Raw genomic sequence first — 72,089 nt, 5'->3', positions numbered from 1 at the left:
TGTTGAGAGCAAATAAATATACTGAAGAAGTTTTACATATAAAGTTCATGTCCCTGTTGGTCAATTTGTGAATGATGGCCAGTATAAATCTTTTGTTTTGAAATCTGATGTGGGCTACCCTTATGTTTAACTTTACATCAGAGATTTTATCCCTAAGCTTTCATGATGCATGGGAGGCTTGTGGGGCCATATAAGTGGAAACATCTTGATTTCACAGTGCTGAAAACATTTTACTGTTGTACAATAGCTTTGGTCAAGTAAAAACAAAACAAATCTCCAAATGGATAAACTGTAGGGCCTTAAGTTCATATGAAGGCTTAAGAAATAATGCCTTGATTTTGCACTTTCTTGCATTTTCATACCCGTGGCATTCATTTAAATACATTCTTTTTCCCATTCAAGGTGATACAAAGCCCACTATCACCCCTGCCAGACCCCACGTCGTCATCCAGCTCAACGAACCCTTCAAACTACGTTGCCAGGGTGAAAACAGGATACAGTGGAAGCGGGAGAGGTCAAAGCTGCTGGCAGCAAACAACATCGATGGGATGTTGACATATTCAATTGAGAAGGCTCTGCCTACTCACATGGGTCGCTATATCTGCCAGGAGGAGGGTTCCAAGGAACATGCCTCCATCTACGTCTATGTGAAAGGTACCTAAATGTTTCTTGGTGATTAAACCCTTTCGAGACTGTGTGGTAATTTTGTGAGAGAGAAAGAGAAAGGAGCATGTACGCAGGCTGCAGGGAAAAGTAGACAAAATCTATGTGTGTGGGTGTATTAGCAGAAGAAGGTGTTTGTGACTTTGCCCTGGACAGGTACAGTAGCTACCAGAGCTATTTATTGAGTGTATGACTGAGTTTTACTGTAGTTCTTCTTCTACATGACCCAATATCCCCTTGGCCCAAAGCCATCACTGCTGGCTTCTATCATGTGCTGATCATTCACTCCACAATCCGTTCATCTACCTTTGAGGCAACAAGCAGGAACTGCTTAGCAGATGATATTTAGAAATATTGAGAAGTAATTTGTTTGGTAATCATTTAAATCGTGTTGGAAGATAATCCTGTTTTCTCGTTAAGGAACTTATTCAAAAGGAATATCTACAGATTGATAATCTTTCACATGTTAGTCCTGGTTGTTGGTTGTTTTGGCAACAATTATGGTTCCCATGGTAATAGCAGTGTGACTTAAGACTACAGATCCCAGATTTCACAGGGCACAAACAGCACAAAGTTAAGTCTGAGTTAAGTAGCAACAGTTTCTAGTTTATATTATCAATTACCTCAAACATCTGAGATGAGCCTTCCCCAGCAAGACAATTAACTGCAGAAATTAGTTGGAGATGCAAAGCCATCGACCCAGCCTAGAAAGTCCTCAGTCCCAGTCTGATAAAGCATCTGCAGAATCTATCAGAGCAAACCAATCTATCGAGTCAGCATCTCACAGTACTCAGGGGGTCCACTGAGATCAAAAGAGGACTTATTTTATTTGTATCAGAGCTGTTTCATGGTTGAATTTGGAGATTATTAGCAACATAGCTTTAATAATAATGTGAAACAGAAAAGACTGTCACAGCAAAGTACATTGTTCCTCGTATATAAAGGAATTGGATATCCAGCATTACATCCCCATTATTATAATAAAAAGTTCAAATACCCATATACTGTTACCCTGCTTTCATGCTACCTTTGCAATTTCTTTTATTTATTTATTTTTTGCCAGATCCTGGAAATCCCTTCAGAAAACTAAAGGTGTCTAGATATGTTACTCGTGAGGGAGAAAATGCTTCCTTCCCTTGCCTGGCAACTGATCCAGATCTGGAGAATATGCACCTGGAAACATGCTCCAGTAAAACTCTGCCCCCTGGTCTCCAGTTCTCCGCCAGCCTGGAGCATGGCATTTACATGCACAACACACAAAAGGCCTACGAAGGTTGCTATGTGTGTGCAGGAAGACTCCATGGAAAGGACGTCAGATCAGGCCAATTCTTCCTGAGTGTTGTACCAGGTAAACTAGTGTGGGTGTGCAGCATATGTACATTTTTCGATTTGGCTAAAATCAACCAAAGGAATGACATCACATGAGGTTTGTTTTATTGCAGTACCCACTGCGCCTCCTGTAGTTGAGCTCCAACCATCCACAAGAGTGATTCTGACCCGAGGTGAGAGATTCTCCCTCACCTGCAACACCAGTAATGCCAATAGAGAAATCAACATCACGTGGGTCACCCCACCTGGCTCGGTGAGAACCTTCTGCCTTTGTCTTTGCTGTGTGCTTTGCCGTCAGTGAAAGATTTAACTGCTTCCCTTTTTGAGTTGCCTTAAAATTCTGCATTTGTTGCCATTCCAAATGAGCTGCTACAATTTGGTGCTCCAAAATGAAAATAATTCAAAGGAAATTAATTCAAGTCCCTTATAATATTGGCGAATCTTTCACTGGTAGCACAGCCTCGTCCTTGCGTCTTCCTGTTGCCTGTCTTTAAAAAGTCCACAATGTCTAAGCTTCAGGTATGCCTTGCAGTGTACCTTGTGAGCTACCGTAGGTGTGTGTGCTTGCATGCAGGTGGTTGTGTGCATGTGGTAGTTTGTGCTTGGTGAGCATAGACATGCAGACAGGGTTAATCTCTAGAGATCTCTGGGCGTTGACAGGGTGCCGTCTGGTATCCACAGCAACCAGCAAAGGTTGGCAGTTCTTCAGAATCCCTGATGGAAAAATTTGCCAATAGCCACAGAACGACACTGCAAATCGATGCAGTACGGCCACAGGATGCTGGGAGTTACATATGTGAAGTTAGGAATGGAAAAGGGGTCAGCAGCAAGTCGGTGTGGCTCGATGTATATGGTGAGTAAGTGATGTAATTTTGTTTTTTGCATTTAAAGCTGGACATGAACTTAAGAGTTTTTGTGAATTATTCTCCTCAAAAATTTTCTGCATCATTAAGTTTTCAGTGTTTTAAATGAGTTAAAGGGAACCCAATACACTGATTTCCAATGGTATCAGTATTTTTTGATTCCACTAATGAAGCTTTGTATGATTCATGCTTTTAAAAAATCGTTTTCTTCTGATTGCCTCTCACAAACAAAATATGTGAACATCAGGTAGGTGTTTCTACACTCACATCCAAAGCTGAACACCTTATATGACCATATTAAGCATGTTCTCTCTCATTAATGTCATGGGGCGATCGTGGCTCAAGAGTTGGCAGTTTGTCTTGTCATTGGAAGGTTGCTGGTTCGAGCCCCGGCTCCGACAGTCTCTGTCGTTGTGTCCTTGGGCAAGACACTTCACCCGTTGCCTACTGGTGGTGGTCAGAGGGCCCGGTGGCGCCAGTGTCTGGCAGCTTTGCCTCTGTCACTGCGCTCCAGGGCAGCAAAAACAAATACAGGCCATTTACCATATAGAGTCAAGAATAAGAACAAAACTGACTAATGTTGAGCTTTTTGCTCATTGGTAATACTTAAACATACCTTGCTTGAAACTTTACCAGTGTTTTATATAAGCATCCACCATTGCAGCAGTACAGATATGACTAAAACAAAAAGGAAGAGCATAACAGTTAAATGAGAAGATATATTTCACTGTGATTATTAGACATTAATTAGGCTGAACTACATGTAACCCACTGTACAAGAAGTTAAGGGAACAAAATAGCATTGATTCTGTACTATCACTTCCACTTTCTTTAACAATACAACATAAAACACAGTTCTTTTGTTTGGTTGGCTAAGCATTGTTTCAATTTAACTTTACTGCATGTGCCAGTGATAACAATGGTTTCATTTTGTTTTTCATGAAATAATGTAATAAAGACCAAAGGCTGCTTCCTATTTGATTATCGCACATTAAAACATGTTTAAAATGCAAATGCAGACAGTATAACACTGTGAATCACATTTCCCTTTATTTCTTTGCCTTATTTTAATTAAGACATTTTAATGCTTCAATAATTCTCAACAAGTACTTTATGTACAAGCATTTTACATGCTGATCCTCTTACCTGTGGTTGACCACCTCCACATTTCCATACTGTTCAATCCACAGCTGACCAACAATGATATTGTGAACACAACATGTGGGATTTGTCCATGTGTAGGCTTCATTGTGCCTGGAGGGAAAAAAACCAAAACAGTTTGGCACAATGTGCACTTTCAAAATGGTAATAGAAAAGGCGATAGGCGAATTGGTAAAAGGATAAATATTGATACAGGTAATATTTCCTTTTTAAAAACAGCTAGCAGCTCTTACTTGGGCAGCTCCAGTGTGATTGTGCCTTTCGGCTCAGCTTCCACACTCTTGCCCCAGAACTTGAGTTTGGGATAAATAGAGCCATGAAAAACAAAGTCCTGCTTCAAGCCCTCAGCATGGAAGGCGCTGACCGGAGGGTGATGGCTCACCTGCTCTGAGATGAGCCTGAAGCCCAGATCCTCCCTGAAATAACCAGGGACACAGCTATGATGAATGGAGGCATTTGAAGACAGCTGTGTATGTTTGGTAAGCTGCACAGCAGAATTTAAGAACTTGTTGCTAGATAAAATACACTCAGTGGCCACTTTATTAGGCACACCTGCTCAACCACTTGTTAGCACAAATATGTAATCAGTCAATCACACTGAAGCAACTGTGTGCATTTAGGCGCACGTGACCTGCTGAACTTCAACATGGCATGATCGTGGGTGCCAGATGGGACTGTCTGACTGTGTCGCAGAAACTGCTCATCTACTGGGATTTTTTTGGCCCAAAACAGAGAAAACATCCAGTTAGCGTTAGCTCTCTGAATGCACAACATGTCGAACATTGAAGCAAATGGGTTACAACAGCAAAAGACCACACCAGGTACCACTCCTGCCAACTAAGTTTAAAATTCCCACAGCCAAAATTGGACAATACATGAATGGAAAAATATTGTTTGGTCTGATGAGTTTCCATCTCTGCTGTGACATTTGGATAGTAGGGTCAGAATTTCGTGTAAACAACACAAAAGAATGGATTCATCCTGCATTGTATCAACAATTCAGGCTGCTAGTGCTGGTGTAATGGTGTGGCAGATATTTTTTTGGCACACTTTGAACAATGTTTAAACTCCACAGTAGGGCTGGGCGATATGACCCAAAATTCATATCTCGATATTTTTTACCTAGATGGCGATATAAGATATATATCTCGATTTTTTTTTTTTTAAAGCCATAAAGTAAGAACAAAAAGAGAGTTCTTAGTCAAAGCTGTGTCCCAGATGTCACACAGGCACTTTTATTAACATAGAGCATAGATGTACATAAAATTTACTCAAAAATAAATTATGAGCATTTATTAAATAATAATGCTCCATAAATAAAAGAAAACAATGTTGTTTTTGTGCATAACAAAAAGCTCACAATTGTGCAGTCAAAATGTAAACTAAAAGACGCTGAGCACAATAACAAAGACAGATTTCACAGCTGCTCTGTTCCCAACTTCTACTCTGTGACTGACAGCATTGAGTTTGAAATCCTCTTCGTAACCACGTCTCTTAACAGGTGCCATTTATGGTCCTTATACACAGTAGGGTAATATTACGTTGAAGCACAGTACGTATCACTCCGCGAGGCTCCTCGGTAGCCGTAATGCTCTGACAGTCCATCAAGCGGTGCAGCTCCGTAGCTTACCAAAGTCGTACTAAAACATTTTTTGACAGATTGCTGAGCGCTGTGTACCACATAAAATCGGTTCGCAGCCATCAAGCACAACCAGAATTCATACATAAGGCGCGCTGTCAACTTTTGAGAAAATGAAAGGATTTTAGGCTGTGCAGCGCCTCTGGGCTGCATGGCGTTAGCGTGGTTAGCTCGTTAGCGTGGTTAGCTAGCTAACACGTTGACGGCGTCCAGCCCCACGCACGGGTCGATGCGCAGTAACTCATTAAAGACGTTAATGCATCTGGCACTAGTATTGTGTATATCATGAACTCTCATGGACCATCACCACTTAGAGTCACATTTTATGGTGACAACAAAATAAGTTAATATTCCTGAAACAGTCACTGATTATCTGGCATGTGATAATAATAAAATACATAAGTAACATCATGCCCCAAATAACAGACCAAATCAATCAGAGCATACAGTGGTACATTTTCTCCCAACCCCTGATGAGATCTATTTTCTAGGGGTGCAACGATACACAAAATTCACGGTTCGGTTCGGTTCGATACTTTGGTGTCACGGTTCGATATTTTTTCGATACAAAAAAAATGTTCATGCCTTTTTAATTTGTCATTTATTAAAATTATAAATATATATTTTAACTCAAAAGTACAGTTTTTAAATTTAACCCTAACCCTTGTGCGCGTTTTTTATTTTGACAGCGAATGCGCACCTGCGGACCACTTATGTGCAGCCCTGGTTATTTAGCTCGTCATATTGCAGCCACAGAAATTCTTTTGTCCATGAAACCATGAAGCTGCACTTTCTTTTTGCCTTATAGTCTGATTTGTCATAACTTCTCCGTTTTGTGGTAAGCTTTTCTTTGGCTGTCACTTCTTCACCCTGACCTGTCTTATTTGGCTCAGAAGAAATGAAATATATATCCTCCTGCTTTTACACACGCACTCACATAAGCTCAGCGATTCTCTGCGCGATCAACCTCTCACATGTTTAAGCTTGCTGCGGGAGATTTCACTTGTCATGTTTGCATAGTAAGCTAACGATTAATAAGACGATGTCAGAGGAATTGGTGCACAAATTTTCATCACTCACAGATCAGTGCTGTCGCTCTCTATACACAGTTCGCGCGATTGCAAAGTGAAAGCAAAAAAACAAGCGCAAATTCAAACGCGATTTCAATATGTCACATATTGACAGTGGCTCACCGATGCCAATGACATAATTACCCAGCTACATTTCTGAAAGAATGCAAAAGCATTGACATATATTTTTCTTCCTACAATAGCCCGACGGGCAGGGAAGAGATAGATTTTGGTAGCCCGACTGAAAAAAATCGCTAGCCCCAGGACGTCGGGCTAGCGATATTGCAAGCCCTGTATCTGATTGAGGAATCACTCATCTTTGGAAAAGAGAGTTTATTACAGAGAAATGTCTCTTTCCAAAATAAAAGCTATACTATCCGCTTCTTCTGGGCTATATTCTCAGCAGCATAAGGAGAATCATGTGCTAACAGCTGTCTAAATGACTCGGCTAAAGTTAGTAGCATGCTTGTTGTTTTTGTCTTTGCACTAGGATGATGTCGGCGTAAATGTGCAGTCATATTCGTTGTGTTCCCACTAGTGCTTTCAGGTTAATCTCGTTGAAATGACCTTAACGCCACAACACGGCAAATCTCCGTTAACGAGCTACCGCCGATCGCCCCGTGCATGGGGCTAGACGGCCAACACGTTAACGAGCTAACTGCGCTAACACACTAGCTCCCACCCATGTAATTGAGCATTGCACGGCACATCCAACATACTGTTTTACTTTAGTCCATGACTCGCTTACCTTCAGGGTCATACGTCACATGAAAACCAAAATAATTCCAAACGCCAGATCTGGAGAGCTTAACTTCTGTCTTGCTAGCTTGCCCTGCGCTCTTCCTTCTGACTATGCTGTCTGTGTTGAGCACTCAGTGGATCTGCGCTCGACAGTGCAGCCTAGGCGGAGTAGTCGAACGCAGATTCACTGAGCGCTCAACACAGACAGCATCGTCAGAAGGAAAGTTGATAAAATAAATTACAAATGTTGTATTGTTCGATACATATGCGTACCGAACCGAAAGCACTGTATCGAACGGTTCAATATCGATACGAATATCGTTGCACCCCTACTATTTTCAGTATTTAAATTTATCCTAACCCTTTGGAGTGCATGTGTTGGATGAGAACAGCACTAGTTAGATAATTCAGACTTCGGTGCATTAATCTACAAATTTGACAACAATTTAATTTTCTTATTTTTCAGAAAGAGGATTCATCGACTTAATGCCCACAAACAGCAGCATCTTTCACGTCCGCTCCGGCGAGAGTTTGTCCCTGAAAGTTCGAATAGTGGCTTATCCAAAGCCACACATCTCCTGGAGCTTTAAAGGCCACGAGCTGAGAAACACAACTGACCATGTGATCACCACACACAGTGATGAATACAGGTGTGACAGCACACAAGCACACACTTGCTTTGTTTTATTTAATTGTTGGAAAGATGGAAACATCATATTCAGCCAGGTTTATTTTAGGTGAATCTCTGGTTTAGCTGCAGGTCATAGTCCCTTTAAATATACAGTTGAAACAGTGCCCTGGGGTTTATTGTGAAACAGGAGCTGTCAGACTGTGAATGACTGTCTTGAGAAATAAAACCATGATATATCTGGAGTGTAACCTACATGCTGCAGATAGAAATGTGTATTCTGATGTAATCCTGCGTGCCTCCCACCCTCAATATTACTGTCAGGAGATATGGCATTGTGAAATATGTTGAAAAATTCTGCAACAGAAAAAAAGATAATAAGAGTATATCCTGTTGGGTGAACAGCTTTTAAAATACTTATTTTTGGCAAAGAAGATATGTGTTTATTGCTACACTTTTTTATGTCTCAATGATCATTAGAATTGAACTTCATTTGAGTAATGCTTCATTACAACAGGAAGAAGACACCCAGACTAGTTTCAAGATGTTTGCTGAGACTTGTTCCTAATAAAACCCTGATGCAACCTTTAAGCCTGACTTTAATAAATATAACTCGTAAATATCCATTGATACAATTGATACCGATAACTAGAAAAAACTTCACCAGATGAACAGAATCAACTTTTGGGGGTTTATTACTACAGTGGCCACAACAGTGAATAGATGCAAATAAAGACTGAAAAGATTTAATACTTGTCTAATAATATTTTTAATATGCATACTGCAGATGCACATGAAAGAGCAGAAAACAAAGAAAAGATGGTTACAATATAAAATGCAAATATCTGAACATTTTATGTTCTTTCTCACAGGGTGGCTAAATGAGAATCAGCTCTTTCCTGTTTTGGCACAATTAGAGCTTGAATGAAATACTGTGATATTTGAATCTTAAAAATCAACAAATGCACTAATAAAATAATTATTTTATGCTTAGTTACATCAGTGAGCTGAGGCTAGTGCGGCTGAAAATGTTAGAGGGTGGAGTTTACACCTTTCAAGCCTCCAATGGTGATGCTTCAGCAAATCAGACATTCACCGTCTTTGTGATCAGTAAGTTGTTTTCACATTTTTTTTGAAAGGTTTCATATTCCCTTAAGCCATGGGATGAATTTCATGACCCACCCATAGTGTATTTTACACTTACTTTGTGTGGAATGAAGTCCAGCTCTCCACCCTCACCACACCTTGCAAATATACCTTGCTAATGCTTAAACCAATATTTTTCCTCTGGTTCATTGTCACATACCTAACACATTGTGACATTAACTTGTGTTTATCAGGTAAACCAGAAATTGTATCGATTGACAGCCCAGTGAATGGACAGGTGCGCTGTGTGGCTGAGGGTTTCCCTGCTCCCCAGATCACCTGGTACTACTGTGAGCATCCATATGGCAGGTGAGATTTTTAAAGCTTCTAAAATCCTTTCTATTTACTGACTACTACTTACTGTTACCAACATGTCAAAATATTTTTTTAAAGGGTTGTGACTTCTCATAAGATGTTTCTGTTTGTCTTGCTTTTCTCAATGTTTTTGTGGACGGGGCTGCATCTTGAAATGTCATGTCATACATTCCTGCACCACGTTTAGCAATGACAGCTGCTGGGGCACTGCCAAACATATCTGACCAAACAATGGCCTTCAAAGCCCCTGATTAAGTGTTGAGCAACTTTTTTTCCCAAAAATAATATAGCTAGAGAGTTTCAGTTATTATGCTGACTGGTGTGATTTCGTAAGGCTTTAAACATTTCAGTTTGCAAAAATGAAAAAATGGATGTGGTCCCTCAAGGGAAACTACACATTTTCATTGTGATAAAAACAAAATATTTGCTCAATTTGTAACACAGCTGAAAGTAAAATAATAATTAGCAGAGGCAGAGTGCAATGGTATGTGCTGCACTTTAGAACCCCAGCCTAAAGTAATTATACTGGTTGGAAACTCATATTAGCCAGATCGGTCATCTGTCTCATAAACTGACTAAACAAAGGAAAACCTGCCAAACCAAAATCAATAGCAGCTCTGTAATTTGTAGCCAACAAACAAAATTCTCTAATGTTATCCAATTATTAGATTTATGTCTGCAAAAAAAAGTCTCATGGCTTTAGCAAGGCAATGAGGCATGCATGCATCTGTGAATTTAACAAAATACTTTCCAGAAAATCTTTCTAAATACAACATTTTCATTTTGCATTTCGGAGAATTCTTCTTGGTTTACTGCGTATTTTAGCACTGTGTTTGCACACAACACTAACCATTTATTTATTTGGAGTTTTATCTCCATATTCAACCTTTAACATGGCTGAAATGAAGTGCATGTCAAGGGTCCTAAAGGTCACACTAAAGACACATTGGAAAGAGTCAGGAATAAGATAAGATAAGATAAGATAACCTTTATTAGTCCCACACGTGGGAAATTTGTTTTGTCACAGCAGGAAGTGGACAGTGCAAAAGTTATGACGCAAAAATTAGAATACAATAAGAATAAATACAGTACACAGCTGTACAGAATAGAATAAAATAATATACTATATACAGTAGAATAAAATAGAATAAAAATATACAATAAGATAAAAATAGAATACGAATGCTATATACAACTGAGTAAAAATACAACGATGCCAGAAAAGATTATTGCACTTAGTGTTATTGCACATGTGTGGATGTGTGTGTTTGTTCAGTTAAAGTCTTTATTATGGAGTCTGACAGCAGTGGGGAGGAAAGACCTGCGAAATCTCTCCGTCCCACACCGTGGGTGCCGCAGTCTCCCACTGAAGGAGCTGCTCAGTGCTGTCACAGTCTGCTGCATGGGGTGGGAGACGTTGTCCAACAGGGATGACAGCTTAGCCGCCATTCTCCTGTCACTCACCACCTCCACTGGGTCCAGAGGGCATCCTAGAACAGAGCTGGCCCTTCGGATCACCCTGTTCAGTCTCTTCCTGTCCCCAGCAGAGATGCTGCCGCCCCAGCAGACCACACCATAAAAGATAGCAGAAGCCACCACAGAGTCATAGAAGGTCTTCAGGAGTGGGCCCTCCACCCCAAACGACCTGAGTCTCCGCAGCAGGTACAGCCTGCTCTGCCCTTTCCTGTAGAGGGCGTCTGAGTTATGAGTCCAGTCCAGTCTGTTGTTCAGATGAACACCAAGGTACCTGTAGCTGTCCACAGCCTCAATGTCCATACCCTGGATGTTCAGTGGTTGCAGTGGAGAATGCTTGTGCCTGCGGAAGTCTACCACCAGCTCCTTGGTTTTACTGGCGTTGATCTGGAGGTAGTTCAGCTGGCACCAGTCCACAAAGTCTTGAGTCAGTCCTCTGTACTCCTTGTCGTCCCCATCAGTGATGAGGCCGACTATTGCAGAGTCATCAGAGAACTTCTGCAGGAAGCACTGGGTGGAATTGTGGGAGAAGTCTGCAGTGTAGATGGTGAAGAGGAACGGAGCCAGAACCGTTCCCTGTGGGGCCCCCGTACTGCAGACGACCCTGTCCGACACACAGCCCTGAGTCCTCACATACTGTGGTCGGTCGGTGAGGTAGTCCAGGATCCAGGTAGTGAGGTGATGGTCCACTCCAGAGTTCTCCAGCTTGTCCTTCAGAACCGAGGGAAGAATAGTGTTGAAGGCACTGGAGAAATCAAAGAACATGATTCTCACAGTGCTTCCAGCGGTCTCCAGGTGAGCGAGGGAACGATGTAGGAGGTGAATGACGGCATCATCCGCGCCAATGCCAGGCTGGTAGGCAAACTGAAGTGGGTCCAGTGATGAGCTTGTTAGGCGCCGAAGCTGAGCCAGGACCAACCGCTCCAGGGTCTTCATCAGGTGGGATGTCAGAGCCACCGGCCTGTAGCTGTTGAGGTCCTTGGGGCGTGAAGTCTTTGGCACTGGTACAACACAGGAGGTTTTCCAGAGCTGTGGGACTCTTCCCAACCTCAGGCTCAGGTTGAAGAGGTGCTCCATCACCCCACACAGTTGGTCCGCGCAGGACCTGACGACCCTCGAGCTGATGCCATCTGGGCCCGCTGCCTTCTTGCCATTAATCCTCCTCAGTTCCCTCCTAACCTGGGTGGTTGAGAGAGACAGGCTGGAGCCTTGTGTTGAGTGTGTATTGGATGCTGTTGTTGGGGGTGGGGGGGAGTGAGCAGGGTGAATAGAGGAGGTGTGAAGTGTCTGAGGTGTCAGAGGTGGAACAGCAGCAGTGGGGGTGGGTGAGTCTGCAGCCGATGTTGTAGACTGTCTCATGGTTGAATCAAATCTGTTGAAGAAATGATTCAGTTCATTTGCCCACCTCACATCCCTCCCAGGCAGAGAGTTCTGCTGTTTGTGGCCTGAGATGGTTCTGAGGCCTCTCCAGACTTCACCAACGTTGTTTTGCTGAAGCTGGTTCTCCATCTTCTGCCTGTAGCTGTCCTTCCCATTCCTTATCAGTCCCCTCAACTCTCTCTGCACCCTTTTCAACTCCTCTTTGTCTTTGGAATGATGATGATGGTGGAATGTGAGATTGAGGGATTTGACTGGGCTGACCTGTGATTGGTTGACTGTGATAAGATGACCCTCCCATGTGACAGGGGATTGAGAAGTATTGATTTGTGATTGGTTGGTGCTACAAGTGAACAGGGTTCATCTTGTGTCAAACATAAAGTGTGCTGAAGGAGGAGCCCTGGGTTGCTGTAGCAATACCAATCCAAAGCAGCTGGGTCAATGAATCACTGCTGATAATCCAAACTTTAGCCAGTCATTTTTAAAAAAAAAATTGTAGTCAAATCCACTTAACGCTCACTACATGCACAATCATTAAAGGCATGTAAGGCATGTATATCCAAGTAGAAAGTAACCTGATCTAAGTCAGCCTATCACCAGAGAGCACTTAAATAACTGCTACTCTTATTAGTACAGTACCGTCAAAGGTTAATTACAAATATTTCATCTTTGGTTCATGAGCACAAAAAGACATCACAAAAGGTGAAACTAACAGCTGCTGTTGTACTAAAATAGAAGTGCATGCTTCTGTGGTTCTGCATATTGTAAAGTTAGGTTATTTGAAAGGGTTTTATAGCCTCAGGAAAGTAATCTTTCAGAGACATACAGAAGAGATTCCAGACAACAGACAACCGTTTTGAAATCTAGATGATCCCATCAACTCTTTTGTCAACAGTATATAATCTTCTGCCTTCAGGTGCTCCCAGCAGGTAAATTCCACCCAGGAGGAGCTCAATGTCATCACCATCACACTGTTCAGTCCCATGTTTGGGAAGACAGAGGTGGAGAGTCGGGTGAACATCAGCAGAGCACGGTTCAATACTCTGGAATGTGTGGCTACAGTGGAGGGAGAGCAAGCCTACATACTTTACTCTATTAGTGGTGAGTTGAATTCACGGATATACATCCAGTCATACATAAGCAGCACAGGTAGTCTAAATAGGGGTTGTGGAATTAAAGGAGGCGTTGACGTCTGTCAGTTCACATGTTTTGCTGCTGAAGTGATGCAATCCTCTCCATGCTTTCTTTGTAATATTATAGGACAACAACAGAGGACATAGGTGTAAGAATTTATTTACTTTTTGGAACACAAAAAAATTACTGATCTGGCAAACTCTGTCTGTGACTCCATGCACTAAGTTATCTAAGCAGGTCTTCCCCTCAGTGAACGCCACTGAGGGGAAGGATAATTCCTCAGCAAAATATTTACTGAAAACATGACTTTGGCAGGGATTAACCCATAAATGAAGTCCTACTACTAGATGTTGTTCGTCTATGATCTGTTAGGTAAACCTTGGTGAAGAGATACCACCGACATGATTGGCTCAGATAGCATTTGGTGAGTCCATTGTTTACTTCATGACCCCAAAACCACTTTTTTGTAACGGCCTCCCCATCTGCTCTGCAGTGTCCTCAAAGTAGTCTGAGTCTGAGCTGAGTTGTCCCCAAATGAGCCTGGAGGACTGGGTTTATGCAAGACACAGGGGCTAACTGTGGCTCCAGCGGGTATGTGGGCGAGCATTATGAGGAAGACGAGTGTTTGTGGCCAGACAGGACAGGCCTTTGGGAGTGTGTGCCCAGGATTTTTCTGCTTTACAGAGTAACAGCGGACCAGACGGAGGCGCTGAGACTGTGGAGCACAGTAGGAGTCCTGGCAATGCCGGGCATTGTGGGGCTGTGGGAGGCTCGGAGGTGTCAGTGAGCTGCAGCAGAGAACACGCAGAGCTTTAGAAACCACTGACAGGTTTACAGGGGATTAGTTCCTGCAGACTCTGCATTCTCAGATTTGAAGTGGAGAGAAAGCTTCTTATCGCTAAAGAGCTTATTACACCCCACTGTACAGAGGAGCAAAACAATAAGGCATCACAATGAGCCAGACACAAAGGAACAGAACACTGATTACTTCTAATTATTCCCAGCACAGCTGTATAAAATAAGGACAACATTGTGGCTTAAAAAAAAAACAAACTAAAAACAAGGGGAATTTCAGCAACTAGCAAAACAAAGTGCATAATTTTTTAAACAAAGAATAAAAGCACAGAACTCCACAGTATGTATACTTGTATAATTGGATTAGTTTGTGGTTATTTGATCAAAGTGGGCTTCACTGTGACTTAGACTTCTCTGTCTTACCTTATTGCCTCCGTGTCAATGTCGTTTAGAATGTAAACATGACAAACCTTGAAAAGATTCCCCGATTGGCTCTATCAAACATTACTGTTTCTGTCTCTCTGCAGAGAAAAGAGTTCCACATGACCTGTTCACCCCTCTGCTAATTGGCTCCATTTCAGCAGCAGGCATCCTCTGCCTCATCCTTATCATGCTGTTCTACAAGTACATGCAGGTAAGAAAGCACTGTACTTTTCCTGCATGCCCCACCCTCTTTGATTACATTTATAAACAAGTGAATAGAAAGACCAGAGAGATGCCACGTGTAATTAATGCATGAATTGTCTTTTGATATCTCCGTGTCTTATTGTTCACACTAGAAACCCAAATATCAGATTCAGTGGAAAGTTATCGGAAACGACTATGTGGACATTGACCCCACCCAGCTACCGTACGATGACCAGTGGGAGTTTCCGCGAAACAACTTGCGCTTTGGTGAGCATCCGGAACCTATTCACCAAAATCTGTACTGTGTTCCGTATCTAGGCTCCCGTAATTACATTAATCCATAATTTCTGACACACTGCAGCCCTAAAATTTATGTTCTGGGTGCCATGTCTTAGGTGTAAGTAGGGAGCAGGATGATATGAAGATAAATGGGGGCTTGTATCTGTAATAAAGCCTAACAGTCCAGTGGGTATGACATCATCGTTGCCACCCTCAGGCTAGTTCCCATTGATTGACAGCCACTCTGGTTTCTGTGTATGGACACAGCATTAGGGGCTTAGCCATGTCTGTGGTCTTTATTTACTAACCAGTTCCACAGTTCATTAATGATGAAACCCCACTCCCTCACTGCAAACACAATATTGTTGACATATTCTGGGTGTTTTCAACAAACCTTAAACAGGATCCTGTATGTCCTGGTGCCTACGTACACAGCCTGGGGGTTAAAACTGCTGCTGTCCTAGGAACACTACCATGGAACTTGTTTGTTGGAGAAAAAACAGGATGGGGATTAACAGTTTTGTTTCTGTCTCCATTTTTTAGGGAAGACTCTGGGATCTGGTGCATTTGGAAAAGTGGTGGAAGCCACTGCATATGGACTCTCCAAAGCAGATTCAGTCATGACTGTGGCTGTGAAAATGCTCAAATGTAAGTGCTGTCAACACACATGCAAATGAAGTGGGATAAGCACTGTGTAGCTGTTTTGACTATGTGAGAAATGTGCACAGTAGCTTCACGCTGTCCAGAAATTCTAATGAAAACATAATTTGCCTGCAGATGCCTGTAAACAGAGTCATTACGTGGATATTTTTTGGTGGTTTGCACGCTATGCTATATAGCTATATTAAAACATTTCAACAGAGCTCTTTTATTTCATTTAGCTCTCAACAATTATGTATTTTAAGCTAGCAAATACCAGATCACGATACGCAAGCACTGCTTAACATGAGTTTGGCTACAGTGTACCCTTAATATTTCAGTGAATAATGAGTGCATTGCATATTTTTCTTTCCACAGCTAGCGCTCATGCCACAGAGAAAGAAGCACTAATGTCAGAGCTGAAAGTCCTCAGTTACTTGGGAAACCACATTAATATTGTCAACCTGCTGGGAGCCTGCACAGTTGGAGGTGAGGCAACCATTTTCGCTTGCGTTATTGTTTATGACTGGAATAAAGTTGTAAACTTCATAAATTGCTGCAACTTTTGAGGAGATTTATTTTCACTGTACTGCAGGTCCTACCCTGGTGATCACAGAGTACTGCTGTTTCGGAGATCTGCTCAACTTTCTACGCAGAAAGAGAGACTTGTGCATCTGCTTTAAGCTTGAGGACGATTACTACAACCGCAACGTCATGCAGCAGAGAGTCACAGATGGGTCAGGTTCTTTTTTATCTTTAAAAAGTGATTTATTGTCCTGTGGAAAAGACAGAACTAGTATTTACTATCCAGAACGTGCGTAGGAGGAAGTTATTTGGACAGCAGCATGCTTATGTGTGGCTGTATTCAGCTGAGACCAGACTGCTCCTTTCCTCTTCACAGTGACAGCTTGAACAGCTACATGACCATGAAGCCTTCTGTTGCTGGCAACGCACCGGTCAGCTCATCCTCTGAGAAGAGAAACTCGCTACGCAAAGGCAAGCCGGCCAGCCATTCATCAAATTTCTCCTATCTTTATTAGCACGCCAAGGTGGTTACATCATCACATTGGAAAAATCATCTTCATTTTGTTTGTCTTCTCAGGTGGTCCTTACGTTGAAGCAGACACGGAGAATGAGATGTTTGCTGATGACGGTTTGTCTCTGGACACCGAAGATCTCCTCAGTTTCTCATACCAAGTTGCCAAAGGCATGGAGTTCTTAGCCTCGAAAAATGTGAGCATCCACTTGAATGTCATTTTTTAATGGCAGTCCATATAAAGCAGCAAAATACATATGTTCTGATTTTTTCACTCACAGTGAAAAAATTTGGTGTCCTTCCAGAACATTCTAGGGAGGTTTTTACTCTTAAATTTCTGTACACCTTTAACATTATCATTACCACCCCACATTCTGTCCTTTTGAGCTAATGCTATAGGGTTATATTGCTTGCATAAGATCAGTATTTCTTGTCCATTTTCCTCATAACTGTGCTGCAGGTTTTGATGTCCAGTCATGACAATATTAGGCTGGACACAAACGGCAGTCCACATTTGTTTCACTATTTATTTTCTACCATATATAAAATGCATTTTCTTTACATGGACTACCAAATTAGATTTGTGGATAAAACTCTGATGCCTGATAATCTGACCTTTTTAACGCAGCACATGGATCATGTTTCCACAGCTAGTAAACAGATCCAAAATGGATGTTGAAGCAAGCTGCTGAAAAATTCATTGGTTGTGGAGGCAATGATACTGAGGCCAGTGTTCTCATGTATCAGTGTCAGTGGTTGTATGTTACAGACCCAAGTGTGGAAGCTCAGTAGCAAAGAGCATTCAAAAAAAGCACCTCATTCATGACTATGTGATTAACTGTTAATGTATGTAACATGTATCATGTATCACTGGATTGTATAAGTAATGATGCATTTGTTTTTCAGTGTATTCACAGAGACCTGGCTGCCAGAAATATCCTACTGACTGAAGGAAGAGTGGCCAAAATCTGTGATTTTGGCCTTGCCCGAGACATCACCACAGATTCTAATTATGTCGTCAAAGGCAATGTAAGTCTGCACTAGCTGCAGGACACACAGGGATATAATATTAGAGGCGTGATACATCTTTAGTATCACTAGTTTGGAGTAGGATAAGACTGTTTGATAGGTTTGGAGGTCATCCGCTTAATTCATCACCATTCAGACCTACTATAAAAATGAATTCCTTCCTTATGACCTATTCTAGTTCACTAGAAAGTGAGATTTAGTTTAAATGATGCTTCATTTGAATTCACTAGCAAAACTTTCACGTGCTAGAAAATAACTAGCAGGAAAGTCTAAATTTAAGATTTCACCAGAATCAAAATCATCAACAGTGTCACAAGGAAAGATTTGGACTTTATAAGTGATTATTTGAACAAGATTTTTGTTTGTTTGTTGATTTTAGCTTTCTTGCTAGTATGAACTCTACTCTTGTAATGGATTCGCAGGAACATGGTACAGACAAATCCGGAAAACTGGAAGCTTTTGTTTGTGTAGTTCTCAAATTGTAAATCCAGGGGTTCATTTGCCTTGCCACACTTCCTGATATGTAAATTCAGGAGTTATCTAACGTACCTGTCTATAAGACGAGCTTTTGTGAACACAGTAGCTTACGTGTATTTTTCCCAAACCAGTGTAGGTACCTGATCTTATCTGTCTATGGAGAACCTGTACTGTATTTAATTTACATTTTATAGAAGAATCTCTTTGTGATAAAGTTTTCTTTTAGCATATTACATTTTTTCCTTGTTTCAACAGTGGCCTCAGTTGTTCTGTATCCCTCAGGTGCTAGACAGCTGCAAACACAGTACTTTATTAAAAAGAAAAAAACTTTAACACTTACATCTCTTATGCAAGTAGTCTTATTTCTGACTGACCTCTATCCCAAATTTATTTCTCTATGCATGACAGCCAATAAACTGATTGTCAAATTTGTGAGGTATGAGCCTCACAAATTTGTGCCGAGCTCTGCGTGTTCTTTGGGACCCCAGGCAAATACCTTCTGCATACTTTGTCAAGGCTATTCATTTATCAACCCTCTGTTGCACATTTTCTGTCCCCAGCCACATAAAAAAAAACATTTCCAGGAAAAGGTTTCATGTCACATTGTAATTTATTGCAAGTTGCCATATACTCACTTTACCTTTCAGGCTCGTCTGCCAGTGAAATGGATGTCTCCAGAAAGTATCTTTGAGTGTGTTTACACATTCGAGAGTGACGTGTGGTCATATGGCATCTTGCTTTGGGAAATCTTCTCACTGGGTATGTCTCTCCATCCACTTTATGTGTGTTTGTCTGGCTATCTGTGTGTTTTCACAAGTGTGTAATGTAACTAAATATCTTGGCTGAACATAGGAAACAGTCCGTACCCTGGTATGCAGGTGGACGCCAAGTTCTACAAACTAATAAAAGAAGGATACAGAATGGATGCCCCAGAGTTTGCGCCCAGTGAAATGTGAGTTTTTGTTGAATTGAAATGTGGATCATCAAAAGGAGAGATTTAGTGAGACAGATGGAGGTGGACTAGGACTAGGAAAGAGTGTAATGAGCAGGATATCAATAGCAGCTTTCTTTCTTCCTGTTGTGCTTGGCTTTTCACAAGAAAAACTAAAAATGAGGATGTGTTAAAACTTTCAGATGGAAGTGAGAACAGAAAACAATATACACAAAAGAAACAGGATATAATAATTGTATGTTTGATTACTGCTGTGCAGGTATGAGATTATGAGGTGCTGCTGGGATGCTGACCCCTTCAACAGACCCCCGTTCAGGAAGGTCGTGGAAACGATTGAACAGCAGCTGTCAGATGCCACTAAGCGTGTAGGTTTCAACATTTGAGTGTTGTTTTCTTTTATTATCCAAGGCAACATTCCTGGAAAATAATGTACCCAGAATACCTCACAGACCGTGAGTTTAGCTTAGATAGACTTTTGTTCCAGTTGGTAGGGTTTATTAAAGGACAGGAAATTATTGTTAGACAAGCCTAGAAATAACAAGATATCATTTCATTTTTGGAATCATATTAAATATAATAAAAGCAGTGATTCATACCGTATTATCTTTTGTGTGACAGGACCACTTTAGCCAAAATAGGATTGTTATTACATTTGAAAATAATTTCTATTTGGGAGTATGGCTTAATTTTGGATGGACCCAGGCCTTGCACATGTATACATGTGGAGCTTAATGTCTAAGAGAGAGTAACAGCACAAGCAGCAATCACTGACAAAAAACATGAGACCGAGCAAGTTAGAAATGGTAAATGGCCTGTATTTGTATAGCGCTTTACACTACATTCAGTCATCCACCCATTCACACACTGGTGATGGCAAGCTACATTGTAGCCACAGCTGCCCTGGGGCGAGGCTGCCGGACACTGGCGCCACCGGGCTCTCTGATCACCACCAGTAGGCAAACATTGGGTTAGTATCTTGCCCAAGATATTTGGGAGGGCCTGGGATCAAACCACTGACTTTCTGGTTAGTGGCTGACCTGCTCTGCCACCTGAGCTACAGCAATCCTAGAAATAGCAAGAATGCTTGAAAAGGACACGATATGTTAGAGATGTGTTGTGAAGTCTCCTGCAGAGGCATTATATGATGAGTAATTCTGCATCCCATATGAAAATTGTCAAGATAACAGAGCTGTAGAATTTTATTACAATGCTGTTGATGGTTGTTTAGGCTCTGCCTAAAACCTGGTTTTGATCTTGAGAAAAAAAAAGAAAAATAAGAAAGAATGAATAGGAAAACAACACAGCTAAAAGACAGAGTAATTGTGTAGATGAGACAACACTGATCACTGATATGTTTAAAGTTAAACACGCCAGTAACAGTATCAACCGTCACAGATTTTTGTTTCGCTCTTTCATCTTATCTTTAGATTTATCTGAACTTCAGCTCCATGCTTCCTATGATGCCTAGAGCAAGGGAGGAGCAGAGTTCTCAGAGCCCAGCGTCTCACCATCTCAACTCAGCCGGCAGTAACAACACTCCAACTCAGCCCTTACTAGTCCAACACGAGGTCTTCCTGGAGGGAACAATCCTCTCAGCCGAGTGGGTGTGAGAACCCACCCGACCTGTCTGGCTGCCTCATAAAGTGCCTGTAATGATCCGCCACAAAACACCCAACCACTACACCTGCTCCTCAACCTGGTACCAGCAGCATTTTTTTGTCCTGTGTTGCAGAAGGAAGGCATTTATCTTTGCCACTGTTGTTGACGACTACGGGGAGAACAGTTGGACTAATGCTCCCCTGCTTCCAGGAAGGAACTGTTAAGGCACCAGGGAGAATTGAGGGACATCAAGCGTTACTCTAAAACTGTCATTATGTAAAACCATATTACACTGTAATCAGTTTTGTTTTGTTTTTCCAGTTAATTTTTTCCTTACACATTTCATACAGGTTGTTTTGGTGTTTTTATTTTTTTACCTCTTTTTGTTTCTTGCGTTTTTTCCGGGGCGTGGGGGGAGTGTCTCTTTTCTCTCTCCGATATATATATATATATATATATATAGTAGTGCTGTCAGCATTAATCTTGCATTAACGACATAACCCGCATTAACGTGGCAAATCTCCGTTAGCGAGTTAGCGTGGGGCTGCGCAGCATCAATGCTTTAGCGCAGTTAGCTCGTTAGCGTGGTTTGCTTGTTAACGCGTTAGTGCTGTCCAGACCCACGCATGGGCCGATCTGCGCTAACTCGCTAACGGAGATTTAATTAATGCAGTTATGCCGTTAATGTCATTTTAACGAGATTAACACTGACAGCACTAAGATATACATATATATATACTTTTTGCATTTATGTGTTCTGTTATTGTTTGTTGTTTCCTTTCATGAAAATGTATGTAGCATTTTTATTTTTACTGTGGTTTGCTGTTGCAGTTGTTGGAGGAAAAAGCACTCAAGGCACTTGAACTTCACATCATTCCACATACTAACTAATGCAGCTTTTACTTTTTTTTGATATCCTGTTCTGTTATCATCAGTATTATACCCATCTGTTTAGATCTATTTTACATGAAGGAGCTACTTTTCAGGGGCCAATTGAAAATGAGATGATAAGATTCTGGTGTATAAGCTATTAGACAGCATGTTATGCCATGCTTAGAGTCCGTAAGTGCTTCATGTTAGTTAGAACGTATTTCTGCTTTTTTGTATGCTGGAGGTCATTTCCTAGACACTAAACACCTGTCTTTGCTGAACCATATTACCACATTACCATGACTTGGGGTGGCACTTATTCTTTACACACAGTTGTCTTCAGAGAGATGGTACGCTAGCTTTTCATTTATTCGACTTTTAACTGCTTAACTGTATATAGGTATAGGTAATAATGCTTTACGATGAGATGTTAGATCATTCTTTACAACAGAGACGATTCCTGAAGCCTTTAAGTCTTCATTTTAGTTTTCTTAGACAAGCAGGTCGTTTTTGACAGATGCATTGCTGGAGTTCTCCTGTTAAGGGTGTAAATAGCTGTTAAGGTTGATATAGTTCCTCTCCTGCCACATCCAGTGTATGATATTTGTTTACAAGCATGAGACAGGTACTGCCATTTCTGCGCTGTGTTTTCTCTGTATTTCACCTTCTATCCCTTCACAAAGGACAAGGAAACAGAAAGGCAGTTGTTTTCACCCCATGCTAACGCTGTACTTCTGTATTGCAGTACAGTGGTTAAAGTCATATGAAATGCCATTAAGTGGACTGCAGTATTCCCTGAGGTGACAAGCAAGAGGAAAACACAGGGTCTTCCAGGCTCTAACTTCAGATATTGACACTGGGTACAGAATTCAGCGTGTCGGTCATCTCATTGTTCTCCGGCCAGTAGCTGGTTTCCCAGCAGTACCTCTCTTCTTTGTATCCAGCTGTTTCCTCCACCAGAAGCGGGACTTTCAGCACCTCTCAGCCAGTAGTCTGTATCAGTCCAGACCTTTATGAAACCCCCTCTTCCTTGTGGTGGATGTTATGAGGAGCACCCAGAAAGTGTCCTGTTTGAGTGTATGAACATGTGTGCTTTGTTCTATGCTTGTGTGTGTGTATGTGTGTTTGTGTGTGTGTGCGTGCATGTGTGTGTGTGTCTGCATGTGTCTGTATGATTACTGTCAAGAGGTGCCACTACTAAAGAGTCATCAAGTCATTTAGGCTTCAAAAACCCCACAGTCTTACTGCTCTGTCTTTTTGTAAATATAAATGTGCATATATTTTAAAGTAACATTGCTTTTGAAGATGTTTATCTTATTGAGGATATGGTACAGAATTTTATTATGGTGTGTTTTATGTGCGCACAAACTTCCTACTGTAGATTCAACTTGAGAAATTGCTTTTGTCTGTGTTGCCACTGCAACTTTTCACTCTGGCTAATTTTAGCTAATTCATTATCTCAGCCAGTTTTGCCAGTTCACTTGGTAACTGCCAAAGCTGAACTGCTCCTTATGGTCATGTGTGATCATCACAAAGTCAATACAATTCTACAACCAGGAAGAAGATGTCTCAGAATAATAGAGAGATCAGTTGTAACTGCATTTCCCTCCTCTCATTTAAGAGCTTTTGGTTGCATTTTGCTGAATATTTATTAAAAGCTTTAGAGTTATTCTGTAAATTTGATGTGTTGTTATTACACGTGTCAGTGTAAATAAAATTTGTGTATATTGAATTCCCAATCAAACCTTTTGGTCCTTATTTTACATCTTTGCTCCCACAATTCAACTTACTGTATAGCTCTGGCAATTTTAACTCTCTTTATACTAAGTCATTAGAATAAAGAGAACACATGATGGCTTAGTATAAAGGAAATCCTTAGGTTTCTAGGCTGAGGAACACATGTCCTTATATGTTTCTCTGCCACCTGGATGGGGATGAATCTTCACTGCAGGTTTTTGCCCTCAGGCCGCTGTCACAAGTGATTTTGATAAGCTCTACATTACCAGAAAATTGAGGTTAACTGGATCTCAGTTTTGCCAAATAAAGTTACAGATGATACACTATCTGATATTTTTTTGCCATTCTTCCTGCTGTATTTTAAATCCTTTGGCTTGAACCCAGAAAAGGACATCTGTTCATGAGAGGAAAGCCACGAGGAGGACAGCAGCACTTGAAGCAGCCCCTCAGAAAGACCCGGTGCAGAAAGTTGCGGGGGCAGAGTCCATTGTTTCAGGATCTAGCTGATAAGAGACTGCCAGGAAATCCCATCATTGAGGCAAAGATGTTTGTTAGTCAGACTTTAGGAAGTTTTAGAAAGAAAGGTTAAGATGAATCTGTAATTAGGACACTGGTAGAAATATAGATCTTTAGCAGATTTCCCACAGCATAAAACAAGACATTTTAAATTCACACATATAACTAATCCCACAGTACATTTATCTTACCCTCAGGATTGGCTAGTGTTTTGCATTTTAATGGAAACAACAGTCACAAAACTGGTTTTCTCTTTGCATAACTTATGCAAGTGTATAGATATACTGACTTCTAGGCTTACGCATTTCTTCTAGGATTAACAGGTTTGCACTCTTTTGAAAACTATTACTACGACAGCAAAAACGTTTGCCAAAGCATATCACACCATTATTAATCAGAATCAGAATCAATCAGAATCGGAATACTTTAATAATCCCTTACAATGACATTGAATGCAGCTTTTCTTCCTAAACAAAAATCAGTATCAAAAAATGTTCTAATAATCCTCTGTTTTGCTCAGACAAAACTGACACAAATGATATGTTTCATCATAAAGTAGAAAGAAATAGAAATAAAAACATCAAAGCATGTCTTTGTAACCCATGTGTTGTGTGCAAAAACGTCCCTGTCAATATTTTGTGTCTGCAATTGCTCAACGCATTGCGGTTCCTTGCTGTGGCTGTAAATTTGATAAGCATGTCACTTTCCTTTGGACGCTGTTCATGGTAAATCTGGCGGTTTAATACGAAAACCTCCGGTGTGTTTCTAAGCTCATGGTAAGAAGGAAACAGAAAAACTAGTGGATTGTGGCCATTACAAAGACTTTTCTCAGGAGATAAACAATGATAACAGTCTGTTCTTTTTCAGATTTCCAGAAAGTAAAATATTGTTGCAATACCCGGCAACACAATTGCCTCCAGTATCTGTGAAGTTGACTAATCATAATTGTATTTCCAGAAAGAAACATTCAGCAATATCCCTCCAGGGCCTCTATTAAATGACCTCCTTGACCACAGTGTCTTTACTCAGCATCATGTGATGCTTCATGCATTACCATGTGATGCGCGAGCTCTGTCTTTCTCCAGCGAGCGAATATGTAACAGAGATAACATCGAGTCTTTACTCAGAAAAAAAAAGGGTTGTCTTGATGTACACCAAAACACATTCCCATACCCACAAGACCCCCATGACTTGAGTCAGGAGCTTACTACTTCATTAGTAATAACATGACAAGAAGGTCTTTCTCAGAAAAAGATACCTCTCAAACTAAATTGCACAAATTGAATAACACTAGAAGCCTCCAAATTGTTTTTATTGCACATATTTAGCAGTTAACGGATGTGTCGGGTTGAAAATGGAAAGGAGCGTAGCATATGGGTAATTTTTTGGGTCACCACCACTTCCCATATTTGCTCAAGCTGCTCAGGAAACATGCACCCCTCTGTGCACCCTGTCAGGGCTGAAGAGGGGTGCTCCTGTGGCCTGCCTGCCAGAAGCTCTGAGATACACAGACCGCAGAGGGAGTGGGCAGATTTGGGTGGGTGAGGAGGAGCGTGTGTATTGCATGTGTGTGTGGGTGTGTGGGTATGGTAAAAAAAATTTTTATCTAAGGTACACTGCACTTCCTCTTGTGTTAAGAGTGAACCTTCTGTTCCTATAACTGTGTATCAGTTCATTAACAGGCAACTCTCAGGCAGAAGGGCTCAGGGCCCCAGCAGATGGCTTCCATCACTCTGTTGTAAATACAAAAACAGTGAGCAAACTTCAAGGCCGACTTTGTTTAAGTTGCAGTATTTTATAGAGTTTTTCTTATAACAGATATACAATTACTTAATTAAATTGATTCAGTGTGTAAACATGAGGAGATCTATTCTACCTTATAAAGTCAGAAGACCTAACTAATGAACATGTTATGCTTTATTTGCTTAATTCTTCCAAAAAATACACTTTGTGGTTTTATAGGAGATTTAATGCCACACTGTTGTCTTCCCGGGGCCATGATGTGATGGTCATGGTAGATCTTGTTTACTATATACGAGAGCATATCTTTCTACTTAATTACAAAAGGAAATACTTGCTTTTTCTTTGTGTCATTCAATCAAAGTATAGTTTTCACTTATATAACCTGACAAACCTCACAAAATTTCACATCCTGCTTTGGATCCTACCATTGGATTTCATAAGAGATTTATGACACTAATTTATGACACGATGGGATGTGCTTTTAACAGAACCACAAACATAAATCACTACTGCAGAAAAAAACTAAAACCTGTTCACATTGCTTGGTTTAAACAGGACTGAAGCTGTACTTATATTCAGTGTTTCTACAAATTAAAAGCATATGTCAGTAGATTACCATGCTCACAGAGGTTAAATCCTGATATCTAGCAGGCATACAGTAAAGTAAGTTCACGAATTTGGTGGATGGTAACTTCAGATTTTAACCTTTGAGCCAATTTTTTTACATCATGTCATTGTTTATTTAGCACAAAGAAAATCAAACTGCAGAAAGTCCGTGGAAAACTTAGATTGTTTTCTTTTCTTCATGAATGCTGGTCTCAACTGTCTAAAGGCCATTGTTCTGTACGTCTCGCAGTTTGTTTAGATGCAGTTTAGCATTTACGAGAAGAGAACCCTGCCAAGCAAGCCATACTTGTTCAGTCTTTTTTTAGTTGACATTTAACATGCTCACTGAGGCCTGTACAGTCTGGCATGTAGCACTGGGATTGTTGTTGTTTCTTTGAACTTGGGCTGAATTTGCTGAGGACATCCACTCTTAGAAGGATTGGCAGCAGTTTTGAATGTTCCCCACTTAATAATCTTTCTCCCTGCAGAATAATGGACTTCAAATTGTTGAGAAATGGCCTTATAACCTTCCTCAGATTAATGGGTATCTTTCCTCTGTGGCATTTTGTTAAAGCACACCTGCATGTTCCAGATCAGTCAAAACTTCTGCTTTTATGGAGGTGCTCACACCTTGCTCATGATAACCAAATGCAACTGATTAACTTCTGTACCTTTTTATTTCCTATGGAAGCACCAAGAGTGTACCTAGTTTTTCATAAAGTACTTCTGCATTTTGGCTTAATATTTGTGGAATAAACAATGATACAGTGTAATATGTCATGTGTTGTAGTCCATCTGAGGTTGTTTTCACCTCATTTTCAGAATATTTTAATTATTTTGTCCTGATATGTTAAAAATTAGAATTTAATGAGGCTGCTTTTTATTTTTTTTTTTTTTTTATTTATTTTTTTTTTTCTCTTAAATGACATCAGAAACAGCAGTATGCGACATTACGTGATGGCAGAGCTTCAGTTCATCCTTTGTCATTTTTTTTTTTTTTTTTTTTTTTTTTTTTTTTTTTTTAATAAATAGGACAGGGGGAATGAATGAGAGAGAGAGGGGGAGAGAAAGAAAGAAAACCCAAGGGGAGAAGAGACGGTGAGAAGGGGGGGGAAGAGAGAAAAAAAAAAAAAAAAAAAAAAACTCCTGGGTCACCTGTATGGAGAAAAAACAAACAAACAAACAAACAAACAGAGGAGACAGCAAACAACAAAGAGCAACATAATAATAGAGAAAACAAAGCACCATCACAATAAACTAGCTAGTCATAGATATCAGTATTTACTAAGTAATAAACGATATTGTGCAGCATGCAAGATAGACAGCGCACAGTGTGCTTTGAGGCAGCAGCCAAGAAAGCTTTAGTCCGCGTCTGTGAATACCCATGTGTGCATACCTGTGTGGATCAGCATGCTTGCATTCCAAAGGTTTCTCCATGTAATGATCTGCTAGGGAGTGTGGGGGGGCCACAGCCCCGTCCTCCAGGGTGTGAAGCGGGTATGGAGGAGATCAAAACTCCAGACATCCAGAGGCCCCCAGAACACAAGAGACCATGGAAGACCAACAGAGGGGCAGCCGCGCCACTGTTCCAGTAAGAGCTGAGGAGAGTCCCAGATGAGGGCTCACTCAGCAGCCGCGGAGCAGAAGCCAGGGGGGGTTGCAGTGACGCGCCCGTGAGCTCCGCCGGCCCCCAGCTGCGCCTGAGTGACCGAGCCCTAGGCCGAGAGGCCGGGGGGACCCCACCTCCAAAGGGGCCCGAGCGAGCCCCAGGCCCCAGGCCCCGACAAGCGGCCGCCAAGGAGTGAGCCGGTGTGTACCCGGACGCCCACCCCCAGACACAAAGAACCACCAACACACCGACACCTGAGGGAGTCCGCCACCGGCAGGGGAAGTGGTGGTGGGTGGAGATAGGCCTCCAAACCTTGGAGGGCCTGAGGTGTCCCCAGAGAGGTGGCGTCTGATACCCAACCTGACATATAGACACAGACATACAGGCACACACAGACACAAACATCCATTCCCACCCTCATGCTCTCATATGCACTCACTCCACACTCAACCAACGTGGAGACAGACATAAAGAGACGCTGTACACACAATCACACTCCCCAAGCGTACTCTACAAACCGGGTCTAGGTACCCTTGCCCCTGGAGGGGGGAATTGCACCCAGACCCAGGTGGTGTTACCCTTTTCCCTGCGGTGGGGAGAGGCAGACCACCCCGACTCCGCAGCAGCAGGGAGGCCCCACACCCCAGACCGCAGTCGGACGGCCAACTCCTCCTACTAGCCCTCCCGCTCCAGCAGGCCGCAGAGAATGGGGGTGGGAGAAGACTCCAAACCTCCCTCCACCCGCTCATTGTAGTGTTGATGCATATGTGTTCTAAGGTGCAATTAAAACCCAGGAGGGCATGGAGCTACCTGCCAAGGAGCAGCAGGTAAGCGCATAGTCCCTCCTGCTAACCCTCAATGACTAAGTGTATTTAAAATTGAGAGGTGGGCAACGACGTCAGGGGTGAGGTATACACCCTGATGGTGATTTGGACTCCGTGATTGTGCCCACCCCCAAGATCCTATATGTATGTGTAATGAGAGTGTGAATAATGTGAATGTCTAAGTTGTGGGATAAAATTGGGGCAGAGGCAGCCAGAAGGGGACAGGGGGGGGGGTAGCCTCCTCTGCACCCTGGTGACATACCCCCACTCCAAGGCCCTGCATGTGTGGGTGGTTGTGGAGGAGCGGGAAGAGGGAGGCAGCTGGAGATGGGGAGGGAAGGAAGGGAGGGGCAGGTAACCCCTCCCTGGGGCCAGCTCCCCCGCTGACCCCAATTTGCTGAGGACATCCACTCTTAGAAGGATTGGCAGCAGTTTTGAATGTTCCCCACTTAATAATCTTTCTCCCTGCAGAATAATGGACTTCAAATTGTTGAGAAATGGCCTTATAACCTTCCTCAGATTAATGGGTATCTTTCCTCTGTGGCATTTTGTTAAAGCACACCTGCATGTTCCAGATCAGTCAAAACTTCTGCTTTTATGGAGGTGCTCACACCTTGCTCATGATAACCAAATGCAACTGATTAACTTCTGTACCTTTTTATTTCCTATGGAAGCACCAAGAGTGTACCTAGTTTTTCATAAAGTACTTCTGCATTTTGGCTTAATATTTGTGGAATAAACAATGATACAGTGTAATATGTCATGTGTTGTAGTCCATCTGAGGTTGTTTTCACCTCATTTTCAGAATATTTTAATTATTTTGTCCTGATATGTTAAAAATTAGAATTTAATGAGGCTGCTTTTTAAATGACAATGTATTAAAAATTTGTAAAGGCTTACATATTAAAAATAACCACATAGTGGTTGTAGCTCTTCACTTCCAGCTAAACCTTTACACTGTTCTGGACTACACATACCATGGAAACCACAAAGCAATTCACAAGAATCTAAATCTGAACATAACATAAGTTGACAACAATACTATATAAAGGATTTGAACATTAACAGGACCATGAATCTTTACAATTACCATTGCAGAAGAATGCACAGCTATACTCTTCAGTATGGGGGCAGATAGTACAACTCAGTAACTCAACATAAGTACTTCAATTCAATTTTCACTCCAATTTTATTTACATATATATCATCTCAAAGTGCTTTATATTTCAAAGACCCTACAATACTTGAAGCACAATCTATATATTTAAAAATGTAATAGAAATTAAGTTAGAGTCAAAAAAGCAATTAACTACGGACATTATATTGCAGTATGCAGTGCACCTGAGTGGAAACATTTGTATTTGTCATGGGTTTTTTCTTTTTGTTTGTTTGTTTGGTTTTTTTTGTTCAGGTCCTCCTTTTACTTCTGTTTACTTATAAAAGGCTAAAATTAATCCAAAAAGCAAACTGGAAATTTATAATCAGCATTATAAAGAGGGGTAGTTGAAAAACTCTCCTGCATTGTGTTTATCTTTCTCAAAGGTCAAGTGAGAGAAGTCAACATCCTTGTGCAGTTCAGGTATTCATTAACCTGATGCCACATTGTTGGTGCCAGCTCACGGCACAGCATGGCAACTATGCTAGCTAACATTTCTGTGCCTGATATCAAACAGAATTGCCACTTTGTTAAACATCGTTTTCCTGGACCCAGGCAACATCTCTATAAAGGTGAGCCAAAGTTTCTCCAAAACAGTTCTCACTCTCCAGTGTGAGTCATGGAAACATCTGGTTCCCTCACATTAAACCTATAAATTGTCAACAGGCCTCATAGTTTCATGTATTTGAAATAATTATACCTATAGAGGTTATCAGTTTATCTTATCAGGAAATACATTTTCGATGTTCGGTGTTTTCTTCTGTGACATGTTTTTAAGCCTTTTTGTTCATTGGAACATTCCACTGGTATGTGCAGGTATCACCTGTCTGCTCATTAAACATTTAGTTTGTGTTTCAAGGCTGACTAAAGCAAGGTGTTCATTTCATTTTAATCTCCAGTTTCATTGAAAACTGCACACAGCTCATGACGTTCACCCGGAGTTCAGTTTGCCAAACATGCCATTTAAACTTTAACTTTGCTCGATCCACTGTTTTGTCTAACATTGACTTGTCTTGATTCCACTGTGGTCACAGTAAACTCACAGTGATAATATTTTATGTTTAATTGTTCTCTCTCCTAGAAAGTTTAATGGCCTATTTTATAATTAGATGGCAGATATATTACATGAAATTCATCTATGAAGCTTAAAGATAAATTCTTCTAGAGCAGCTCAGATACTCTCTCTCTTTGTAAGTAACGCCAAACACAGTTTGGGAATAAGAGACCAAGCAAATAAATACATTTCATCAAAGCTATTTTAGTATTATTAGTACTACTACAAATAATAATAATTTAAATTATCTCTAAACCAGGGGTAAAGGGTTAGGGTTACTCTATCTGTAAAAGCTGGTGTTACTGATACTTATACTTGATTACGTAAAGCATGTATTCTACTTTTGAAGCAATATTCTTGTTTACTGAGAATTATTGTAAAGCATGTAATATGTAGTTCCTCAGGTCAGGTGATGAACGCACAGGACTGTGAAATGACTTTTCACAGTTGCAGGGCCCAGCTTGTCAGAGCCTCTAATCCCCTTCACATATGGTCTAAATGTGAGAGGAAAGCTGTGGGAGCACGCGTGACCAAAGGAAATAAACTGGAGTGAGAATGCCATCAATTAGATGAGACGTGAGCAGCTCCCTGACCCAAACCTGACTCTGCTGTACAGTAAACTTCTGAAAGTATTTGTCGAAGGTTGACAGACTATTATTTGTTACCTTGTAATCCTAACTGCAGAATATACACCTTCCAGGGCTGAAAAACCCCAGCACAAACCACTGTGCAGTGTCTTGTATGTCTGAACAATATTCTGTTTCAAACATGAATCACTTGAACATCACTTCCTGATTTGTATTTCACTGTTTCACTAGTACCTAGTAAGGAACACACAAACACAGACTGCATTTTTAAAACGAGACCTTGTTTTTCTCCACACTCAAAAAATACTTTAATTAATTTCATTATCCTAAATGTTTCCTTATCATTTATTTGTTCACCGCTGTTCTTATATTTTCATGTTTGTGTTTCTGTTATTTTTGTAAACGTTTAAATTTAACAGATTCTGATCAAATGAAATTCATTTGATTGGCGTACATTCCGTTTATAGCAAGTACTTTACCGTAATGATTAATCAGTTGCATAAATAAACCTTTGATTTTATATATTTCAGTTGCATTTTACTCAAAATTATTGTTTCATCTTTATGAGGGCAAAGAATCATCTTTTTAGTTTAGTAATATTATGCAACAGTGCAACATTATGCAAATAGTGCAACAGTACAATGGTTAGCATTGCCGCCTCACAGCAAGAAGAGCTGTGTGTGTCTGAAACCGGGCTCACAACTTTCTGTGTGGAGTGTACATTCCTTCCAGGTGCTCTGGCTTCTTCCCACAGTCCAAGCACGTGCTTTTTAGGTTACGTGGTGATTTTAAATTGGTTGTAGGTATGAATGTTCTTTTCGTTCTCTCTGTGTTAGCCCTGTGATTAGATGGCTAACTGTCCAGGATGCGTGCTGCCTCTAGCCCAATGACAGGGAGAGGCTCCAGTTCTCAGGCAAGTAGTTGACTGAAAAATATCCTGAGGAAAAAACTTGGCACAGTAATGATACTGACACCTTAAAGCGGTGTAGTTTGCGACAGTTTAAATTATGTTGTGTATGTGATGTCATGCTTGTTTTATGTCAAAGATGACAAATCTTTTTTTTTTTTTTTTTTTACCTCTGAAGAACATTTAAGTGAGGCATATCTAGATATTTGCTTAGATTAAAAGAAGACCTGAGGCTGTTTTCCATTCTCAAGTGGTATCTAAGAAGATGCTGACAAGTACCAACTTTTGTCATGACAGGTTAAAATCCAATCTATTCTGCACTACAGACAACAAATAACAAGGTTAGCATTCCAGAATGACATAAACATGTCATTTATTGTAGCTTTGATTCATGTGAAGACTGCTCTGCTAAATAAATAAAGATGAATAGTCACTGTTGAAGACTTATTTCTACATAGAAGTGATGTGCAAGTGTGGTGAAATATAGGCAAGGCAAGGCAAGTTTATTTGTATAGCACAATTCAGCAACAAGGTGATTCAATGTGCTTTACAGAGACATTAGAAACAAAAACAAATAAAAAGCATGATTTAAAATTGATTAAAACAATCAAACAAACAAACTAACTAATTAACAAACAAACAAACAAAACAGTATATAAAATCAAAACAGATAAAATCAGAAATAGATAAAATCAGTAGTTAAAATGTTAGTTTTGAAATTTAAGCTTAACAGTGTGGATTTGGTGCTTTATTTAAATGCAGCTGAGAGCAGGTGAGTCTTCAACCTGGATTTAAATAAACTGAGTGTTTCAGCTGATCTGAGGCTTTCTGGGAGTTTGTTCCAGATATAAGGAGCATAAAAGCTGAATGGTTTCGGTTTCAGTTCTGCAAAGCCTCTGCAACTTCCTGTCAACTCCTGCAACTTAGTCATTCTGAAAGACACACACACTGTTTAAACCTCTGAATACAATATCAATACTGTAAATTATATTATTAATGCAATGGTAATGATGATTATTTACCAATAGCAGTAAAATAATTTCCCTGCTCCACACAATATATATAATGACTAGTTGTTACATGTGTATTAGTTACAAGGGTGGACGCTTAGTGCTAAAGTTTCAGATAATGGGTTCAGCAAAAAGCTCCGTCATCAGACTGCTCTGCCCTTCATTGTCAGGAACTGTTTGAATATGAATCATACTAAGCTAATGAGGGAGGGGCAGACAGGTTAGCTTGGACTCTAAGCTAATCTAGAGTCCAACAACACATATGTGGAGCTAGAAATAAGCATGATAGGTCATCATTCTAATTATTCTTCTAATTATAATTGCTCTTATTTTTCAATGAAAAACATCACTTTCATACTTTAAATCACAACAAAAGTCGCCTCAAGGTGCTTTATATTGTACAGTAGATACAGAGAAAAGCCCAACAATCATATGACTCCCTATGAGCAAGCACTTTGGCGACAGTGGGAAGGAAAAACCTGGATGTGACTCGAGACCACATTAACCGCAGCCTCACCCCTCCAACCCTTGTCTGTGGGAAATGGAAGGGAAGGACTCCCTTTGTTATTGTTCTGCTTTTATGATGCTATTGAGCTTTGGTTCCTGTTTTGATTTTGTTATTTCAGATGTCCTCTGTCTTTTCCATCCCCTGTCTTGTCTATGTGTTTGTGCTGTCGCCCCATGGTATATTCAGGTAAATTATTTTCTTTGTTCTTCTCTTATGCTTTTACACCCTGTCTTTTTTCCTCCCGCTGATATTTTCCACCTGTGTCTTATTTCCTGTCTGCCCCTCTCTCATTTTTTCACCTGATTTTCATTGTTTTCAGCTGTTCTCACCTGTGTCTCATCATATATTCAGTATTTGACCTGGTCTCTCCTTTTACTCTTTGCCAGACATGTTAAACTGTGATGTTTTTGAATGCATTAGTGAACGTTTTTGGATCATCTATAGAATTATTATAACTGAACATTATTGGATTCCTAGAAGGCCGACTGTCCAGATAACATTCAATGTCATTTCAGGAATCCATGATTGGTTTGGAGGTAACTGACCTAAAAAGAAAAAAATACTTTATTGAATGTTTTTTTTTAATCAAACATTGTTTATGCAAGACAAATTCAATAAAATAAGATTATGGAAAGTAATGATTAACAAATCTCACTCCATGACCATGATATTTGGGATAGGCGCCAGCCGCCTCAAAGCCCCTTAACTGGATTAGTGGTTAAGAGATGCATGGATGACATGATGAAATTAATCTGTTGTTTGACAGTTCAAAAATTGGAGGAATTGCATTATAATAATAACAATTTTTATTATCAATATTATTATTACCAATAAAATTCTTTATCACAAATAGAATTAGATGGATTAAATGACTTGACTGGAGGCACAGCATTTGCAGCTGTCATACTGACCATGCTGGACACAATGGCGTTATCTCCCCTTGTGCACACCAAACATCCTGTTTCTGCTTTCTTTATTTTCAGTGTTAGGATATCGGTCTTCCTTCCCCTCCAATCTGAGCTGTTTACGACTAAATAAATATCCATGCACACGCATGCACGCATCCTCCAATCCTACATTGATGAGTTTGTGTGTGATGTTTAACTTAATGTCATTCCACCCTCCTCAGACAAGTTCAAAAAAGAACAATTAAAACCAAGCTCCATCTAAGAGAGAGCAAGCATGTCTTAATATGTTCAACTACTCCATTAACTTTAGACCGCTTTCTTGTAAGTGCCATAAGCGACCTGCTGAATGTGTGGACCACTGTAGTTGTATGACACCTGGCTACTGTAAGTTAACTAAATAAACTAAATTAAGATCTTCTTCTTAGCAACTTACAAATACAAGCAAACACTTGGACTTATAAAAGCATGTCTTAACTAACAAAATTAAAACCCAGTCTACTTTATTAGGTGCTTTAATATGGCTAGCTAGTGGGTAATTTGGCACAATGCACAGGGAACTCAAATGCAGATCAGTCATCATCAGTATGATTGCTGACACCTGTGCCTTTCCTGATTAAACATGTCAAATTGTCAGCTGAGCCAACCACAGGAATACTTTTAAGTTGTTACAATGTGAGGAAACTGTCGTAGTAATGAAGTAAAATTTCAGAGCCAATAAGCACATTGTTGAGTCATCTGGTTTGAGTCAAGTTGGGGTTGGTGTACAACATTAACAATTGTCTTCTTTTCTTTTTCCTGATTTAAAGTTTTTAAAACTCTGATCTGCCAGTGAGTGAGATCTTCTGTCCAAGTGCTGTAGTTCATCGATCCTATTTATGCTCATAACAATGCATAGCCAGGTGACTCTTGCATATACTTTTGCTCCAAGTCCCTTTCTTTCATGTTCATTCTATCACAACTGCAGAAAATAAAGGAGTTCAAGTTACTGGATAGAAAATTCATACTTGAACTAAACTGCATGTATGTCAACATGTTTTCCATTACACTAGTGAATGGACACATATAATCATAGAGATGTTTCTTTCACACGGGTCTTTTCAGACACGTAAACATAGAGGTACTTCCCAGTATTTTAGGTCCCACAGAGATAAAGATCATATTCAATTATAACAACGAAGAAGTGAAGGGAGAATACTTTACAGCATACATAAATATTGGTGCCAAGTGAACCTTTTTTAAAGGGAAAACGAACAAGAGAGGACAAGAAAATGCTTGTAGCAGATTAGGAAATTAATCTTGTGACAGAGTGTCTCCCACTCTTCCATGGCTCCTGCTACCTGCCCTATTTCTTTTACCAAGGCTGGAAAAACAGGAAAAGTGATGGACAAGCAGTGAAGAATCTGATCAAAACCTCACAATCTCAAGAAATACAGAATAAGTTAAAACATGTGGAGACTGTCAGAGTGTCAGTGCACTAACAGGCCAGTTCACATATGACTATATATGTCATTCCTGTGCAGGAATGAGTTATTGGTAAACATGATAGATTTGCACATATGGATACCACATTGGCCCCAGAGGTTCAGGATGAGAGAGCCTACTTTGAAACAATAAGACTGCCTCCTAATGCGTGTTGTCTATTGAGGCAGGAGGTATATTCACATGAATTAAGTAAACAAATACAAGTGTTTCTTACCAAAGTAAAGCTTTCTGGCTTATTAGTCAACCAAAGAACTTACTCTTCAACCAATAACCTGCATGGTAACAAAATCTGTATTTTATGTTTAGATTAAATTAACTCCATTAATGTACTCAGTTTGAATTAAAAATATACCCAACACTGCATTTTCAGACTACGGTGCTAATTTAAGATGTTTGAGGGTTTGTTGCTTTTTCTTGTGAGATGTGTGTGTGTGTGTGGGGGGGGGGGGGGGGGGGAGAGGCTAAAGTAAGTCAACACCTTTTCCCCAGTACAATATTGCAAAACACCAAATCACCTGTTAAATGTCATGCTCTGCTGTTTAGCTTTTGAACATCTGTCGTTGCAACAACCAAGTGCAGGATTTTTCTCATTTTCGTTTGGTGAAAGAAAATGTTAGCAGGGGCTGTGCATTTCAAAATAAAGAACAGATTAACATTGCCAGGTATCTGTGTGGCATTAAAAAGTATTCAAGATTAGATGATAAAACGCACTATTAGCAAATACCAGATACAAAATCAATCTTGTGAAGATTAAAAAAATGTGGAAAGGGAAGAAGGGAAGTAGTGCAGCATAAAAAGCACAATCTGCTCTCCAATTATGGGATTTCTCCAGTAATTGGGCTATTAAACTCATCATCACCCTCTATGTAACCCACAACACACTTGCATTTAAAAAAAAAAAAACACAATTGTTACCATAATGATTTTGATAGTTTCATCTTGTTTCACTTCATAAAAAAGTCACTTTAAATAGCAAAACAAGAACATTCACATTTAGGAATTTTGTTGCAAAATTCTTCTTTACAAAGTCATGCTTTGCTGGTTTGGAATTAGCATAAATACAGCAGCTACAGGCATGTGGTCCCCACATCAAACAGTGTTTTGACAGTACTGCTTATCTCTTGCGAAAGACAAAATACATGAACATACAGTTTAACAGGAATGTAATGCAACAGTTATGAATTATGATCTTTTGACTATCACTTTGTGTTTAGGAATTGTGCAACTGTCATTCTGTGCAATGTCCCTGTCACCACTATAGTTTTCCTGCCGTGTTTTCCCTCCTGGGGCACAGAAAAACACATCTGCAGCGGAGCTGGGCAATGACGTGAGCGTCCAGTGAGAGCAGTGATAACCTAAGAGGTTCTCCTTCCTGTACAGCTGTGTTTGACCGGCACAAAAACACTTCTCAGCGATTACTCACCAAAGACACGTGCGCACACTCACAAACCTAAAGAGGTAATTGTGACACCGATAGTCTTCTTTTCCTTGATATGAAGTGTATTTACAGTACCTGGACATTCCTTTTTCTAAGGAAGGAACTAGCAGTGTTATCATGACAGTGAGAAAAACATCCTCTGGGTTATTACTGTTTTACTGCCCCTCCTCTACCAGCACTACCACAGCCTCCCCACTGGCTTTTAATATCCAACAGTTGAGTGACCTCATGAGAAATTTGTGAATGGACAGTCTGGCCGGCACTCTTATCTGGCTTTGCAGATTTCAACCCCCTTGTAGGAAGACACACAATAACAGTGTGGCAGCACATCCTGCTCTGCTCAATACATAATGGATAATTGTGCAATCAATTGTTGTGAATATACAGCACAGTTGTGAAGGAATCATTCAGTTTATAACCTGATGCCAGCTGCAGATAGCAGTATTGCACTAACAATGTTGGGCTGGAGCTGGGCCATTTTATTCATGCTCCCTTTTGAAAACAAAGCGATGTGACTAAAAAGTACCATGGGAAATCTGAGGCTTGGTGTCATTAAATAAACGTACATTCAAATATCGTCCTGCCTGTTTCTTCAGCATGCATTATTCATGTGATGTGTCTCTGAAATGTCGTTATCCCAAGCCATCTGACGTGATAAAACAACTTTATTACATCCATGTTTTCTCGCAGACAAAAGAACCTCTTGCTTAAAAAAATACTTTAATCTTATTGTATTCAAATTATAGATGTTATCTCTTTCTGAAAGCTTCTGTAATGTAATTTATGACAGTTTTTCATATTGCTGTCTGGGATATTAATCTGATTCAATTTCCAGCTTGTTAATATGCATGATTCCAAGCACCATTTAATACAGGTCTCTGCTCACAAATGTCCGACAGTTTCCTGCAACGTTGTGGCGTGTCGTGAATAATTGACACATCAAAGCCATACAAGTATGTTTCTGCTTTTGTAAACAGTTCCTGATATCACCCATGATATTTAATCTCGTAAACACTATACTAGCGTTTATTCTCGTAAACACTAGTGTTTATGAGAATAAACGCTAGTATAGTGTTTACGAGAATAAAATCAGTCTTTACAATCACACCGCTCATTTACATTTATACCTGGTGGGTCTGGATTTCTGGCAGTTGAGGATTATGTTGTGACTTGAGCTCAAACATGTGTTGGCAAATTATAGTCAGTGTGTGTGCTAGTACCTGTCCATAATTCTGATGTCTCCTTTTCATTAAAGAGGAATCTTGGGTTTGACTAGTGGATGGGTGGCACATCAGTTAAATAAATAAACATTAAATCAACAATGAATGAATAAAAGTAAAGCGGTTTTTTCACCATTTAATAATAATTATCCCTGCAACGGAAATGCATTTGATTACATTGGAAAGTTTGCAAACCACAGGTATGACTTAAGTCAGCACTGCATCAGCAGCTTAGTTGGCAGGTCTCAGTCAGTTACACATATTGCATATTGGAGGGAGATCTTCCTTATGACTGAGCAGCATATCCCACAGGCTGGCAGGTCAGACTGAGACTGATAGAAACATTGCTTCCAATCCAAGCCCAGAGGCTCCAACAGTACTCCATATCACCTCCCACTCCTATCAGACCTCAGCTCTCCTTCTAGGCACAGTCGACAGTGTAGCTTAAATCCCATGGTCTCCCTGCACACTCCCTGCACAGTACATGATATTTTCTTTGCTGTGGTTGATTTAATTTGTTAATTATGTTGTAATTCAATCATATTCCCTTGGCATCCATTTCCCATGTTTTTTCTTAGAAAATTTCATAACATTTTGCTTCCAGGTTACCTCTTCTGATAAATGCCACAGGAGTTAATTTGCTGCTAAATACTTGTGTATCATGGAAAGCAATCTTGACAGCCAGCCTCTGAACGCTTAGGGCAAATGACAGGCATTTCAGATAAAGGTGTCAGTCAAACAAGCATGAGTGAAACTGTAAATAAGTGTGTATGCACATATATAGACAAAGATAGATTGATGGGGGTTGCAAGTGAGGCGGTGCGTGCACCTAAGCCTCTTTGTTAAAAGTTCTCTGACTCACTCTTTTTTCGATCTATGCAGGCATTTAGACACTGACAGACTAATGACATCCTGGTCATAAGACCTCACAGTTTGTTATCTGTGAGTGACGCACTAACCCAGTCTGACAGTTTAACAAGGCATTCTGTCAACTCCAGACTTTGTGTGTGTGCACAAATGTTTCAGCTAATCTTTTCAAATATGATTAGATGAGTGAAAGAGCAAGGTAGATCGCCTGTATGATCCAGAATGGTGCTGCTACCCTCTTTTGTTTTCATGCTCGTACTTGATGTTGCATACCATCAGGACCTTGGGGTTCCAAAATTGAGGTGCAGTCACCTATCAAGAGCCCTTTGGCTCTTTGTGATCTTAGACTGGATGTTAGAACATTACTGCCCCTCAGTGGTGTAAATGATAGATCAAAGTCCCTGAATGAGAATTCTTGTTTTATAGTTTAAGTGGTGATAACTTTTGTTTGCTATATTTATAGCACAACAGTATAATAGATGTACCCCAACAGACAAATGAGAAGAATTCTGCTACTAGCACAAGAGCTCAGATTTCATGTACTTTACATCAAATTTAATTCTACAAATGCTATTTGTCCTTTTTAAAATGAAATAGAAACTGGACTTTTATAGTTTCCAAGCTGTCTACCATTGGAAAAGGTTTATTTTTTGAAACCTAAAGCAGATCATTTTTAAACCACCTTGTTAAGTCTCCTCGAGGGCAGGAGGGGATAACACAACAACTCTGGAAACTCTGTACAGGTGTTATGAAAAAGGTTTAATGGCAGCGCTCTCACAGATTAAATAACCCAGATTCAAACAACAAATGTGGGGGAGAAAGGGACAGTTAGGTTGTGCCCAAAAAAACAAAAAAAAACAAAAAAACCCACACACACACACACACACACACACACACCAAAAAGACAAAACCAAAACTTAGCTGAGCTATTATCCTAGAATAGCAAAAACAAGAGGGAAAGACCCTAAACCTCAACTCAAAACAAGCTCAAAATTACATTACCAACCTACTTACCTAGTGTTTCTAACAAAAAGACTCCACGTGAGTAAGTGTATGGGGTCCCCAAACTTACCTAGTCCACTTTACTCCCACCACAATCATCAAACAAAAGCAGGACAGCAGAGAAAGCTCACACATGTACCAAACAATTCAAAGGAGGGAAGAGAGCCACACCCAGCCACAGGTGAGTCTCCTTATCAAGGTGTGCACTCCTGGATTGTCCAATCAGGGCCTCCCTCTAATTAGTTGGACGTCCCCAGATTGACATCAGTCTGCGACCTAAGGGAACGGCAAACAAAAGGAGAGGGAAAGAAAACATGCAGCCTGCAGACACGTAACACACCTAAAATAATCATTAAAAAAATTATTGTTTTGTGTCACTAAAACAAGATGCCTGTGTGTCCACGATGTGCAACACTGCATACATGCCTAGAAACTTGTCAGTCCAATGGTAAGCACACTCTGTCATAACCAATGTGCAGACTGGACCCAAACACAGGACTCTGAGAGATCAGTTTCAGCAACTTAATTTACAACATTGAGAGGTGATTCCAACAGTAAAGGTCCAGGCTCCACTTGGCTTCAGGTCCAAGTCAGAAATCTCCTCCACAGATACTTTACCAGAATTTTCTCTCTCACAAGGGCAAAACCAGGTGTTCTATGCAGAGGAGAAAACTGGTAAGTTGCAGGCAAGGTGCAAAACCAGATCATACTTACCACATGAGGAGCCAGTTTTACTAACATAGCTTAAAACTCAGTCAACAACAGAAGGCGTTCCTCAATCAAAATAGTGGTGAGACAATCACCTGATGACAAACAGGAGAGCTTATTAGCCTCAGGTGTGTAGAAAAAACGGCAGGAAACCAAAAGCTATTCCGCCCCTGCAAGAAAAGGGTGTGGTTAGATACACACACTCAAACACACTCACACAAACATACTGAGAGAGAGAGAGCAAAAAGAGGACAGATGAGAGAAGCGCAAAGAACCACTGAGGAGTGGAGGGCCATCAGACAAGCTACTTTAAAAAAATTTATTAAGTTTTTCTTTTTTTGTTTTGATCAAATGAATATCATATTGCAAAGAACTCTTGAAACTAGTGTTTACAATGATAAACTCCCTAGAAGAATGTTTATAGAAGTCAGAGATCATTCTTCCCACATCTTTCTGTTGGCCATAAAAGAATGCAGGTTTACAGCACTTCCACATTGGCTACACCTTACAGACTCTGTCTATGTTTCAGAATACCATCTTTAGCCATTTCACATCTGCACTCTTCCTGTAACTTTATTACAGCATAATTCAAGCATTAATGCTGGGGAAGGATGTCTGTCTGCATGTGTTTTCTTTTATGTCTGGGTACATTTGGTGAGCTGGCAGTCTGGTTTGTTGGGGGTGTAACACGAGATGATGTTCACAAGCAGTCTGTTTGTGGATGCCAAGGTATTTCCTGCCCGTGCAGAGCTCTGTCTTTGGCCTGCTTGTCCATTCCTGAGGAAACTGCTCCAAATTCCTGCAGTGGACAGCTGTCATTTATTTGTTGCAGATATAAATTTTGTTCAGTCTTTTAAATGTTCCAGCAACGTTCTTTTTCATATAATTAATTGGTGGTGTATCTAATCTACTGTATTTTTTTTGAGAGGGGGGGTGTAGCTATATCATTTCCACAACAGAGGGCGCTGTTGCTCACTTATAGTTAATAGAATGAGGTTAATGCAACTTGTGCTTAATTCCTATACAGTCAATACTTTTCTTTAATATGAATAAGGTTTGCTTTATTGGTGCCTTTGATCAGATCTCAGTTAGAATATGCATTACACAAATTAGGTTTAAAAATTCTAATTTGTCGTTTTCAGTAAATCTGCATTGGACTATCCTCTGGCCTCCTCTGGCAGCACTTGGGAGGACATTCTAAATTTAACTACAATATAACCGCTTTAAAGTTTGGAAACAACTCCATGGAGACAGTATCGTTTCCTCCAGTCTATGCTATAATTAGCTGGGCTTGTTGTCCTTGATTGTAGACAAAATATGTTTTGTTGTCATGCATCCCATTCATTCATCACCCACTCAGCTTTTAAACCCCACCTCAGTAACTGCAGCAACAAGGCTTAAAAACATTAGCTATTTAAAAATACATATAACAACCCAGGAAGATGATAACATTCGGAGTAAAGTGTGGAATACAACCGTTGCCATTAGCCTGCAAACCTGCTTTAATAATATGCACTTTAAATGTGTTTGTGGCCACAGTGACCTTGGTTGTTATTATGGGCACCGAGACCTGAATACACCAAAGAAAATAACCAAGGCAGAAGGGCATTGTTCCGATAGCACACCCACACACATGAACAATAAATGACCAAGGCTGGGAAAACATTGTTTGCTTTGACGCAGAAAGGAAATGACATGTATGACACAAAGAAACAGACAAACACACTCACGAATTATCATAGTGGGATGAACAATAAGTGATAAGTGATTTAAAGGAAACAAATAACAACACACGAGAAGAGCTTTCATCTATGATTATTTTTATTTTATGAAACTACTTACATTTAATGCCATTTTACTAATGTTTTTTCAATAAAATAATGCAAGTAATATGAATAAAGAAACTGTACAAATAATACTCTAAAAATATCGATATCAGAGAACTGCCTCCTTATCAGCCATTCAATGTGCCACCAATAAAAAAGGATAAAAGAGTGAAAGAAAATATTTGCTGGTTCAATTATCTAAAAATTCCAGATGCCATTTCCTGTAGTAAAGGAAGTGGGTGGATTGTGCCTCAGGAAGTAGGCATTCCTTCACATTTGGGCACCTTAGACATTTTGGGGTTTTTTATTCGCTGAGTAAACACGATAGCATTTCTCCGGCTGTCCAAAGAGAGCTGCACTTACAAACTTATCATACAACCTTCATTTTTCTCTGCTGAATAATTACATTATTGCTTGTGAAAATATCTCAGCTCCACAGTGAACACGTGAAGTTCTATTACTTGTATCGTTCCTTGTGTGAAATACCCGCAGAGAGTAAATGAATACTGTACAGTGAAACAACTGCGGGGAAAAAATGGGGTCAGACTGGTGGCGTGCTGTAGCGGATCTCCATGTTGAATTTGTCCGGCGTCTTGGGAAGAGGAGGCTTCTTCAGCATTTTGTGCTTCATGATGATTTCCTCGTTGGCATATATTGGGGTGTCTGCGTCGTCAGAGTGGTACCCTGACTGATATCCACTCGTCTGATTGGATGACTCCGAACCCAGAGACTCTTTACTCTTGCACCGCAACAGTTGGCTAAAGAGTCAAAGCAAGACGAGGACACATTTAAAACAGATTCACAGGGTAAAAAAACAATATGAAATAAACCACTCAAAGAAAGCATGCAAAGGCTTAGTCCCCACCTTAAGTTGGGTGTGGTTGGTAGATGTTGATTCAGACCCTTCATCTCCTCTGGTGAGAAGTCCATGCCACTGTCTGTGTGACCCTCCTGCCAAGAAGACAGCACTTAAATGAACTTAAGTGGTTGCTGCATGGCGGGAAGGTATTAACTTTCAATCACATTTGTTAGTGCCCACTTTGTTGTTTTATGAAATGGGAATTGAATGATTATTTAATTATCAATTAGCTGTATTTGTAAAAAATATTAAGCAATTAAGAAAATTCATTAATAGATATTTGAGGGTTTTTTTCTCTATTGCACAAAAAGTTTTGCTTAATACAAATTAGATTTTTTTTTTTTTTTGTTCGTCTGAAAGTTATTGTCCTAGTTCAAAAGATTTTTTGCATTCTTGTATTCTCCAAAATGTCAGTCAGGGATTTTGCTAAAATGTCACATCCATTAAGTGTCCTCTCTGGCTAACAAATAATCTTTATTTCCCATATCAGTGATCCTGTTGTTTTAACTAAACTCTAAGAAAACCTTTAAACACAAGACAACACAAAAGTGTAAAGTCCAGTAAAACTGGAAATGCTTCTGAGCGTTTCAACAATTCAACATTTCAAAGGAGAGCTACAACTCAGGACACATAAAATCTTGTTCCTTCTAAAGGTGCTGATTGCTCTTTGTAGACTTTTTGAAGACTTTTTGTACTAAGTAGATTAACTGTGCTCTTGTTTTATGAATGAGGTGGTTGTTAAATGTGTAGTTTTACACTAACCATGACACTGCTGTGCGCCACAGGGACATCTTCAAATGTCTTCACACTGAGGGGACGACTGCACCTCTCATTCTGTTGGGACAACCTGTACAAAGAGGATGTGTCAATAAAACCACAACTGAGTGCTCTAGCATTAACAAAATGAGAGAAGCAGTGGACAGAAGGAGGTAAGAGCATGACGCTGACCCAAGGGATGATGGGTTGTCATAGTTAAGCCGGGCTTCAAGAATTTCGCCACTTTGAGGCCTGCTATATGGTCTCCTGGGGTCAGGGGCTGCTTGGCATTCTTCTGCTTCACCTACTGTCAAAGGTATATAGTCCTTCCCATCCTGGAGATACAGAGTACGTTACTGGCTCAAATACACACTGAATTAAATAATTATACATAAACAATTAGAGATATAACCTTTAAAAATCTAATACATAAGCCACATTATAAATCCATTTCAAATATATGTGATATTTTCATATTTGCTGTCATTTGCTTTTTGATTTTGTTTCACCTAAAAAACTTGCCAAAGCTCCCATAAAAGGCATTCAGGGTATGCTGCACAGATGTAACAATAGCACAGAGAAAGAGATGAAACTAAGGAAGCTTCTTTGTAGCTGACAATATTTAAGTGTTGCTGAAGCACAAAGGAATTTTAAATATCCTATTACTTATGAACACTGCTGCCTTTTTGTTTAGGCCTGAACTGACCTGCTGGGCACTAGCCTGTAGCAGGTTTCCCAGGTGTTCAACCAGTTCGGTAAATGTTGGCCTGTCTGTGGGACGATTCAGCCAGCAGTCCAACATGGTCTGGTATCTGAGAATATGGACAATGAGGATCGCAATAAGAGCAAATGATTCAAGTTACATTTCTGTAAATCGTTCAACCGTCACTGTCTACTTACATCTCAGTGGTGGCATATTCGGGTGGTCTCATCCTGGTACCTTCCTTAAGCCTCCTGCAGAATGATTCATCAATGCAAACACCCGGATAAGGAGAAGCCCCTGAAGAAGACATTACAGAAGTTTCATTGCAGATATAAAGTGGTCATTAAGCAGTGTTATGTGATTACTTCTAAACTTAACCCTTACCCAAGGAAAAGATCTCCCAGAGAAGGACGCCAAAGGACCAAACATCACTTTGCGTGGTGTATACGCGGTCAAATATGGTCTCAGGAGCCATCCACTTTAGAGGGAGACGTGCCTGTGGTAACAATAAAACAGCAAATTATTCCTTCTTATGCTTTATTTGTGTAAATGAGTATGTAATAAAGTGAATAACGTTTACTATCCTAATACAGTGGTATCTGGTAATGTGCATGGATATAGTGGATAGCAGGTGAACATGATACAAAGATATCAGACAGGTCAGAACGCCCATGCTGACCCAGGTCTACCTACAATGGGCACAAGAGCATCAGAAGCTGACTATGGAAGAATGGCAGATAGCTTTGGTGACTTTCACTGTCTTTTCAATCATATGAACACCTGGGTGCACAAGGATCATTTAACTAGGGAGGAGAAAGCAACAGGATGAACTTTTTGAAGAAGGCAAGACAGGATCCTATTTGGCACTAACATTGACTAAAATGAACTTCAGGTAATGTGTTGGTGAATGGTGTGATAGGATAACTTGAGTCTCAGCTTCAATGGGTCAGAACTGATTTACAGCATGAGGGCAGCCCAAGCGCTATTAGATTAGTGCTTCTAATGAAGGGACACACTGGTGGAGTATCGGTTAAGAGGACTCACGTCTCCTTTGCGGACATAGTCCGGGTCTTTGTAGACATCTCTAGCGAGACCAAAGTCACAAATCTTCACCACATTGTTTTCTGAAAGAAGGATGTTTCTGGCCGCCAGATCTCTGTGAATGCACTATCGACCAAACAGAGACATTTATATTCAAAGCATGGAAGAATTAAGTAATATCTCCAATTTCAATGCAGATTTGTGCACCAAAAAATTCAGACACTTGTGATTTCACCTTGCGAGAAGACAGAAACTCCATTCCTTTGGCCACCTGGAAACTGTAGCTTATCAGGTCTTCCATGGTTAGATGGTCATCATCTGAACTCTCTGTAATAACGGGATTTCACAGGAATAAATACGAAGCCTGAGTGGCACCACAGTAATGTTATTCTAAGTTGTCTTCAGAACCTTTCTGAATGTCCATGTTGCTGCCTGAAGCCCTGTCTGAAGTGGTAGAACAGACCGCTGTTCCTGTGCAGATGTCCAGCTGGGCAATCTTCCCCAGACCCAGATCCCCTTCAGTCACATCCTCCTCTGCAGACACCCACCTCTGGCTATTTACTCGCTTCCTCTGTTCACCACAGAACAGTTAAACTAATGAAAAAATCCCAACATTTCATGCAGGAATTGTTTGTATTGCCTGCAATATGGTTCATGTTAGATACAATCTGTGGACAGTACAGAACTGCACTACTACTTAATGATCGGTCAGTCTATTTGATTGTGTGCAACCATCTGGATTGTAAACCACATCAGTGGACTGACTGTGGTTTACTGGGTGCATGTGGGTTACACATAATTTACCTTGTAGGGGCTGTACTCTCCGCGCTTGCTCTTAAGGTAGCTGGATAGATTTCCATGTTTACAGTATTCAACAATAACCATCAGCGGTCCTGCAAGCAGAAGGAAGAGAAAGAAGTTTAATTATCAGAGGAAGAATGAACATTAACACATTAAAGGACAACAGATGGCACACTGATGTTGATTTATAAAGATTATAAGATTCAAATTCATGTGAAGAAAAGTTGCATATACAGGACATGCTTAGTCAGCTAAAGTAAATAATGCACTTGGTTTGACTGACCCCCAGGTTTCGTGCAGGCTCCCAGCAGGTTGACCACATTAAGATAATGTCCAATGTGGATGAGAATTTTCAGCTCTGACATCAAGGCGCGGTACTCACTTGCTGTGGCTCCCTCTGCACATAGAGATAACATTAGTTCTGCGTGTTTGAAGGTTTTTATTGTGTTTGCTCGCTGTGTGTAATAAAAGGAGGACAAAATACAAACCCTTAAGCATCTTGACTGCAACTGTGGTGCATGTGGTCGCTTTCTCAATGCCGAATGCAGCTGCTTCTACCACCTGGCCAAATGCCCCTCGTCCCAGTGGGTCACCTTTAAAGTAAAATGTTTGTCATGACCAAAATCCCTAAAAAAAATACTTTTAGTACTTATGATTTTAAAACAACTAGTTTTTAATAGAAATATTGCAACTAGTGAGGACAGTGCTAGAAATTTTAAAATGCCAAACTAAGGTGGTAAAAAAAAGCTTCTGGCAGGTATGATGGTTGTTAGCATGCTGAACATGAAGGAGAAGCCTCTTTCAGCTGCTCCCTTATTCACAAAGGGTCACCACAGCAGATAGCTCAGATGGCCTTCGTGACAAAACACTAAAGGGACTTTTCACATGTTAGGCAAATGTGTAACCCACTATGCTATAGGGCCATTTATGTTAGCTGAGCTGTTCCCTGATCTTTCTACACTTGTAGGTAAGTGTAAAGGTCTCTGAGATACTCCAAATGATACAGAATTCTACAGCAAGAGTCTACTGACAATATCACACCTTCATTAGCTCCCCATTTGCTAACATATCCAATAAAGATTCTGCTTCTCACTTTAAAGCTTTCAGTTACATGGTACCCCATATCTATCATACCTCCTTCATCCTTATACCCTTTCCCTGTGCTGCCCTACACTCAGCAGCTCTATTGACTGCTCCTCGTTTCAAACTTAACACGATGGCTACCAGAACCTTCAGATGTGATGCAGTTTTTCTTTGGAACTTATTACCACTTCACTTTAATCAGCTAGACCAGGGCTGCCCAATCCCAGTCCTCGAGAGCTACTATCCTGCAGCTTTTAGATGCATCCCCACTCCAACACAGCTGAATCAAATGGTTTGATTACCTCTTCAGCATGCCATCATGTTTGGCAAAGGCCTGATAACAAGCCGTTCATTTGATTCGGGTGTGTGGGAACAAGGATGCATCTAAAAGCTGCAGGACGGTAGCTCTCGAGGACCGGGATTGGGCACCCCTGAGCTAGACTTATCAGCCCAGTTCAAATAGCAGCTCAGAACTCAGAAGTAGGTAGTGCTAGCATTAGCCATTTAATATCATTCTCCTATCCAAATATTGGCACAGTTTCAAAACGCCAAAATGGCAACAGACAAAAATTCATCAGGTTTTGTTTTGTTTTTTGTTTGTTTGTGGGGGGGGGGGATGTCAAAGTGTCTGCTTTGACCATCTCAAGCATCTTATCAGCCATTGTGACAGGAAGTATCAAAAACAAGTGTTTCAAATCACAGCACTGATCTTGAACTTTCTGTTGTATTTGATGTATATGGTGCAAGTCTTGATTGACTGGCTTGTTGGTCTATGGGCTTAAAAACAATATTTAGAATCTCATGATTGCCTATTTTTGCCTCTGGCTGGCCAGTGATCAAAACACTGAAAGTTTAAATCAAATGTGGGCTGTAACTTCATGTAATGTTTTATAAACTCTTTCATAAGGTAGGCACTGGTTGGTAGCAGCGCAGATGTTTGTTTTAACAAGTCTTCTCAAAGATTGTTTGAATGATAATCATGTCTCACCAAGTTTCAGCCTGTCCCGGGGGAATTCCCATTTGCTAGCATCGTAGGTGAGCCTCTCACACTGCTCATCCATTGGCATATCCTCTGAGTCAAGGATCATGGAGAGGTAGCCGGTCTTCAGATCCACTCCATTTGGCTGAAACAGTGATGCAGTGGCAAATTTTAAAGACAAACAGAGATGTAACATGTAAATTAATGAGCTGCCATTTCTCTCAGTTATTCCCTTTCACCACAATCAAAGTGTACAACAGTTTGCCAGTGACTCCCGTGGCCATTCAATAAAAGGGGCCTACTCAGTGTGGTGGGCCTACGTGACTTAGGGGAGCAGAGAGACTCCCTGTTGTTCCTGGATACAAAAGAGAGCAGCTACTGAGGGCCAGAGCAGTCACTTCCAATCAGCCGTAAATGCCTTACAGTGCATGTCATTGTACTCGTCAGTTTTACCGTGTTTGTAATTTTTTTTAATGGACATCATCCGTGTGCGTAACTGGAGGGGAAAGGGGAAGGAAAAGTACAGGAAAAAGAGGATGAGGAAGTTCTTACTCTCTTTCTCCCGCGGATGACGAAGACGATCAGTAACCAGAAAAACATAGCGATGACCACTGACCCAATAGGAACAATCAGCTCCACATTAGTCTTCTCTTCTGCACCTTAGATATACACAAAGAATACTTTTAAAATAAGAATTTAAAGGTACATGACATAAAATGTGTAATGGTATCACAGAACAGATTTTACTACATGCATGACAAATTTGAGGCCCGTGTTTGAGGAAAAAACAGTCGCAGTGGAATGTTGGTTATAATTTCAGTGAGGTGCCTTGGCAGCATTTCCTAAAGTTCAGACAGGTTTATCATTGTTTTTGGCCTGTTCACATGTGTATGTCTGTGTTTAGGTTGGAGAAAGGAGACTGTTGGAATCTGGACTGTAAGCAAACTGATATTTTATCTAGTCATAACAAATGGTCAGGAGTCAGAATGAATAACTACTGCCAAAGACAACTTGGAAAAGGTCTATCAGAGCCATTGTAGTGTGTCGCTGCGTGCTGTAATGGGCCCTTTCGTTCCACTGCTATTGAGCTTGAATTATTTGGGGGGCAGATGGGGTCAGAAAATGGGAAGGTTACACTGAAGGGTTGTTTGCAGGGATTTTTCTCATCCCTTTGTGAATATGACAGACATGATGGACAGTCAGATTTCTGATCACAAATTTTTCGTTAACAGCACACCCCCACAGACACCTGTGCTAGTTTCACTTACTCTCTGGCTATATTATTTGTTGGCCATTTACATCATTACGCTACGGTATATTTGTAATAGAAGCTCTCCATTTTTACTGGTTAGGTATTCCTTTTTTTAGTTAAAAGCTGGTCAAATGTGTGAGTATTACTTTTTTGTAATATGTAAAAATCAAAAAATGTTATTAAAGTGACGTGCAATTGCTTGCCTCCCCCCACCCTCATACACAGGGCTTTTGTTGTGAGAAGGTCTGTCCCTCTACCCCCTCTTTTAACAGAGCTGGCGCCTAAGCAGAATTGTGAGCTACTGTAACTGGGTGCACATTCTGCTGGCGGGGAGACGGTCACGTAGGCTCTGCGTCTAGTCAGTTCATTTGTTTGTTTTTCGCTGTGTCCCTGTGTTTGGTACAAAAAGACTGTGGACAAGAGAGCAGAGGCTGGAGCTCAGGCAGGGCTGGCCTTTCCCTTTGTCCTGCCGTCTCTTAATTGTTTTAGATTTAGATACTCCCAGGAGGATGTGCGTTAACTGGGGTAGCTTCCTGTCATGAGGAAGCAAGGCTATTTTTATTTAGATCTTTGACATATAAAAAGTAAAACTATGTGCGATGTGAATTTGTGAAACCTTGAAGCCAGATATAACCATACAGTCTTTTTAGTATTGGTGGAATTGCCAAAGGGTTTAGGCCAAAACCTTTCACACAGACAATAAGATATTCCTGATTTTAAGCTGAGAATGTATTACAAACAACACAAGACACCCGGGACAGGCCCAAGGGCCCAGAAGGTCAGGGAGACCCTGAGTCAATGACAATGACATGCAACATGCAGAGAAACTGCAAGAAATAACCACAAAGATTTTTAAAAAAAACATCTGCAGGTGGACAAAAAACAAGACAAAACACAACCCCAATGAGAGAAAAAAAAACACATTAAAAAGCATCTGCAAGAAGCAGACATGAGTTACAATAAAAGGCATCATCTTACTTAGTGACTGACCTTCAGTACTCAAAGAGGCCTGTGCTGTGTCACACCCAAGGCTGTTACATACAGTGCAGGTGTACAGACCACTGTCCTCCTTCGTCACACGCTGAATTGTCAGGCTACGGTTCTGCTGATTCAGAGTAACACCTGAAAGGCAACCAGATGTTTTGTTTTGCAGCTCTTGTAACTCATGAAGTAAATCAGTTTTCAGTGAAACGCTGCGAATGTCTCACCTGAGCTCTCCACAACAGTGTGGTTGTTTTTGGTCCAGGCAACAATCGGGTTTGGCGTCCCAGCAGCCATACAGCGGAGAGTGACTGTCGAACTTACTCTAACCTTTTGGTCAGTGAAGTTATTAAGGATCCTTGGAGCCTCGAGGTCTAAACATCAAAATTATAAAGATTATTTTGAAACAAATGTATGATTCACTTAACAAACCCTGACCTATTCCTTACAAAAAGAAAATGCTGTGAGTACATCTCACCTCTGAGAGAAACACTGTGTAGCAGGCAGGTTTTCTCCCCAGTGATGATGTTTACCACCTGACAGGCGTACAGGCCCTCGTCCTGATGGGACGCATTGCGAAGTGACAGCTCCAGAGTCACATTGGTGCCAGGCTGGGGGGTCAGGACAGCATGCGACAGTGGAGTAGGCTGCAGAGTCAGTGAGCGACAAGGCTGCGCCAATGTTCCCTGCTCTGACTTGGAAACGTTGGTCACACGAAACCAGGTGAGGTTGCCGTAGATCAGCGAGTCTGCCTTACACCGCAGAATGACGTGATCCTCCTCCAAAGGCCTGTTAGAGGGAGACATAGTCACCTCGAGGCCACCTAGGGATGGAAACACATGGGTAAAGAATGAGTAAGGATATAAGAAAAAGAAGAATACTGAAAAGGCTGTTTATATGATGACAGAAGTCACACCATCAGACACAAAACGATTACAACAAGATGCTTTTTAAGAGGAGAAAAAAAGGATGGAACTTACGTGTTACATGGAAAAAGATGACACGTGAATCCTTGCCTACTTTGTTCGCAGCCGTGCATCTGTAGAGGGCGTGAGCCTCAGCTTTCTGAATCTTTAAAGAGCTCGTGATTTTCTAGAGAAATACATTTCATCTGTTAGTTACTATTATTTAGCTAAACTCCAAATACCGTATCGTTCAGATATCGTAAAATTCTTGGAGCAAAAGGGAAAATATGGTGTAATCACAGACTTTTTGTTACCTTTTGAGCTTGATCAGTGTCAGTTCTAATTGGTTGTACGTGGTTGTGACCAGTTCTGTTGCTGACATCTCTCCAATTTGTGCACTCCTTCAGCTGTGATTCAGACCTAACAAGTCTTGACCTGATGGACAAAAGTGAACAGAAGAATCATAAAACACAAATATCCAGCTCTGATCTTTTATTAAATTTTTATTAAATGCAAAAACACCAGCTGTGTAAATAGCTGCACAGCAGTTTCCTCTTTCACTCTGATACACCGAATTAGCACTGACAAATGGTACACAAAAAGAAGATGAAAAGAAGCTGGCAGATCTTTCAGAATGACGGCTAAGTACTTGTTTTTCCACTTTTTTTCTATTTACCAATCCTACTAGTTTAATTGTTATTCTCATTTTTAACTGCTAATACACCCAAATACAGCGAGAAACACCATAAAATTTAGTAAACAGGGAAAGAAAGTAAGTAAGTAATAAGAAGAGGTTTAGCTTTAGCAGGAAGAACCTCTTTTTTGAAAAAGAACATGACAGGAACAACAGGAAACGTAGTGCAGGACAGAGGAAGTGCTCAGATGTGTAGAAAGATGATAAGGAATCTGCTGCTGGTGTTGTCTGGTCCCTCACACACACACACACACACACACACACACACACACACACACACACACACACACACACACACACCATCCTCCTTTCTATCAACACTGTGAAATCACAACAGGAGTCTTTCGTGAGGTTGTTGTGTAACCGGCTGAATATTGCATCGGCAGGGCTGTTATCTTAAACAGCTGATCGAGTGAGCACAAACACTAGGTCAGTACAAGTCGTCCAAAATTAGTGAGCACATTCTAAGTCTGAATAACTGACATGGTTCTAAAAATGGACATTGTGAAGAGAATGAATCACATCCGCTGATTTGCATCAGGTCACAGTGTGCTCTCATTGTCTCCCCTCTTGTTTTGGTCAACATCACGAAAGCAGCTATTCCTCTTCTATATCAACAACCTGTTGACAATGAGTGACTCAAAGTCATGTGACTACTCCATGCATACACAAAAAAAAGTCCCGAACCGAATGTATCTTTCTGCCCTGAACCTGTCTAACTGTGCCACATGTGAAAAAGTCCCAACTTTAACATTTATGTGTGAAAATAGCCTCTTTGTTTCTCTTTTACACTCACACTGAAGAGTTGACTTGCATGAAAGCCTCTGGGCAGTCCTCTTTGGACATCCACTCCCACTGGATGTGTGTAGGTACGGGAAATCCACGAGCGGTGCAGCTCAGAGTCGTGCTGCTGCCGTACAGGTACACATCAATGTCCACTGCCATCTCCTTCTCTATGATACAAGGAGGAACTGCAAAGGAAGAAGTAGAGTCATATCCACAACAGGCAGCCGAAAATGAATGTAAAAGGAAAAGAAGAGGAAAAAAAACACACCATTGACCAGCAGCTGGAAAGAGCGCCTCTGTTCCTCTTTTGTAATTTTATTGGTCAGGATAACTGTGTAAATGCCAGCGTCTGTTTCTTTAACTTCACGTATGACGAGGGCATCACTCTTCTGTTTTATTCGGTAGTCATTCAATGGGAGGTCATTTTTAAACCTGGGAACACAAAGTAAGAGTAAAGTTACAAAATCCATCCAGTTCTGAAACTGTAGCTTTAATGCATGGAAACTGCTATGCATAAAGCAAATATTGCTGTGAACACACCATTTAATGATGGGTTCAGGGTAAGCTGAGTACTTCACGGGGATGTATGTAGATGGTTCTCCCACATTTACCTCCCACACCTTTGTCCAGGGCTCTTCCATATCAATAAAAGGTTTTTCTGGAAATACAAAAATCACAAAAACAGAGAAAAGATCAATTTTTTAATGACTTTCTTACAATTATTATTTTGGCTTCAAATGAAGCAAAAACCCCAAAACTATCTGAGACCATACAAAACCATACAAAATGATTCATTTGATTCTATGATTTTGCAATTGTTTCTAGGAAAATCTATCTCAAACTTCACGTGTAATTTTCTCCTGATGCTGAACAAATGTAATTTTAGGAAAGGGAAGTTAGAGATTTTCAATTTAGACAATTTCCAAATCCTTGAAAGTGGTATTAAAATTTATTAGATGGCTTAAAAGCATAACTGATTGCAATAATAGGAATAAGAACAAGAACAAGTATTATTATTACTAATAATAATATTACAATTCAACTGCATCGGTGTGATACTTAAAATTAATTGTCCTGTATCACTGTCATCAAGATAAATGCACAAATAATAAACAGCATGTTGTGAGAGATTAAATTTGTGCAAAAAAGATGAGAAAATGAAAGGAAAAGTATTTTTTAAAAATCTGAGAAAATAACACAAACAAGTTTATAAAGATGAAAAATATTATTAATGTTAAAAAAAATATTAGCAGAAATTCTGGGGTTTCAAAGAGGGCTGAATTAGGGTTTTAATTATTAGGATCTGTTTGATGTCAGTGAGGAGAGACATCTCAGACACATCTCTCCAAGCACAAAGCCCAACCCACCTGCTGCTCAAACATTGTGTTTGCAAAGGGCAGTCAAAAGATGGAGGAGCTAAAACAACTTGTCTATAAGGAATACTTTGAACTGTAAATCAGGCAAAGCCACTCTAACAGAGACAAAGATTAAAGATGTGGCATCTGCCTTAGCTAACAATTTAGGTTCCCAATCCAAAGTACTACAGTCAACACCATCTCAGTAACATCTGTAGTTCCTCAGGAAACCAATGATGTTAAATTCCCATGAATAACTTAATGTTAAGTTTTACCAAGTAGGAACAGAAAGCATCCTAACTGGAAACATCACAAACTAGTAAAGGCTGAACTTGGCTCAACCAGAAGGCTCTGCAGCAACAATATAGAAGCATCTTTGATATTGCTTAAGTGTTATGTCAGCATACAGCATACTGTAGGATATTTTTTTCTAATGCATAAAACGCCAGTAATCAAATAACATAAACTAAATAATTTGTTTCAGTTAAAACCTACTCTGAATATTTAACACAGTACAATCTTCAGCTGTCTTCGAGCTTAACAACTACATACATATTTTTTGTGAATGCTGAATTATTGCTTGACTTGGAACTTTTTGAAAGTTTTCAGCCAACATAACAGGTGTTTTGTTTTCAGAGCACCCACCATAAACTGTAAGAAATGCTGAAGCGCTTTTCTCCATCTGCCCACTCGAAGCAGAGCAGATGAATTCTCCTCCGTGAGCTACCGTCACATTCTCCACGATCAGCGTGTTTGACAGCTCCAGAGAGTTCCACAGCTTCTTCTTGTGGGGAATTGTGTGGGGCGGCCTTGAACCATTGACCGAAGTCTGACAGAGGGAAGACATAATGTATAAACACACAGTTTTTAAACTCACGTGACACTCATAATGGCTGTGATAACAGAATGTGGGAGGGTTTTTTTTTTCTAGTTTTACAGAAATTAAAGATCAAGTGTTGCCTCAGTCCAGACAGCTTATTGTTCCCAGTAATGTAAGCAGTCAGAACATCAAAAACACATCTGGTCACCTTTGCACTTTGGTGGTACAAGATGAAGGCTGATGGATTCCTGAAAGCAGGAAGTAATGAATTTGTGCAAAGACAGCAGGAAGAGAGATACAGCACTTCTGGTATCTCAGTCTCTTCTCATCAGTAAGTCAAAGAGGCCAACCTAAAGGTGGACTGTTACGCTTTTCCTTATTTTCTGTCATGTTTATACTGTTACAATGGAGAATGCTCAAATTTTATGTTCCAAATAAGCTCCAAATAATGAGATCAGTGTATATACAAAAACAATTCTTGTGAGACAAAAGTTCAGGCTTAAGACTGCTATAAATAATCAATTTCAGACCATTTTTGTACTCTTTAGATATTTACGATGCCTCTGAGAGCAGATATCCTCTAATAATTTTGATACTTGCATCTTAGGCCCAAAATAAGTTCAAGTTTTTTGTTTCTCAGGGGGATCCAAAACTATGAAAGTTGTCTGACGTGTCTCTTTTTTCAGACAATGGATAAACTGAGGAGCTTCACCGGTGCTCATAATTATTTTTCTGTAGTTTGTATTTGTAAATAATCCACAGCTAGTACTTTCTTGACATGAGCAATATAACTTTTCTTTAAGACTGTTACATAAGTTCATTACAGGTTTACAACGATAATGAGAACAGAAGAGTGTGGGGTACTGACCAGAGCCCCACCAGAGTGCGTCCAGTTGAATTCGATGCCCACGTTCAGCTCTGTGAATGCAGTGCATCTCAGTATGAGCTGCTCCCCCACAGACAGCCTTACATTGTTGGGGGTCAGGGTGAGGTCATAAATCTTGTATCCTGCGGAAAAAGGAGGGAAGATAGTAAATCGACACACTATTGTTCTCCTGAGACTACAGACTCTCTCTGCACCAACACTCTGAGCAACAGAGTGTTAGTGCAGAGAGTCTTTCACCTTACAAAGTCAAAATTAGAATTCCTGGTAAGTTTCGGTGTTATTCAGCTCGAAAAAGTCACATATAGGTGTTTTTACAGCCATAGCATTGACAACTGATAACTTCTCTTTGTATCTTTTTCCATCTTACCAACAACAGCCACAATGTAGAGCGGGGACTTAAATGTCTCGTTTCCAATATGAGTTTGGCAGGACACAACACCAGCGTAGCTGATCAGATGAGTGGGAACAGTGAAGCCCGTCCTGGCATCCCACACAGAATCCTTCCCATCCGGATGAAACTCCTTTACTGGATACTTCTGACAAACACACAAATTTCATGATTCCAAACAGAAATGTTTAAAGAATTTCACACCAATTGCTTTACACATGAGCACAGCGTGTAAATAAAACACCACATCTGGTAAACACAACTGTTTACCAACCTACATCTTCATAAAACTGCTTTACTGACAAGAAGCAAAGACCAGAAACAGCTTCTTACGATGTTTAGTGTGACATTGAGATTCTCCACCGAGCCCCGGCATGGTATTACCACTCGCTCCCCTTCACGGATAAACACCACCTCATATTCCTTTTCAGATGGCACAAATGGCACCTTATAATCTAAAAATTAACAAACAAATCACAATAGTAGATGTATTTCAGTGTGTGAAGTTGATAAATCCCATATTTTCCTTCATATAAATGGATGCTTGAAAAAAAAATACAACAACAAGAACAAAAAAACAAGAATAAACTTAAAAAGAGTTATACCTTGAACAAACACATAAACTGCTGCTGAGGTTTTACCATCTTCAGCTTTCAGGCCTATGTAGAAACACTGATACTGTCCAGTTTCATTGACAGTTGAATTGATGATTGTGAGCCTTTTGCAGAACAGTCCTGATCCGCTGCAGTCACTGATAGAGTAACGAGTGCTTATAGCAGGTGTGGTCCACCTCAAATTCTGCCGACCTCTGCAGGAGAAGAAACAAGAGAATTATACTGCACATGCTACATGACCGAGTCGGTGAATTTAGCCAGTGATGGGGAGCAGTAAACAACATTTCTCTAATCTAGTAGTTTATCTGCATTTTGAGGTAGTTTGCCATTTAGCAAATTTTTTATTTACATTTTGACTCAAGTAGTCAACTACTAACACTACTAGGTAGGTATAACTCTTGCGGGCAACTGTGGTTCAGGGGCTTGGGAATCGCATCTGTAACCGGAAGGTCGCCGGTTCGATCCCCGGCCTCTCTGTCCTGGTCGTTGTGTCCCTGGGCAAGACACTTTACCCTACTGGTGTTGGCCAGAGGGGCCGATGGCCGATATGGCAGCCTTGCTTCTGTCAGTCTGCCCCAGGGCAGCTGTGGCTACAGCTGTAGCTTGCCTCCACCAGTGTATGAATGTGAGAGTGAATGAATAGTGGTATTGTAAAGCGCTTTGGGTGCCTTGAAAAGCGCTATATAAATCCAATCCATTATTATTACTACATTAAATTTTAAGCAAAAGAAAGTACAGTATATTAAATTATAGTATTTACTAATTACTATTATTGTTCCAGTGTTGTAATATCTGCCTATAAAAAGTTCCATTTTATTTTCTTCATGATTTTTTACTAAGGGGAGAGATCAAGTGAGCAGACTGTAATTTTCCTAAATATAGTTGCATGGTTGTTTTTGCAACTAATGTAGCTGCCCCCTGCTGACCATCAGAGAGAATGCAAGTTTAAGGCGCATTCACATTACGTTCATATTTGAGAATCTACAACTGCGTCCGTTTTATATCCACAGTCTATGATTAAAAGTAAAGTGGAACTTAAAGGGCTATATTGAGGATTGCGGAGAAAGTTTGCTCTACAATTAAGAGTGAAACGGAGCTGTTCATATAGGCATGAAGCTAATAAACTTTGAGTCATACTTACTTTTACTGAAACACAGGAAGGAGAGATGATGTCATAAACAACTCTGAAACTATACACTTACTTTCAGAGCTATGACAATAGAAAAAGCTGAATGTTTACACTGGAAGAACGCTAGTTACTGCATTAGCAAAATTAGTCAACTATACGGTAATAACCTATTACACTTTGTTTAGTGACGGTACTGTCCTTGTGCGATCAATACTGTGTTTAGTCCACATTTTCCTATATATAGACAGTTGCTGAGGTTTCTATTGGCGAAAAGTGTAGTTATAGTTCTGGGAAGATCACACTATATAGCATAGGCTATGGTCAAAGGTTTATATACACTCAAAATAGGCAAGAATGCCATGGTATTTGGGGGGTTTTAATGAACTCTTGAAACTGTATACCTTTAATGACTTTAAAAACAAGATTGGGTACAAAAGTTTGAATTTACTTGGGATTTTTATAATCCACACAGGGTCTAAGTTATACATAGAGGCTCATATATATTCATACATTTCCACTAATATTTGGGGAAATGTCCCTTAGCAAGTTGCACCTGGACCAAATGTTTTTGGTATCCATCAACAAGCTTCTGGCATAATTCTGGGTTAATATTTGACCACTCTTCCTGGCAGAATTGGTAAATTTTATTTAACCTGGTTGGTTTCCTTGCACAGATCTGGCTTTTAAGAATAGTTCATAAATCTTTAATAGGGCTGAGGTCGGGGCTTTGGGAGGGCCATTCTAGAAGATTAATGTTAGCCTACTTTACCCGTTCCAAGAATCATTGTCCACTATTAGTGATGCTGAACAATTTAGAGATAGTGTTTCATCAATATTCCATCCACTTTGTACAATGTAAGAGTACCACTGGCAGCAAAACACCCTCAGAGCATGATGCTACCACCAACTTGCTTGACAGATGGTACAGCGCCCTTAGATTTGAAAGTCTCATATTTACTGTTCCAACAATACTTCTTGTCATTGTGGCCAAATTACTCAATCTTTCTCTTGTCTGACCATAAAAGTTTTCTCCAAAAGGCTTCTTGCTTGTTCATGTGGGCAGCTGCAAATTTCAGTCAAGCTTGAAGGTATTGATTTAAGAGCAGGGGCTTCTTTCTTGATCAGCACCCGACCACCAGGCTGATGTACAGCTCACTTCATTGGAGACAATGACACTGTTGTTCCAGCAGTTCCCATTTTATGGCAGGTTTGAGCCTTAGTGGTTTCCCTGGGTTGTTCTTGAAAATCCTAACCAATTTCCTCTCAAAGTGGTGACACATCCTAATAACTTGTGTTTATGTACAGTTGTAGGAACTGATGATCTTGGAAACTGCAGATTTTTAAAAATGACTCCAAGATACCTTCCAAACTTGTGTAAATCTACACTTCTCCATCTTAAATCCTAAGTTCCTTGGGCTTTCCCACTGGTCTGAGTATTGGTCAGTCCAATGAGTGTTGTCAAATAAATCTCTTTTATGCGAGCCTAGCGAAACTACCAGTTGTAGTCAATCATGATTACAAGTTAATAGGCCTTGGACATGTAAAGTTAAAAGACATTGTAGAACCTTCAGCACCTCTTATTAAAGGATTTAACTCAATGTATATATTTTAGCATCCATGTTCTTACTTTTGACTGTGGATTAAAGAACAGACTAAATAAAGTGGAAAAATTGTGCACCTTATCCTTGTTTTGTTTTAATCATTAAAAACGAATGCTGTGTAATCATTAATAGCCAAAATGTAGCATGACCTTCATCTCCAGGATGAATGTAAACTCCTGGACACATCTGTATATGTCTAATCCTTACTTTACCTTAATTGTAATAATAAGCCTAAAACCAGGTCTTCGTTTTCAAGCCTGCCAGTGAACAGCTGCCAAAAACTACCAACACCAAAAACATCTAACTTTTACAAAATGTTATCAAATGGCCATGTTTTTACTTAAATGTTATTCATTTATTGACTTGGTCTTCCTGTAAAAAACAATTACGCCAGTCAGATGTTCATGTTGTTTATATAAGGAGTTCTTGAGAACACATACTGCGCAGGCACCTTTTGAACAGAGACAATGACACGCACACGTTTGTTGCATGTGATGGGGGCATGAATAAGTTCTAGGGTACATACCTGCATGTTAGTTCAAGGTTGTCAGATTTGTTCATCCTATGGATGCCATAGATATTTAGTGTCGGTGGATCAGATATAAACCGCAGTTCCGCTGCTGGAGAGATTAACAGTACAAATCGGTCACAGCAATGACTTACTTTTAACACAATCAGGGTGATGACATAAGTCTCTACAAACAATGATTAAATGAAGGTTTCAGAGATCATGGCCCTGCTGTTTTAAATAAATGCACATAAGATTAAGATTAAATCAAACGGCACAAGGTAAAAACTGAAAGTAGAGCACAGGAAAAAAACAGTCTCCATTATAAGATGTGCTTTGTATCTGAGTCTCTGGCTACATAGGGCCCTTTTTCCATTGCTGCAGCAAATGGCGGAGCTGTGTGAAAACAGGAAGCAGGAGAAGATGGGCCGGGTCAGGCTCAATAGTCTAGCACAGTGTGCCTTAGGTGGGGTTCCTGTTTCTGAGGATACAGCCTGCCCACCACCTCCCTGTGAGGCCCTAAAGGACATAATACATTGTATGGAAAAAAAAAAAAAACTAAGTGTTGAGCTGAGCTGATGAAGTGGACCTTAATGATCTCAGAAGAAAAAAAAAGTTTAAACTGTTGAACAACGTAGCACATTAGCAGAAACTGGGTACTTTTGTCATTTACATTTTACAACATAAGAACAAGTAATCAGGCCACAGTTCAAACGCTTTTCCTTAAATGTTTCCTCAAACTGGACTGCAGTTCTAAAGTGATATCAGCAAAGACAAAAACTATAGAACAACTGAGGACAAAGTGTTTGAAATGTCTTAGAAAAGCGGCAAAAGCTTTTATAGAGCTGGAGGGTGACTTTGAGTTGACAGATTTTTTTTTTAAAAAGAAAAGATCAGACAGAGATCATAATCTAATATATTTCATGTTTCTCAGCTTAATCCGTTATTAAGATAGACGATTAAATGGGGATAATATTATTATCTTACCAGCAAAACAAGTGATTTCCAGAATAATGCCCAGTAGTGGAATGACGGACAGTGTCTGTGCCATCATCCGACAAAAGACAAGGACAAAGTCCTCATCAAAGTCCAATTAATAACGTTACCGTAGAAATAATGATAATCCTACTGCCTCATTACCAATCCATTAAAAAAAAAAAAAAGCTGTTTCATATTCCACCCCAGAGAAAGTTTGAAAGTCATAAAAACAGCCTGCAGTGGATGGTGATCAGCAGTGGCTAAAGTGTGACTGTGCGTGTCCCCATGGAGCTTTTGCGGTTGAGGATGGAGAGACGCGCCTCGGCTGAGCAGCGTGCCTGCAGGGGAGGAGTCTCTCTCTCTGACTCTCTGTAAAATTACCAAGGCGAATGCAGCCTGCAATAAACTTCTGGGCTTATTGCCCAGTTGATGGGAGGACTTACTGAACTTTGAGAGAAACTTGGGAGACTTAAGAACTAGTGACAGCCAGGATGCATAACCCCCTACTGAGGAGTCGTAAAACTGTTTACACCATAACTTTGACTCCTAGAGTGATAATCATAAAAATTATACATTTATTAAAAGGAAAATCCCATTACCAAAAGCATTAAGAAAACGTGTGTTTATAAGTTAGGGTTAAGGACCTGTTTTCCCTCCTGCATAAAAGTAGAAAGAAGCCCAAGAGTTGCTTATTCTCTCCTCCATGTGACCTAAAGCAACATTAGCATTCAGGTCTCACCAATATGAAACCAACACCAAGATCCATTTTTGCCTTGATTGCCATCTGCTGAAGGAAATGTGCTTTCGGATCCTTTTCGCAAGAGTTTTAAATAAATGCCAAGTGCTGTCAAAATAGAAACCGATGAGAACGAAAAAAACAGTAGGCCGTAGGTCACAGAACCAGAGTCATGAGGCCTAATAATAACTAAATCCTTGTTTCCTTGTAGATTCACTATTGCTACAACCAACTTTTAAAAAGCAGGTTACTATGGTTGAATGAGAATAACTTTATTTTTTTACGCTTCTTCTAGAACACACAGTTACAACGCCACATGAAAGTTCATGTTGATCATACTTTATTCCAGCGCCGTAAAGAGGCGTACATCTCCCAGCGAACAGACCCTACGCACTTCCATACAATCACAGTGCTCCTCACGTGTATCCTGCTGGAGTTGCTTTGCGTGATTCTCAATCAACAAAACAAACCGGCTACTTGTGCTTAACAGCCACTTTGTTAAGGAAAACTTTTAAATTGTTCCTTAACGTAAATCTTCAATCAGCCAAACACGTGACAGAAACTTACTGCATGTAGTTTTGGTGCATAACCGGAAAGTTGATTCTTTTCATCTGGGTGCAGCGTTTTCAGTGGGAGGATTGTAAATACAAGAAATAGTGGAAAGCACAATACGTTTAATTAATAAATGCGCTGAAATCGCTATATTACAGACGCAGTTAAAAATGTATTCTTCGACGAGTAAAAACATATTTAAACATGTTGTTTGTGTGTGCTGCAGCTTGTGAACTTAAAACAAAGACAATGGATATCAAGGATGTTGGTTAAATATGATTTTAATGTAATTGTGTAGATGCCCTCAGAGGGCAAAATTTCTTTCAGTTAACACTTAAACATTTTTAACTCTTTTCAACACAATTTTCAGTTTTTTCACCACTTTTCAGCACAAATACCAGCTTTTTCAGCTGTTTTCAGCAAAAACCTCTTTTCAGCAGAAATTCTGCTGATTGAACTCTTTTCAGCAGAAATTCTGCTGATTGAACTCTTTTCAGCAGAATTTTCACCTCTTTTATGCCCAAATTCTGCTTATTCACCTCTTCTGAAAATTTTCAGCCTTTTCACCTCTTATTAGCACAAATCTCAGCTGTTTTCAGAAAAAACTCTTTTGAGCAGAAATTCTGCTGATTCATCTCTTTTCAGCTCATCTTTTTGCTTCTTTACCTCTTTTCAGCAGAAATTCTTCTGATTCACCTCTTTTCTGCAAAATTTTTAGCCTTTTCACCTCTTATCAACACAATTCTAAGCAGCTTCTGCTAATTTCACCAGAATTGTCAGTCTCTCCACCTCTTCTTTGTGAGAATGAGTTTGGCGAGGTGAGATGCGTTGCCGCCTTGAGACCAGAAGGGTCAGGTTCGAATTCTGCTCAGGGCAATGTTTTTTTGGGGGTTTTTTTCAACTTTTTCAGCTTTTTTCAGCCGACATCTTCAGCATTAAGGCATCCACACAGCATTTTCGCAGGAAATGCAAATTTTTCTAGTTTCTATATGAAGTCCCCCTCTTTACAAATACAGTATGGTGTTGTCTAACTGTGTAACAAAAGACCGCACTGATCGTGGCTCAAGAGTTGGGAGTTCGCCTTGTAATCGGAAGGTTGCCGGTTCGAGCCCAGGCTTGGACAGTCTTGGTCGTTGTGTCCTTGGGCAAGTAAAGCGCTATATAAATACAGGCCATTTACCATTTTACCATATCATGAATTTGAAGATGCATTAAAAAATTTTTGATATTTTATAATCAAATAAAACAATATTAAGATATTCATAGAACAATTAATTAACCGGTTAATTAATTAATGTAATTCTGTAATTAATGTCACCTTAATAACCTGCAAATTTACAGGATCTCTTGATTACTGAATACAGACATTAAGTAATGTAACAACTGTGTTACAATTCGGCATTTTAGTCATCATGATTATTCACAAAAAAAAGAAAAAAATATTTAGGCTTTTTCATGTAAGTTTACAGTTCCTGGAACAGGCTGAAAATGGAGCATTAATGGTGAAATGCAGTATGACTGACTAAACCTAACTAATGACTAATGTCCCTCCAATGCTGATCGGGTAGCTTCTTAATAATTGGAAATAAATTACAGCTGTAAAATAATCAAAGTATTAAGCTTTAGTGACACAGACTGGGCCTTTTTACAGGGTCAAATATATCAGTGGATCGGGTTCCATTACCTACCCAAAGATATCTGTTAAGGTTTGGAAAAAGAAACAGATAATCTGGGACAGTGCCAAAAACATGTCAGGAAAGCAGGGCGCAGCTTATACCAAACCCAACTGACATTTACATTAGGACTGCTGCCTTGAAAAGAGGAAAGGGATAAAGGTAATACCTGGAACTGATTAACATCAGATTGTGTCCCATTTTTGTATTTTTCCAGAACTTCAAACGTGTGATGAATGTAGTGCTTCATTTGATGAGGAGGGAGGAGGCTGTGTTTTGATGCTGGCATGGATTCAGGAGGGTTGAGGGAGATGATTGAGGGCTGTGTGTTATGCACTGCATCCACATGTTTCCTGGCCTGGTCACTTCTACTGGGACTCTCTGAATACTAAACTGCCTAGCTGCCTTGTAACCATCATTTCCTGGAGGACAGTCTACACTGAATTCCTTTCTGGAAAAGCTGGAATCAGAAACATTTTTCCATTTTTCTATCTCTGTTTATTTTTCTAAATCCAAAGAGAGGTGATTGCTTTGAACTCTGGCCCACTCACAGACAAAGAGAAATGTTTTCATAGTTTAAAGCATTTCAGCAAAGGAGAGGAAAGAATGAGGTGTGTGTGGTTGTGTGAAAGAAAATATTTTACTGTATTTTGCAATTTTCCTGAAAAATTACAATATAATAATAATTATTATTAGTAGTAGTAGTAGTAGTAGTGACTGCTAATTTGTCCACCATTAAACTGTTGTACTAAAATCTACAAAAGAGATATATGGATAAAATGTGAGCTTAACCTCTTAAGCCTCAAGCCTACCTGATTTCCTGCCTTTTGCCCCTGTATCAGGGGGCATTGGGGCTTAAGAGGTTAATGGTATAAGACTTTCAGCTGTTGTAAGCTGTGACTTAATTAGGCACAGCTGTCCAACCGTTCGTTCAAGTGAATATCTAATCAATCACATGGAAGCAGCCCATTGTACTCAGACATTTAAACATGTTCAAGACAGCCTACTGAAGTTCAAACTGAGCATCAGAATGTGACAGAAAGCTGATTTAAGTGACTTTGGTTGTTTGTGAATAAGAGAGGCTGGTCTGTGTATTTCAGTATGCAGAAGAGCATATCTTTATGCACAATATGTTGAATTTTGAATGAGATGGACCACAACAGCAGAAGACCACAATGTGTGGCAGTCCTGTCAGCTAGGACAGGAAACGGGAAACTGAAGGGCTAACAAGGGCTCAAAATCGGACAACAAGAGATTTGAAAAATGTTGCCTGGTTGATTTCTGCTGCCATATTTTGACGGTAGGGTCAGAATTTGATCTAAATGCATTTATGATTCAGGCTGGTTGGAGTGATGTAATGGCATGGGGGATATTTTCATGAAACACTCTGAGCTCCTTAGCACTTACTGAACATCATTTAAGCACCATAACCTTCCTGAGAATTGTTCCTGAACATGTCTGTTATGACCCGGTTTTGCTAGGGGACAGGGAAGATAGCATAAACAAGACCCTCACGAGGGAGATCAGTTAAGACAAAGTTTCATTTACAGAAAGAAACTCAGAACTGAAAACCGATAGCGACATTTACTACAAATTACTTGGCAAATAACCAATACAAATATAACTTGCTCACATACAAGTAGAAATTAAAGCTAGCCTCATGGGCAGTAACACGAATAAACGCTATTCAAACAAATTCCACACCTTAAACAGGGTTTCACAAGCTAGGCTCACAGACAGAAGCATGTGGGGAAAACTGCACATTCAGTTCAAAGCAGCAGCCCCTGAATGAAAGTTCTTCAGCCCATTTGAAGGCACAGGTGTGCACAATTGGTTGCAGATTGGTCTCTCTCCCTGGAGGTGCAAACCACAGGTCCTCAGGCAGGCAATTGTCTGAGAGGATTGTCAAATTCAAATTTACATGCAGGAAGGCTGACACGGGTTCCCAGACAGCCAATCGTCTGTGGGTGTTGTCACGGTTGAATTTGCTTGAAGGAAGGCTGGTTCACTTCTTCCAAGGCCAGGGGCCATAACAATGTCCATTCCCTTATGATCACAGTGAACTATCTTAAGATAAGATATGATAACCTTTATTAGTCCCACACGTGAGAATTTTGTTGATGGCTCTTGATGGCTGCTTCCAGCACAATCTCACAAAAGTCAGATGAAATCAAACTGGTTTTGTAAACGTGACAATGACAGTGTACTGAAACTGCCTCAACAGTCACCAGATCTAACTCCAGTAGCTCTTTGATATGTATTGAACCAGGAGATTGCCAACATCAAATGGCAGCTGCAATAACTATGTGATGCTATCATGTCAGTATGGACCCAAATCTCTAAGGAATGTTTCTAGCACTTTGTTGAATCTATCCCAAAAAAAAGGGAGTGCTGAAGGTAAAAGGAGGACCACCTAGTAAGGTGTAATGAATCTATACTTTGAACCTGTATCCTGTGTTCAGGTTTTTGTCTTTCCTGGACAAAATATTACAAAACCTCACATCACAGGTGCATGGCTGCTTCTGTATGGCTGTCATGGTTCTGGGCCATTGACCCAGTATTTTGAGTTTTGTTCTGGATTTTTTGTTGATTTCTTTGAAAGTACAAGATAAATGATGTTTTATTTCTTAAGTATGTTATCTTCTTGTGCCTTTGAGTTGATTATAGTTGATTTCTTGTTTAATGATGTTAGTTCCCCCTTTGTGTCCAGTCTATCTATGTATGTTTCATTTCTATGTCCTGTCATCCGTGTCCCCATGTTTGTTTACTTCCATAAGTTCACACACAATATAACTATATCACACATCCACAACAATCATGTACTGAAATAACCATTGCAAAAATTTTAAATGAATGACTGTAAATTAAACATTTACATTGGAATATGCCTTTGGATTATTTAACATAAATATGGCCCTAATACTTTCTTTTGAAATAAGCCTATGTATGGTATTCAACTGTATGGTATGTAGGATAATGTGTGTGCCATGAACAGGATAAAATTTGCAAGCTTTCAAACAATTAAACATCAAAACAAAGAAAAAAAACATGAAGGAAAAAAACAGTTTTTAAAAAAAGAAAAAAGTCAAGGTCAAATGTATTTATATAGCACATTATATATATATCCCAACTAAAACTGTCACTAAAATTTCATAAAATAGAATACAACATTAATAAACAATGAATAAAATAAAATTTTTAAACCTTCTATGAACAAAAAACATACTGCTGTAATTGTTTCTATCCCGTATGCTGTTTTGTGTTTTCTTTTATTTTTCTTAGTGAAAAGCTCTAAATTGTTTAGGCAGCATTTGAGTTTTTGCCCTGTGGTCTGAAGGCACAGCAGGGATTTTAAAGGTCAGTGTCCCACAATTCAATACCGAACAAAATGTCCACAGCACAAACGTGCAGAGAGAGAGAGAGAGAACGAGCGCGTATGTGTGTTCATTATGCATTGTTGCTTGCTGCAGAAAACAATCTGCACACTGATGGCATCAGGGACAGAATTACACACAGGTCATGTGTAAAATCTATAAAAGAGCAGGCAACGCTCAGTGTGCGCACTGCACCAACCTTCAGGAAATGTTGACTTGTGAACAAGTGGCTTTCAAACCAGTCACTTTTTGTTGGCATGAGGCCTTTTTTGTATATTATTTCCTATTTCTATACTGCATGTACAATACCCTGTTATTTTGTTCTCTAAGTAGTTTAAACTGCTGTATCTCAGCAGCTCTAAAAACATAGATATTCTCCCTAGGGCAGTTTTGGTCTTCCAGTGTGATGTAAATGCTAATTTTCAAAGATTTATAATCTGAAAAACATCATCTGTCAACAAAACTTTTTTTCATAGTTTTACAGGTGTTGTAAATGTGGTTGGAACAGGTACTTTTAATCTTTGTATCCGATATAGAAGATGATAGAAAATGGTTAACAGACAAAACGAGACAAAAAGAAGAGGGAGAATGGCAACGCACGGAGAGACTACAAACATCTAGCGGGTTAGGTTAATTAAAGGACAATTTGACATGATAAGTAAAAGTATTCTTTCTTACCAACAATAAAGTACATGATTACATTTTGTAACAGTATCACACTGCTCAGTCCTACTAACGGATCACTATGTTTAATTCTTAATTTTCCCATATGGCATTACTGACTTGAATTACATCGGTGACGTTACAAAAGAAAGTTTTCACAAGAGTCCTGTGATATGACAAGTTCACCAAATGATTCACCAGTTTATAGAGCTATTAATAATAGGATTAACTTTAAATAATCACATCCACTATTAGACACTCACATAGAAAAACCTTATGAATACAAACGCGCTCACACACACAAATGTTCAAACCAGTGTACAACAGGTACTCACAGACACACATTATCTTGGTTGGCTTCTGGCTCTAAACCTATCATGCATTATTAGTACTGAATGCTGCTCAGTAACATTCAGTATTTATTATTTACTGTTACTTGTGCTTATGTTGGTCGTTGCTCTGGTTTCCCTACAATGTTGTTTTCTTTGCTTGTTTTTATTTCAGCAGGTGACCATCTTCTCCTCTATTTTCCTTTCCCTCTCCTTCTGTTAAGTCTCTTCCCAACTTCTCTTTCCTTCGTCTTTCTCTTTCCTGTCCTCTGGTCCTGTCCATTCTAATTGTAATTGTAGAAAGAACTGTGACCTGACACACTGTTCCCGTGTTGCTTAATGGTTTTTATTGATTTCACACTCTTATACTGTTCTCCTGGTTTGGCACATATGTCCACCAGCTTCCCAGATGTCTCACACTCTCCCGTCTCTGCTCTCCAACCTCACTATAAAAAGGGAGAAATTCTACTTGATTTTAATTAAATTAATATATCAAACATTATGCACTAAACCAAAATAAACACACAAAAAAGATTAAATCAGTTGTTACATGTTGTTTCAGTTCAGGTTTGTGTGCATTCGTTTTTGCACAGCTCTCTTAAGGTCATGTTTTACTGTTTCATTTTGATTCTAGAATATTTTGGTAAACACAGGAGTTCACAGTTGCCCTAATGACTGCAAGGTGCCCAGGTCCGTCTTCATGTTGGTCTCATCTCATCAAAAGACACTGTTCCAGAAGTCTTGTGGTTTATATAGATGTAACTGAACTAACCTGAACTGCAATTGCAAACTGTCCAAGCAAGCCATACTTTTTCAGCATTTTTCCAACAATGCTGTCATGAACTTTGACTTTAAAATGTTAAGTGAAGCCCGCAGAGTCTGAGATGGGGCCCTTTGGTTTTTTGTTTCTCCGAGAATCACACGGTCTGGAATTGGGGTGAATTTGTGGAGACGTCCAGTCCTGGAATGATTGTGCCACTGTGTTAAGACACATCTGGATGCTCCAGATCAAAAAACTTTTTTTTGTTATAGAAATGGTCACACTTGGTGATGAATGAAATTTTGATCAGTTTTCTCATAACTGTTGCCAGGATGTACTTTGTCACGATCCTGGGTCATTTGACCCAGCATTTTGAGTTTTAGCTTATTTTGATGTTTATGGTTTAAGATTCCCCTTGTGTCTCCTACCCCTGTGTTTAAATCTCCCTCTGCCTTTGTGTGTCATGTCTGCGTGGCTTATGTTGTCAAGTTCGTGTTTCATGTCTGCCTCTCATTATGTTTCCTGTTTTATTTTGAAGAGATCTTGTGTTCCTATGTTCAATGTGTTTAGTTTTACGCTTCCATTGTACCATCATTATGTTCATTTGTGTCAGCTGTTTCCCCATGTGTTTCCACTTCCCCTGATCACCTCCTGTGTGCATTTAGTCTGTGTGTTTTCATTCAGTTGTGGTCAGGTTGTCTGCTGTGCCCATGTGCCAGGTTTTTTCATGTTTTAATCTTAGTTCACCCAGTTTAGGTTATTGTTTAGTTTCAGCTTTGCCTTTTGTTCTGTACTATTTTGCCAGCCTTAACAAACAGCTGGTTTTTGTCACTCTCAAGTTTTATTTTGTCTCTTCGCATGACAAAACTCTTGGTTCCACCTCCTCACCCCACACAGTCTGCTTCGCAGCCAGACTGTGACAGAATTCCCTGTACAAGCCTACCACTTAACATACACACGTCGATATAGTCTTTTATATGCTTGAGTGGAATAAAGAAAGGAGAAGAGCATAGTCAGTTACATGTGTTTCTGTATCACGCTCATTTGTACAATGTCTGATATTTTGGATTTCTTTGAGGGCTTTTTTCCAGGCTATGAATGGGGTGACACAACTTGATCAGTCCAGATACAGTAAAGAAAATTAGTCTTTTATTATTTTAATCATTTTATATTTGTAACAAGACAATAAAATTACTAAATCATTAGTGAAGATCAACGACATAAGAACAACATGAAAAACTTTGTCATTACAAGATTTCTGACTTTTGTCTCTGAACCGGAAAATTTCAGTTTTTCTTCCTCCTTTAATGCTTTCAAAATGTGCTCACAGGGT

At 40.0% G+C, this 72,089-nt stretch overlaps 2 protein-coding genes across 4 annotated transcripts in view; one reads left to right on the top strand and one right to left on the bottom strand.

Annotated features, from left to right (window-relative positions):
• The window catches only part of kita (KIT proto-oncogene, receptor tyrosine kinase a), a 23,650-nt gene extending 2,425 nt beyond the window's left edge, over positions 1 to 21,225 (top strand). The window contains exons 2-21 of the mRNA XM_085348429.1: positions 403 to 654; positions 1,727 to 2,011; positions 2,106 to 2,245; positions 2,653 to 2,845; positions 7,933 to 8,116; positions 9,089 to 9,204; positions 9,435 to 9,549; positions 13,322 to 13,506; positions 14,862 to 14,968; positions 15,114 to 15,228; positions 15,784 to 15,888; positions 16,258 to 16,368; positions 16,475 to 16,616; positions 16,781 to 16,875; positions 16,982 to 17,112; positions 17,822 to 17,944; positions 19,069 to 19,180; positions 19,274 to 19,373; positions 19,633 to 19,738; positions 20,801 to 21,225. Of these exons, the coding sequence (XP_085204555.1) occupies positions 403 to 654; positions 1,727 to 2,011; positions 2,106 to 2,245; positions 2,653 to 2,845; positions 7,933 to 8,116; positions 9,089 to 9,204; positions 9,435 to 9,549; positions 13,322 to 13,506; positions 14,862 to 14,968; positions 15,114 to 15,228; positions 15,784 to 15,888; positions 16,258 to 16,368; positions 16,475 to 16,616; positions 16,781 to 16,875; positions 16,982 to 17,112; positions 17,822 to 17,944; positions 19,069 to 19,180; positions 19,274 to 19,373; positions 19,633 to 19,738; positions 20,801 to 20,983 (2,900 nt within the window). The 3' untranslated portion in view covers positions 20,984 to 21,225. The remainder of the gene's footprint in view (positions 1 to 402; positions 655 to 1,726; positions 2,012 to 2,105; positions 2,246 to 2,652; positions 2,846 to 7,932; positions 8,117 to 9,088; positions 9,205 to 9,434; positions 9,550 to 13,321; positions 13,507 to 14,861; positions 14,969 to 15,113; positions 15,229 to 15,783; positions 15,889 to 16,257; positions 16,369 to 16,474; positions 16,617 to 16,780; positions 16,876 to 16,981; positions 17,113 to 17,821; positions 17,945 to 19,068; positions 19,181 to 19,273; positions 19,374 to 19,632; positions 19,739 to 20,800) is intronic.
• A 22,354-nt stretch (positions 21,226 to 43,579) lies between these two features.
• kdr (kinase insert domain receptor (a type III receptor tyrosine kinase)) lies at positions 43,580 to 62,958 on the bottom strand. Of its 3 annotated transcripts, none has more exons than XM_085347414.1 (30): positions 62,679 to 62,958; positions 61,710 to 61,803; positions 58,445 to 58,647; positions 58,173 to 58,294; positions 57,819 to 57,987; positions 57,434 to 57,573; positions 56,391 to 56,574; positions 54,931 to 55,048; positions 54,659 to 54,822; positions 54,401 to 54,575; positions 53,225 to 53,345; positions 52,986 to 53,097; positions 52,484 to 52,828; positions 52,233 to 52,379; positions 52,015 to 52,146; positions 50,325 to 50,431; positions 49,782 to 49,917; positions 48,199 to 48,303; positions 47,994 to 48,107; positions 47,714 to 47,802; positions 47,318 to 47,480; positions 47,145 to 47,236; positions 46,913 to 47,035; positions 46,253 to 46,364; positions 46,066 to 46,165; positions 45,872 to 45,977; positions 45,358 to 45,500; positions 45,172 to 45,256; positions 44,416 to 44,501; positions 43,580 to 44,308 (listed from the first exon to the last, which is right to left on the bottom strand). In XM_085347414.1, the coding sequence occupies exons 1-30, from the start codon at positions 62,743 to 62,745 to the stop codon at positions 44,092 to 44,094; spliced, it is 4,071 nt and encodes a 1,356-aa protein (XP_085203540.1). In that variant the 5' UTR covers positions 62,746 to 62,958; the 3' UTR covers positions 43,580 to 44,091. The 3 variants fall into 3 exon arrangements, with proteins under 3 accessions (XP_085203540.1, XP_085203542.1, XP_085203541.1); XM_085347416.1 differs by having other exon boundaries at positions 57,819 to 57,984; XM_085347415.1 differs by having other exon boundaries at positions 61,710 to 61,800.
• Positions 62,959 to 72,089: the final 9,131 nt, after the last annotated feature.

This window comes from Diplotaxodon limnothrissa, linkage group LG23 (assembly GCF_057381915.1).
Source record: "Diplotaxodon limnothrissa isolate DT_005_m linkage group LG23, D_limnothrissa_male_GT1.1, whole genome shotgun sequence".
Lineage (NCBI taxonomy): Eukaryota > Metazoa > Chordata > Actinopteri > Cichliformes > Cichlidae > Diplotaxodon > Diplotaxodon limnothrissa.
This window is presented reverse-complemented; position numbering and strand designations above follow the sequence as displayed.

Bases quoted from the DNA above. Each gene is read 5' to 3' on its own strand.
- kdr (XM_085347414.1), bottom strand. From the start codon at position 62,745: ATGATGGCACAGACACTGTCCGTCATTCCACTACTGGGCATTATTCTG. The intron at 54,823-54,930 runs GTGTGTTCACAG...TTGTGTTCCCAG, and splicing joins CCTGAACCCATCATTAAATG to GTTTAAAAATGACCTCCCAT. The intron at 47,237-47,317 runs GTTCTGAAGACA...CCGTTATTACAG, and splicing joins CAACATGGACATTCAGAAAG to AGAGTTCAGATGATGACCAT.